At 42.7% G+C, this 72,089-nt stretch overlaps 2 protein-coding genes across 2 annotated transcripts; one reads left to right on the plus strand and one right to left on the minus strand.

The window, feature by feature from the left end:
- Positions 1-28,139: 28,139 nt before the first annotated feature.
- On the minus strand, positions 28,140-29,492 carry LOC147698390 (E3 SUMO-protein ligase KIAA1586-like). Its single transcript, XM_086936231.1, has one exon. The coding sequence runs from the start codon at positions 29,490-29,492 to the stop codon at positions 28,140-28,142; it is 1,353 nt and encodes a 450-aa protein (XP_086792357.1).
- A 9,348-nt stretch (positions 29,493-38,840) lies between these two features.
- LOC147698391 (E3 SUMO-protein ligase KIAA1586-like) lies at positions 38,841-40,022 on the plus strand. The gene has a single exon (XM_086936232.1). It carries the CDS (start codon positions 38,841-38,843, stop codon positions 40,020-40,022), a length of 1,182 nt encoding a protein of 393 aa, XP_086792358.1.
- The last annotated feature ends 32,067 nt before the right edge of the window (positions 40,023-72,089 follow it).

Consider the following 72,089-nt stretch of genomic DNA (forward strand, 5'->3'; position numbering starts at 1 on the left):
TGCGAGTAATCTTAGTAGGCTTGAGCGGGCGGCCGGCTAGCTACAAGTGTCTGTCGGGGGAGACCAATGTGTGCGGCTCAGAGGAGGGGGAGGCATATTGGGGGCGGCAGAGCAAAGTGGCGCGGCTCAGGGGAGAGCGGCGCGGCTCGAGGCTTGGACGGGCGGCCGGGCACGAGCTGCTGAGGGGAGTGAGCGAGGCACACTTCAGCGAGGCCCTGTGTCCCAGGGAGATCAGACAAGTCCCAGCAATTTGTCAGGGAAGGTACAATAGAGTCCACTGGTCCTGGGACTCTGGTTAGGGGGAGAGCTCAGTATCAAGCCCTTGGAGATAGTTAACCACCAAATAATCATGTAGCACACAACCAGTAACTACTGGTACCAGGTAAGTACCACCTACGCAACCCTAACCACCTTAGGAGAGGTCACGCAGGGAACCAGGACCTCACTAGCAACACCTGTACTAGGAGAAAACAACCACCTAAGTATCACAATACCTGTAGGGGTATAAGCACATAACACATGATGCATAACATAAATTTAGAGGTGTAGGGAAGGAAAACACATGATACAGAACCTACATTCAGCGGTGTAAAAACAAGGCACATGACGCATAAAAACACATTCAGAGATGCAGCAAAAGAACAATTGCCCCAAACTCACATAAGTCACCACCTGTGACTGTCCCTAGGCCCTCTGGCCTTGTTGGGGCTAGGACGTCCTGTGTCCCAATGTCAGGGTCCTAAATGGAGCAGCTGCCCACGAAGTGCTGGGCAGCTGTGAAGACAATGGGACCAACGCTGGAGCTTCGTGGGCTCAAGAACACAATGGGGCAAAAACCGAGCATGGGAGCCTCGGGGCTCTGACCAACTACGCTCGTGTCCCCCAAGAGCCTCGCTGGGCTCTTAAACAAGCAGACTGGCACTCTGAGCCTCTCAGGCTCGTAAAACAAATATGCCCCCTTGAGCCTCTCTGAGGCTCTAAAGAACTGTGCTCCTCGTGGGAGTCCCGCTCGGGGGACTCGCGGACAACGGGGGAGCCTCTTCAGGGCTCTTCACAAATATGCCCCACGAGCCTCGTTGGCTCTAAACAAATTGCCCCCACAATGTAGGAGCAGCCCGCTGCCTTTAGGGCTGCTCTAGGGATGTGCCTGAGCCCCCACGGGGCCTTCGATGAGCAAGGGTGCTCCAAAAGTGAGAAGGGTACGACTGGGAGGGGGCGGGCACCGGCAATGTGCCCCAATGCCACCCCTCCTTGGACAGGAACCCCGGCCCCACTCACCGGTCTCTGGAGGCAGCGTCCCCTCTGCACAGCTCTTCGGCGAGGGCAGCGCCCTCCTGGTCACCCGGTCCCGCTCCTGGGGACTGGGTACTGCTAAAGGCGGCGGGCAGGTTCTTCTCTGCTGGGCTCCTCCTTCAGCCTCCTGGCGGCACTCCGGGGCTCTCCCTCAGTCCAGGGAGCCCCGTGAAGGCGGGCGCCACTCTCCCTCTTCACCGAACTTCTCTCGCAGCCCTTCCTTGTACCGGAGCGCGGGGTGGGCTCTCGTCGACTTCCGGTTGTCCCGCCCGTTCCGCCTGACTTCCGGTTTTGGTGCTCTCTTGCCCACGGGCCGCAGCGGTGAATGCGGGGAGACACGAGGGGTAGGCTCCCTCTAATTAAATAAATAATTATGCCGGCAAGGTCCCTGGCGGTGTGGGCAACCGTCAGGGATCCACAAAGGAGCACAAACACGGCAATTTTGCTGCGTGGGCAGCCGCTGGGATCCGCTCAACAACCACAGCGGCAAGGTCCCTGGCAGCTGGAAGATGCAGGGTGGGCACCTTCCTGGAACACAAAGCGCTCCCAAGCGCTAATAGGACGATATAAAGTGCTCCCAAGCGCTATGAAAATATAAAGCGCCTCCAGGCGCTTCAGGGGTGAATACAGCGCTCCCAAGCGCTATCACGACAAATCAAGCTCTCCCCAGCGCTAGTTGCAAGGTCCAGACCCAACAAAGTTCTTCAGTAATCCAGGAAACCAGCAGTCCAGGGGCTGGGCAGGGCCCAGGGAGGCAAGCCTTCCCCCGGGCCCCAGCAGCAGCATGCCCCTGGTAAGATTCAAGTTGGGAACAAGAACCTTTTAGAAGAGGTCACAGCCTCTTTTTATACATGAAATTCATTTGTCTAAAGGTGCAGGGCGGGGGTAAGAACCAGTCGCAGCTGGTCTGGGAGCACCCTTGATGTGCTCAGCCCCTCACTCTATTCACTGACAGGGCTAGGGTCGTTAGACGCACCACAGGGGGTGGAGCCAGCATTGTGTGGGAAAAACCCAGCCCCATTCAGGACCCAGTTGCACTCCTCCCCTCACATCAGCATGCTAATCTCAACACTCACCACTGGGCAGACCCATCCAGACCCATCCAGGCCGATAAGACAACAGGTGAGTCCTTGCTCTGCCGTCCAGTGAGGTTTTGGGGGTTATGATGCCGTCCATGTTTTAGGGAGTCATTGTTGGAAAGGGTAGAGGCCTTCATGACATATTTTCCTGGCTGTGGATCGCAGTGTGACTATGATATACAGGGAGGTAAACCACTAGGTCACCAAGGACTTTTTTTAGTGGTACACCCTCATGGTGATGGGCTGACCCTCTGCCCCCTTCTAGGTGGCACATTTTAGGTTTTTTATAAGTGTTATTTTCTCCTGGGGAGCAATTTCACCAGCAGGGAAAGGAAAGATAATAAAAAATTATAAAAAATGAAATTGTCAGGGGTTTGGCCCTGCTGTCATATGGGCCATCCACCTGTGGTCCCTAATTTTTGTTTTGGAAAATGTGTCTTTTATCGGGGAAAGCGATTGTGGCCTGTATGGAAAACCACACCCTTCCTAAAAAAATAAATAATAAGAGTCAATGGGTCGTTTTGCTCCATTTGAGGGGAACATATTTTTTTATATTCAATTCTGCAGATTATACATAAATTAGAGATTTTGGGGCATTTTTTTTAATGAATGTGTGTTTTCCCTTGGGTTTTCATTGCATTCCCAGGGAAAAAACACACATTTATAAAACTAAAATGCCACATAATCTGTCATCCCTGCATAATCTACAGATTTTTCAATGTAAATATTTAAGGCAACATATACAAAGCAATCATATTACAGTCAATATAATACAATTAACAAATTAAGGGAAGAAAGTACCAACATAACTATGTTTCTTAGAAATGTACAAAAGTTATTTTATTGGGATTCATTAAACAAAAAGTCAAATGGAAAAACTCAATCATGCTGATCCATTCATGTCTACAGTCATACAGTCTCATACACTCTAAGCACTTTTAAAAACATTGGGGCATATTACCAACAACTAGCGATAATTTTTGTCTCTAACTTGTTTAGAGACAAAAATTATCGCCGCACATCGGCGATTTTTATCGCAGATAAACCTTGCTATTAACAAGGTTTATCGCAAATGCGATAAAAAACGGCCGAAATGCATGAATATCGCTGAAAAGTCAGCGATATTCATGCATTATCGAGCAAATGCTCTTAGCCATGTTATCCACCTCCCATTGGATAACATGGCTAAGAACTGCTCAGGGCAGGTGTTAGCTTTTGGAGATATTCCCGCTTAGCGCGAATATCTCCAAAAGTTGGTAATAGGAGATAGCGATGTTAGCAACTGTTTTCAGTCTCTAACATCTTGGCACGCCCACTTTGCATCTCATTAGTGATAAATATCACTGACATGCAAAGTGGGGCCCAAGATGGTCGCTATCTCCTACTAGCTGTCGCTAACTGGTGTTAGCGAGAGCTTGGTAATAGGGAGATAATTTTTATCTCCGCTTTCTTGGCTTTTAAAGCCAAAAAAGCGGAGATAAACCCCCTTGATAATATGCCCCATTGTCCTTAATCATTGATGTTCAGTTTTGGTTTCCGTAGACAAAAAAATGTGGCACAGTTAATAATTGACAGTGGTCTTCTACGTGTGTTTCGGCACAGGGAAGTGCCTTTGCCAGGAAAAGAGGGCCACAAAGCTTCAACAATGATGTCCGATTTATATCCAATGTACCTGTGCTGAATCTACTATTGTTGCAGCACTGTATTGAGTGTTGGATATACCTGGGAGCACTAGTATGATGATACTGATGGGGTCTTGATGTATACCTCTTGGATGTCAGTGCAATATATTACTGACAATATATTCTTTATTTAAAACGTCTATGGCTTAGAGCTCATGATGTTGGGCTCAATGCAGATAAACAATTAAATTCTCTGCTTTATGCTAGTTGTTGGATGTGGGATTCTGTCACACGCCGCTACAGCAGATGTTTACATAAAAACAGACATGGAAATATGTTCGCACACAGTGGAAGGCCCTGTGCAAGGTTGACTGGTTATCATTCAGTTACTTATTTATGTATTTGATTGCGATACTGGTGCTATTGAGGTAAAATCTTTGCTGAGGCAATATTATTTTTTCAAATCACAAAAAAAGTTCATACTGTCAAAAAAGTGCTGAATTGTGTTACATAAATTGGCTTTTCTTGCTGCATAATTCAGGTCCATCTTGTCACATAATTTGGTGCTCTTCCACCACATAATTCCAGTGACCCTGGTGATAGTAGTGTGAGTTTTCACAAGGAGCACACCTGCCCAGAAAGTTGCAGGGGTTATTGTGTGAATGTACACTTTTTGACAACAAAGGTAGATTTTTGTTTTCTGGATTTTACATTTATACTGGTAATGACCTGACAGGTCCCCCATAAACCATGACAAACTATGCTGTGGTATTAGGTATGTGGCAAGGTGAAGTTTATACTGTGTCTTTTGTTTTGTCTTTTGTTTAGTGTCCTTGGAGAACCTGCAGAGTCAGGAAACCAAATGAGTAATGTTGCCTTTATTTACTGTTGCACACATCTCACACGCACACATACACTGGCTGATTTAGAAAAAATCTTCTACTTAGTACAGTGTTTTAGAAGGACAGCTTAAGCCAGTCAGCAGAGATTACATCTTGTTGGATGACTGCTGCCCAGGCCCTAGCTTGGGTTATGGAGGACAGCTCTGAAGCAGTATCAGAGACTGAGACAGCAGATACTGAAACAGCATTTGAGGGAGAGAAAAATCGAGCAGAATCTGGAAGTGATTTTTCAGTCCGCATAGTTCCATCTGATGACTCATCGTTCTGCTATTCTGAGGGCACTGTCTCTGCAGCGGAGTGACTGTAGCAGGTTAGACCAACCGTGAGAACAAGCATGTGCAGCGGCAAGCACAGACTAAATGCGCTCTTGGCAGCCCCACAATTTAATTCAGCCCCAAATTTCACCTTACATTGACAACGCTAGGAGTAAAGTTGATATATTTTATCAATTGACTATGTCCATCTCTTTTTGGATGGTGACCTCCTTTAACAAATTGTGCAGCAAACAAATGTGCAAGCAACACTATTAATGAGGGAGCACGTAGGCATTATAGGGGCTCAGTCAAGGGCAGACTAGTGGACTCCCACTTCACTTGAGGAGTTGAACATATTTTTGGGCCTTAGTGCACTAACCAAGCTTGCAGTCCTACTGCTCTACTCGCATGGTTCGGGTAACCTCCATCTTTGCACTGTACATGAGCAGAAACATTATTTTGCTATTGCAGCGTATGCTGCATTTCAATGACAATTATGCTATATTTCCATGGAACCCTTCAGACCATGACAGGCTGTTCAAAATTTGAAATGTGGAGCATTGGTCTGACAGGTTTCCTGAGATTTATACTCCTGGAAAGTATATAGCGATTGATGAGACCTTTATCCTGCACAAAGAGCAACTGCAGTTCAGGCAGTACATTGTGAGCAAAAGAGCTAGCTATGGCATCAAGTTGTTCATGCTTTGTGATAGCTCTACTAACTGTCATGAATGCCAGTCCCGCCACGTTGAACACGCGGGCACCGGCACAGTAGTGTAAAACTCCTCCGATCCCAAACAGTAACGCTTTGCCTTCTAGTGTTCAGGATCGGTCCAAACTCCCAGGTCACTCACCTGCCGTTCTCCTGGTTCGCCGCCAGGTGTCAGCGTTCCTGCTCATTGTCTCATTGCGTCTTCTCTTCACGGCCTCTGGCGTATCTTGGATCCCTCAGTGGTTCTCTGACATTCTTCCTCGATGACCCCCACAGCGCTTCAGCCCTGACTCTCCTAATATCCTGCAAGCAAATAACGACACAGACTTTGACATTCCCAAGACGGTAACAGCGCTTTTTCACTGCACATGAGTTTATCTTGATCTAAGCACCAAATACTTATCTGTTTTCTTTCCTTCTGTTTAATTACCTAAACAAGAGTATTTCTGAAAGACATAAGGAATTCTCTGTTAATCCTTCCTGACCATAAGGAGGATTTAAGTAGTGCTCAAGTGCTGAGCTTGTGTTTACTTACCATAACCAGATATTAAGGAAGGAATTTCCTAATCAAAGATCCCCGTTTTTATGTGTCACTAGTAGTCTTAGGTGGGTGTTAGGGTGCTCCTCTTCTTGATTTCTGTTCTCTACATGTATGTATACAATACTGATATTTTTCCTTTCACATTCTGCAGACAAAGGATATAACACCACTTGAACCACTCTTTTATCATTTAGTGGAAGAAGGGAATTATTTAGATACTTTAGACTCTCACATGTTCCTCAATATTATTATTTTACTTTTAGTATATTTATTTATACTACACACTCTGTCTCATTTAGGTAGGGATTTCCCCTGGTTGTTTGGTCCAGTCCATGAGTGGGGGATGTCACAGGACGTATTCTTCTTCCATCCCTGTTTTCGCTTCTACCCATGTTTTACTGCTATTGCTTTGACTCTGTTGGGCATATCAGTGACCGGGGAAAGTAGGGACCTCACATCCTTGCATGGCTGTCTGCGGAAATGTAAATAGAGTCTGACAGAAACTATGTGTACTGCTTGAGAGTGTATACAGGTAAGGACTCCAATCTGAACCCTGTAGGTTGCCCTCCCATGCTAGGATTCACAGGAAGAATGGTATGTGAGCTTGTCCCGCCACTCCTTCACAAAGGTTATAAGCTTTTTGTGGCCAACATCCATACCGGAGTAGAGCTGTTCAGTGAGCTGTACAAAGCTGGCATTTTGGCATGCAGTACACTTTGTTGTCGTCACAAAGGATTCTCTCAGGTTCTTGTTTGTAAGAAGCTGTAAATATCTCCAACGAACTGCTTGTAGTCAAGTTCTCTGATATGCATGATGTGTACGTGCTCACTACAATTCACGAAGAGAGCACTTCCCCTGTCAGGATTTTGGGACAGATGGCCAAAGTTCACGAGCCAACCTGAATGCTTGATCACAACAAGTGCATGGGTGGAGAGGATAAAAATGACCAGGTTCTTCAGTCATATCATGGGAGTCACAAAACTCACACTTGGTATAGGAAGCTGTGTACCCGTCTGATCCAGATGGCAACATTTAATGCATATGTTGTTTATTGTCAGACCACCCTGGGAAGACTCATGTCTTTCCTTGGCTTTCAGTTGACTGGCAATGAAAGTCATACTCCTACAGAAGCAGCAGCCTTCACTTCATATGCTCTGGATGACGTGGCAAGGCTGCAGGATCAACCCTTTGCTGATCACATTCCTTAAACACCTAAAATGACTCCACCATGTTGTCATTGTATAGTCTGCTCTAAGCAAGGAAAGAGGCAGGAGAGTTATATTTAATGTCCCCAGTTCTCATCTCAACCAGCCCTCTGTTTTCATGCTTGCTTTATGTTGTACAATACAAAAGTGTAGTATTGGGAAGTTGACTGAGGTAGAGTTGCCATAAGGTATGCCTTTCAATGTCTGTGCATGGATACTTACCTTTCATGGGCTACTACTTCACTAAGCAAGTAGCTATAGAATGTATATTCCTCTACTTCATCATGGACTTCCTTATGGCCTGCTCAACACTTTTATCCACAGACGCAAGTGCATTATAGTCCCCACACCGCACATAGTGGTGGACATATCATAAGTCACGCTGTCACAAAGTACCCTATATGGCAAAAATGTAAAGTTTTGCATAGATTTTAAAGTGCTTTTTAGGAAACATATGTATACAACTCAAGGACCACCCTGATTTCCCACGAGAACAAGAGTGAGTGTAATAAATGAAACAAATGTCTAGTTGGACTCATTCACCAACACTTCTACTTGCTTTGAAACTGTACAAACTCAGTTAGTAACTTGTATCATAATCAATGATACTGAAAAAGGATACAAGACATAGTTTTATGCATCATGGGGACTTTCACATTTTTAGTATAAGGACAATATACATTTCAGTATGTATCAAAATTAGTGCAGACAGCGCAGTGCTCAGACAGCAAACTAATTTGTATAAAACAAAATAGAACAAGACAGTTAACAGATCCCAAGGTTGTATATGAACTTATATCAACTAAATGTAAGCAGCGATCCTGTGTGTTCATATATTTCATCTCCTGGCAAACCATAACATGTTTTGAAAGCAACTTAGGGAGAGGATGTTGACAATCCAACCTGTAGTCAGTCTTTTGGTCTCATCAGGAAAAAAGTCTTCTGACTAAAGTTCCCTAGAAATTGTGGAATCTCAGGAACTTCAATAAAGCATTGTGTAAGCAATACGTGCAAGAATACTTCAAGACAGAATCTACAATGTATATCAGGCTGCTTGGTTAGTCAGACAGTTCTGGTAGGGTAAACAAATTATTCAGGAGATGTACACCTTTTTATTGTGTGCAGAAAGTGGTAACACCTATACAGTACATGGGTGACAAAGACAACAATACAAAATAGGCCTCTTGGTTCTTTAGACGAGTCCTGTAAAGGCTAATGGATTACTCTGGAAAAACGCAACTTTGCATTGTGTCACACCACCAACACGATTGCAGATCAGATCACCGATATTTGATGTTATTTAATAATTATATAGTCCATAAAGTATATAAGTATTTAATATTATTTAATCTATAAATGTTATTATGTATTATAATTCATAATTCTCTACTTTTTTTGTTGTTAAATAATACCATTTATTTTTTATTTTAGGTACAAATAACATTTTATTTTTTATTTAAACATGTAATTTATTAATAAACATATATTTTCTAGAGCAGGATATTTATTTCATAGATTGTTAAATATTTACGTCATACGTTTTTTAATTGTATTAATATTTTTGTGTATGTAACATACATTATGGTTTTCTTTAATTAATTTAATACATTGTAGAGTTTTACTGACAAACACCTTACGCAAAATAGTTTCGGTTTAACTGATAATAATACATGTGACCCCTTTCGTGTCCAAAACCTTCCCCAAAATGTTGTACAATCAGAGTGGGAATAGTAATAGTAAACAGAAGTTTCCAACACCTTTCCCTAAATAGTCTAGATTGGAAGGGGAATAATAAATGTAACCCCTTTGCTGTCCCGCATCTTGCCCAAAATGCCTTAGATTGGAGTGGGAATAGTAAATGTAACCCTTTTAGGGGCACCTGCATCTAGCATTTTTGCCTTCGCTAATGGGCCGATTCACAGAATCGGCCCGTTTGCAAATGCAAAATATGCTTTTCAGATGCAGCAAACCCTATTTTGCCATTCTGTAACCTGTAAATGGCTTTGTGATTTGCTATTAGAAAGGGCTGTGTATAGGGCATGTAGGAATGTTTTGTGACCGAAATGCGGTCGCAAAACATTTGCATTTTACAACCTGCTTTAAGTAGGCGTAACCTATTCACAAATGGGAAGGGGTCCCCAAGGGACAGTAAATGTAATCCTTTTAGTGTCAAACCCCTTTCCTAAATTGCCTTAGACTGGAGTGGGAATAGTAAATGCAACCTCTCTAGTGTCCAACACCTTCCCCACATTGGTTGAGACTGAAGTGGGATTAGTTAATGTAACCCCTTTAGTACCCAACACCTTCCCCAAAATGGTTTAGACTGGAGTGGTAATAGTAAACACAACCCCTTTAGGGTCAACACCTTCCCCAAATTGTTTTACATTGGAGTAGGAACAGCAAATGTAACCCATTTCGTGTCCAACACCTCACCCAAATTAATCTAGGCTGGAGTGATTAGTAAGAGTAACAACTTTAGTCTTCAACACCTTCCTTAAAATAATCTATATTAGAGTAAAAATAGTAAATGTAAACTTTTTAGAGTCCAACACTTTCCCCCAAATACCCTAGATTGGAGTGCAAATTCTAAATGTAATTCCCTTATGCCCAACATCTTCCCCAGACTTTTGTGCATCGGAGTGGAAATAGTAAGGTAACTTCGTAAGTGTAAAAGATGTTATTTATATTGTGTACATTGGAGTTACTATTTAGATTTTAATATGCATGGTTATAGTTTATAAATGTTATTATACAAAGTTACATAACAAACTTTAAAAATAAATATTTTACGTATATGTATATATATATGTTTTATTGCACAGGTATTTTTGCATAACATAAAATAATTGAAATAGTTTTTTTTTTAATAATATTTGAATTTTTCAATAACAAAATAATGTAAATAATGTATAGACAGTGTTGTATAGTTGTTTTTCAATTTTTTTTGATTAGCACATTAACAAAGTTGTTTCCCATACATTTTTACATACACAGTTTTACGATGCTTTTAACCTTTAGAAATAATACTATTGTTTTTATAGTATTATCTATAATATGATTTACATTAGTGGAAAAAAAGCTTATTTTAATGTGTTTTACATTCTTAATACAGTTAGCATTTTTATACATATTATGCATATTTTTATATTTATTTCACATAGTTTTCTAAAGGTAAAGAGTCTTTTTTTTCTTTATTTCTTTAGCGGCAAGTTTTTTCCCCACTAGCCTATCTTTTAAACCCTATATGTCTAGTTAATGGGTCATTTTTCCGGAAGAAAGTCATGGTAAGGCGCTGCCTTTTGATAGAGCGGGTAAGACTTAAAAAAGAATTACGTTTTGTGGGTGGAAGGATCTGGATAGTCATAGTTATGAGTAGTTAGAGTGTTTTTGTGAATATTGTGTATGTTTGATGAGATTTCATTGTTATATATTGTATTTTGTTATATTAAGGGCCGATTTCGATTCATTAAAATCCCCTACGAATAGCCGTACGGAGCAGATGTCCCGTACGAATCGTACACCTTAAACGTCCCCGTAAGTACGAGGAAGTACGATCCGAGCCCAAAGAAGATCTGCGTACGAATCGTACAAAAGAACATACGACTCAAAAATCCGTACAAATCGCATTCGGAACACGCAGTAAGTGACGTCCGGACGGATTGAAGCAGCTTTTTATGACCCAGCAAGTACGATTCGTCACGTCAAAACTCCGTACGACTCTTTTTAAATGGGAGCCCAAAACGTCCGTTAAAGTAGATTTCGAATCGAACCGCGTACGACCCCCCCGGGTACGCGAGTACACCCCATGATTGCAGGGGTACGGTGCCTAGGGGTATGGTGTATAGGTGTACGGTGCACAGGGGCACCATGCTTAGGGATAGGTGCATAGGTGTACGGTGCATAGGGATACGGTGCTTAGCGGTACTGTGCATAGGTGTACGGTATGTAGGGGTACGGTGCTTAGGGCTACGGTGCGTACCCCATGATTGCAGGGGTACGGTGCGAATGTGATTGTGTGGTCCGGATCGTACTTGTCAGGTCATACAGCAAGTTTACGATTCGTACGGTTCACCTTGAGGTTCCGTGTCATACAGATTTTCCCTTGCTTTTCGTATGGTTCGCAAAGATTCGGACGTATTTTTTTCCTATGGATTGTACTACGCGATTTGGACAGATTTGTATGATTCGTACGGAAAGGGCTATGAATACAAATCGTTATACGGATTAGTTTCCCGAATCGGAATCGTCCCCTATGTGTATTGTATAATTGAACTATTGTTTAATTTGCATACAATTTTTGTGTGGGTGGTATGGTATCTTTTTTTTACCTGCTTACGTATCAGAAGGTGTTTTATGGACATTTGACTTTTCCCTTTTGTTTCTTTTGAAGGAATTCCTTTTGGTTTCTAGCTAACCAAAATATTTAATTTGATTTTCTTTCATATTTTGTTTCTTCTGGAGTGTTTTTCTTTTTACAATGTTTTGGGTTGTGTATAGTTCCGTAAGATTTTGGATTGCTTTGATGGATTACTGGTGATCTTGTGCTATTTGTTTATTTTTTAGGGGTTTATCTAAGCTTAATATTTTGCCTCTTGGTGGATTTTATTTTTTAGTACATCAATGTGAAGATCTGCAGCAGCAGAACTGTAGGTTATTTTTTTTATTATTTATAGTTGGGCGGGAAATGTCATGTTTATTCAAGAAATTATTTAGATGCTAGTCTTGGTATTTTAATTTCTATTTTATATATTTCGTTCATTTGTTTTCTGTGATTTAGTTGGTATTATGCAATGTGGTAGTTGGTGATTTTTGCATTTTTTCAATTATCAACATACATATTCATGTTAGTCTATTTAGTTTTTCCTGTTTTATAGTTTTTTAAAGTGATGTTTAAAATAATTTGTTTATTTATTAGTTACAAAATAATGCTTTGATTGTGGCTAGGATTTTTATTTTAGTTTATTAGGTGTTGTTTACTGAAAATACATTTTTGCAATAGAGTTTTGGCTATTGATTCTAGGTTGTGTGGTCCTTTATTTTTGGCAAAGAGTTTTACTTCACATTGTAGCATGTCATACAGTCTATTGGTTTGTTTGGTTAGTTTAGGTTTAATTTGGGTTACTGATTGTTCAATTCGTGGTTCTTAACAGATTTACCCATTTTGTAGGGTTGCAATAAATTTGTATAGCGTAGGTCAAGTTCTGCCTAGATCTGATTTGGAAGGAATTATGCCATCCTTCCAAGGTGTTTTAAGTTTTGCTTCCTGTGCCATGGTGTTGCCAAACACATTCCACCATGGCATTTAGAATTTGGGTTAGTGTCTGTGTACTGACTGATACAGTCACTCAACACAGGTGTCTTCAAAATAGTCCATTAGAGGACATAGTTTGTGTCTGTTTTGTTGATTGAAAGGAGTTTCTATCAGTAAGCTGTTTTGGTTAGCTACTTTGTTGACAGAGAGATAGTCTGCAGTGGTGGCTAATGGACTTTGAAAGTTGTGAGGCATATAAAAGGGAACTATGTTCATAATGAACAGTAAATGCTTTATAAGAAGAATGTGCCCAAATACTTCTGCAATACGAGTTCCATTTTGAAGCACAGCCTAGCTGCCAAATGGAATTCATAATGCAGAGGTGATCGGGCAAAGTCTATTCAAAGAGCATTTACTGTCCGTTAGAAGCATGGAGTAATAAATAAACGTTATCTTACTTTGACCCCTTTATTGCAGTACACTCAAGGTTAAATTCTCCTGCCTCACTCTGCCTGGCTGTAAAGATGAATTTTGGTTCCAGAGACAATAAGCCCAAAGCTTCCTAGCCAATCTCGGAACTGATCCTATGCTACCTATAAAACTTAACAGCATAAAAGCAGTACCAGGATTGGCTGGGTCAGGCAAGCACAATGCTCTGTCAGAGGCTGATGGGGCATTGTCTTTGCTATACCCGCCCCCACATAGCATAAATTATTGAAGGCTGAACTGAGCATCTTAGGCTGGCCATGGTGAAACACAGGCCAATCTGACATGTGCCTTTCAGTTTTATTAACCTTTAGCTGGTCCTGGTCATCCAACAGCTAGAGTGATATAGCCCTGCCTCTAGTAGAAGAAGAAGTAACAGAGCGGGTATGTTGAAAGTTTAATAATGAGTCTATCGGACTGTGGGGGCTCCCAGTAGGGGTCGAAGTCCCCATGCTCCTAAAATGGAACTGATGAGAGGCTAGTGCTATCATTCTTTTTTTCATTTCACAGGCAAATTGGCTGTTGATTGCTTATTTATGAGGCCATTTGCACAACATGGCTCTTGCAGCATGCACCTCCCATGGTTTTGACACATTCCCAGATTTACAAGAATCTGTAAACTTGGGAATGCTCCAAAAGTGTTCACTTTTCCAGGGGAGGGGTAATGAAGGGAAATATCTTTATTTTTCCTTGTTTCTTTCTCTTTCTTTTTGTTCTGCATTCTGCAGCAGACAAATAAAGAGGAATACCCCTCCCAGGATTGTTTTTGTGCAGCAAGGTGCCTGCATGCAATGTAGGTACCCTTGCACCATAGTGCAAGGGTGCCTGCGTTGGCTGCCAAAATGCCACCAGTGCAGGGGAAAGGACAGGAATTCACCATATTGCTTTAAATGCAGGGCTTTCTTGCCCTTTCTCTGTTATGCAGTGGAGCGCACAAGGTAACTTGCTGCACTGTACTATGTGACTACCAAATAAATAGGTCCCTTAGTGTTGAGTGTTGGAGGGGTTTCCAAATACTTTCAATAAGAAGACTTTAACAGCCTTGCATGGCTGTGTGTGAGTAAAGTTCAAGGGTGGTCTTAATCATGGTTTGTTTGAAGTGTATAATTATGTTATGTGGAGTTTAGTTTATTTTTAATTTGTGTTAAGAGTTCAGAATAGGTACTATTTTATTAAGTAGAAGGGCACATGCATGTATGGTGTAGATTTGAGTATTTTAGGGCTCATTTTGGTTTTGGTCAGGTTTTACATTGGGTTAGTTTTAGTAAACTATCTGTGGTAGAAAATATTATGATACTTTTTCGTTGTTTAGGTTATCATATGAAAGGAAGGATGGTTAAGTGTCCATGAAGTTCAATATCTTGGTATCTGCTAGGGGTTGGAGGGTGTCAGTGGTGGATCTTTTAGTTCATGCTATTTAGGGCCTGATTACAGGTTTTGATGGTGCAATAGCGGGAAGCCCACCCCCGCCACGCACCCCCACTGCAGACTCACTGTCGCACACCATAATATGACTTAAAAGAGACCTGGCGGGCGGTGTGACGGTTCTGTGGGGGTGCCTCTTTCAAAAGCGGCAGTGCCTTTGAAAAGGGCACTACAATGGGAATGTCACAAAGGTTCCTGCTCGGCATGGAGTGTGAAATCCATGCTGTGCAGGAATTGGTGTGCATACACAAACGGGGGCACACGTGATGCCCCGCTGTGTGCAGGGCGCAGAGGCCCAAGGGGGCACTGTAGGGCCCCCTTTGTTTCCTCCCTACCAGGTTTTTCATGAGGAGGAACCGTCATAATAACCCTGACAGAGAGGAAACTCCTAATATGCTCCTACTCTACTCTGCTGCAACACCTCCAGGGAATGGCGGTTCCTTTGCATCTGTGGTGGGGCAATGGCAGTCCAACCACCCAAATTGTAATTGGGCAGTTGGGAGAATACTGCCGTAGCAACCCCAGGAGTCTGGTGATCTGTGCACCCTCAGACTCATAATCGACCCCTATACGCTTAAGGTGCTTAAAGTTGATAGCTGGCCGCTGATTTGGTCTGGGATTTTAGGAAGTACATCTTTTAATGTTTTAGTTGCGAGCTCTTGAGAATTGGTACTTGTCTCTAATATATTTTGAAATAGACATCCTACTTTGATTCCTGTGACATTTGGGGATGGTTGTGTTCCTTTACTTTAATAACAATGGCATATGTTGTTGTGTCCATCCCACAGCATGCATCAGAGTAATAATTAGTGCATTTCCAGTTCACTGTTTCTGTGCCAGTACTCTCTTTGCTTTAAGTGTAGCCCATATGGAAGAGTAATTGTTTCTCGTTTTGTGAGATGATGTACCATGCTCTTTCTGCCATTTTATTTTAAAATATTTATACTTAGATGTATTGCTTTTGTGGAAATTGCACTTTGTGTTTTATGTTTTTCTTTTGGGGTTTCTGTAATGTCATTTAGTTGTGTCCTTTCCTGTTGGGGGGAAACAAAATGTTTAGTTTTATTTTAAGTGTGTTTGTTGGTAGTTAGTGGGGGCTGTTCATTTTTAACCATTTAGCATGAGTTTTTCTTTAGTACATTTTGCAAATAACTTACTTTTGTGAATCTTTGTTCAGGATTATAAGTTTTATCATTTGCATGCAGTTTGGAATTTTGTCGACGTTGCAGTTATTATTATTATTATTATTATTGAATGTTGTACCGCGCACGGTTACCCTGGGGCATCCCAGCGCTTATAGAAACCAAGAGCAGGCTACTAATAGAGATCAGAGGAGCTACAATTATTCTGGAAAAAGATACGTTTTCAGATGTTTCCAGAATCTGAGAAGGTTTGGTTCGGAGCGCAGTGAGAGTGGGAGGGAATTCCAGGCGCGCGCTGTATGGATAGAAAAACTCCTGCCACCTGAACGGGCTCTCCTGATTCTCTTTGTCTGAAGGAGGTGTTTGTTGTCAGAGCGTAAAGCTCTTGTGGGCTTATAGGGCCGAATCATGTCCTTCAGAATAGCTGGTCCTTTCCCCTGTATGCTCTTGTGGGCGATGCAAAGGGCCTTAAAGGTAACTCTCTCCCTGACAGGGAGCCAATGGAGTGCTCGTAAAGCAGGCCTGGCTGACTGCCGGGCCGGAACGTTCCGCAGCAGCCTTGCTGCTGCGTTCTGCACTTGTTGCAGGATCTTAAACGTTGACTCTGGCACTCCGAGAAAGAGGGCACTACTGTAGTCCAGGCGTGAGATGATTAAGCCTTGGACTAACAGCTTCCGGGAGAGTTCTGGCAGCAGGAGGAGAACCTTACGGGCCGACCAGAGCATTCCATAGCACACGCCAGCGGTCTTCTTGGCGTGTGTCCTAAAGGACAAATCCGGCTCCAGCCAGACCCCCAGGCTCTTAATCTCCTTCTTTGGGTCGGGCGGGGTGCCCAAGCAGTTGGGCCAGCTGCTCGGCGAGAGGGCAAAACTTGACTGGCCCAAGATCATCAGCTCAGTTTTTGATCCGTTCAATTTGAGCGATGACCTGGACATCCAATCAAACACCTCTCTCAAGCATGAATGGAGCGTCTCAGGCTGTTTCTCCAGCTGTGTCAAACTCACCACTAGCTGGGTGTCATCCGCATAGCTTATGGTCTTAAAGCCAAACGGAGACACCACACCCTCCAGGGGTGCCATATACACGTTAAATAACGTGGGGCTCAGGGATGAGCCCTGGGGCACCCCGCAGTGAAGTGGGAGGGGATGGGATTTTGCGTTTCCTTCCCAGACCTCGAGGGTACGCCCCTCCAGAAAGGAGGCCAACCATTCCAGGGCCACTCCTGTGACACTCGACTCAGCTTGACGTTGTATCAGCACCCCATGGTTGACAGTATCGAAGGCCGCACTGAGGTCCAGGAGGATCACTGCCACTGATCCCCCTGTGTCCAAAGTGCTTCTGGCCTCCTCTACCACTGCTAGCAGAGCCGTGTCAGTTCCATGACCCGGTCGAAATCCCGTCTGGGAGTCCCTCAACCGGCTATTCTCCTCAAGAAAGTTGGATAACCGATGGTTCGCCAACCTCTCGGCGATCTTACTAACTCCTGGTAACAAGGAGATGGGCCTGAAATTGGCCAGGTTCTGCGGGTCCAAGCCAGGCTTCTTCAGAAGCGCTTTGACGACCGCACTTTTCCAATCAGGCGGCACAGTCCCATGAGTGAACGAGAGATTGATCAAATCGGTCAACGCTCTCCTATCGCCAAGGCGGCCTGCTTTAAGTACCGCATTGGGACTGGGTCCCGAGGTGAGCCACTTTTCAGGCTCCCGAGGACCTTCAGTACTTCGCCTGAGGATACAGGGCCAAATGACGTCAGTCGATTTTCCGACATGCTGAAGTCCTCAGAAGGGGGCGATGTTCCCATCACCGAAGGGAGAGAACTAATAATGATATCAATTTTGTTCTTAAAGTAAGTGGCTACTTCCAGACATTTTTCCTGTGGTCTATCGTAGACAGGAATGGGCTCAGGTGGTTTAAGAAGCTCCTTCATCACTAGGAAAGCTTCCCTGGATGAGGACGCAGCGTGATTTACTCTCTCCCCATAGAAGGAGGCCTTAGCAGTACGTATAGCACGTTTGTATATTCTTAATTCCATGCAATATTTTTCCCTGCTATCTGTCTCCGGGCTCCTCCTCCATAGTCTCTCCGCGAGTTTACAGTTCTGTCTCAGGGTTCTGAGCTCTGGGGTATACCAAGGGGCGGACCCCATTCTCTTGTCCCTAATAAGCATCTTCTTGAGTGGAAGCACATGGCCCACTGCATTGGTCAACCAGTTCCTCACTGTAGCATCTGCAGTCACTGGATCACAACCCTTCTCAGGCTGGGTGCCCTCCAGACGGGCATTCCAGGCCTCTACAGGGAGCCTTGACCATGCCCTGTCTATTCTAAATTTCCTGAGTGGGAGCGTGTCATCACACTTAACCTCCCAGTTCGCCATGATCAGTGAGTGGTCGGACCAAGGAAGAGCTAGGGGAGGTATAGCGGATATACCCATCATGTTAGCGAAAAAGGGGTCCAGAAGATGACCTTTAACATGTGTGGCCCCAGTATTTATCAATTTCATCTGCAGGGCGCTCAACTCGCTCATCAAATTAGTTGCCATTGGGTCAGTTACTTCATCAAAATGGCAATTGAGATCTCCCAGCAGAATGAAATTGGACGAGGCCGCAGCCAACAGGGTGGTAGTTTCCATTAGTGACGATATAAAATCACCCACATTCCCAGGAGGCCGGTAGACTAGGAGGCCTGTCAGCGTGCAGGTAGGGGAGAATTGAAGTGAGAATTGGCAGCTCTCACAGTCTTTGACCCCTGCCTCACGTGCCTTACAACCCAGTGACTCCCTATATATAATGGCCAGACCCCCCCCTCTCCCTACGCCTCTAACTGCTTTGTAGTGAAATAAAAGTAGTAAAAAGTTGGTTTAGAAAATGTTTTATTTTAGCATTTATATGAAGTTAGTCTATACATTATAATACATTTATATTTTACCTATTTTTGAAGGTAGTTGTGTATATTTTTCCACTTCTGTTTTCCTATTCTATTTGAAAAAGTTAGCAAAAGTTAGTTGGAGTAGTGATTAGCCATATTTTGCGTGCCTTTTATATTGTTGGTTAAAATGGTTGTTTACATTTATTTACTGTTTTTATTTGCTTTGTGGTGTTATCGGTTCAGTTATTGCCTTTTATGGTGAACGCTAATTAGTGTTTATTTTAAAACATTATTTATATATTTATTGCTACATTGTTTTAATGCAGATATATGAGTTATGTTTATATGGAAACATTCGTTTATTGCTTAAATGTTATTATTTGTAATAAATATATTGCAGTTTTAATAGTTTTATGATTTGATTTGGTTTTGTTTTGTAGGGTCATTTATGTTTATTTTTATCATGTATAATCATTATAATGTTGTTAGAATACTGATTGAGTTTTTTATGGCTATTCTTTTCTCTTTTAATGTAAAACTTTGTTATGTGTATGCTGTTGCTGTAACATTTTTGATTTTTAATGACATTTATGTAGTCAATATTTGATGTTCTGACAGTTGTTGTGACTGATAATTGTGTCAATATTAGTGAAAATAGATATTCTTGTCAGCAATATTTGTGTTATCGATATTTACTTGTTTGTTAGTTAATTATAGGTAGAAGTTATTTTTTAAACAATATTTATTTTCCAATATTTTGTGGAATTTATAATATTCACATCGATTTTACGTCAATGTTATGTTCTTTTTATTTGTATCGGGCACAGCTGCTCCAGCAAAGGTCAATGGACCACAGAAATACACCATACTATAAAAATGCAAATGTGACATGTGAACTGCAGCACGTATTGTGCCATCCATTAGTGTGAAAAAGAAAAACATGGCTTCAGGTCTACCATTGTAACCTGACTGCTGTACTGTAAAACCCTACCATGGCAGGTTGAATGCAGCTTCAAGCTGCCATGTTGAATTGGCATTGAAACCCCCTCGCCAAGCCTTAAACTCCCCTATTATTACATAAATACCTCCCCTAAGGTAGGTCCTTGGTAGCCCATAGAGCAAGGTGCTGTGTAATTAAAAGATTGGATGTCTATTTTAAAGTTTTACATGTCCTAGTAGTGAAACAGTCCTAAATTAGTTTTTCACTACTGTGGGGCCTACCCCTCCCATAGGATAACATTGGGGATTCCTTACTACATTTAATACGCTGTAATTTCCAGTTGAGAGCAGGAGCTACCTCATGTTTGGTTTCCATGGAATTGTAATGATAACCCCTCTTTAATGGTAAAGTTGGATATTTCATTACAATTTTGAGATTCCACTTTTAGAAAGTTAGCATTTTCCTGCCCTTGGCCCTTTATGCATGCAGCCTGTCTTGGGGCACATGACTGTGTGTAGCTGACAGACTTTGTAAATTCCTCCCAGACAGTTACACAATAGAGGGATTAGGTTTTCCTGAATGGGCCATCTGCTGGCAGGTTGGGGGCGTAGTTGAGAACAGCCCCACTTGCAACTGATTAGGGTGTGATCTGCCTTTACACAAAGGGACTAACCTCACATTGTCACTGCAGCCAGCTTAGAGCAAGGGCAGGGGAGTCAGGAACTTTCATGCACTTAAAAGAATCTTTCTAGACATTTCTCTCACCTTTCAGAAGAAGAGTACCAGGGTATAGAAAAAGGATTTTCAGCCCTATTCTTCAGTTCACTCTTGGACCTGCCGAAGGACTCTCAGAGTACTGACCGCTGCTGTGATGTGGTGTGCACTTTTCAAGACCGCTTTTCTGTACTTCAAAGAGCTGTTTGCCTGTAGCCTGACTTGAACCCTCAGAAGTCAGCCTTGCTGTTAAGCTTTGCATCTTCCGCTGAACCCAGGACTACCAGAGTGCCTGTTTGCTGGCCTCCTGTTCGGAGCCACAGGGACACCAAATGCTCCCACCATCTTGAACCCACTTGGACCCAGCCTGAGTGAGTCCTGAACCCCAAAGAAATGTCCCACCAGTCCTGGGCTCTTGTTTGTGTTGCTAATGGTGGCCAGGTGGCCAAATCCCAAAACTGAGAACTTCTGACCAAACCTGCTCTGACAACCAGGAGTTGGCCAGTTCCTACCTGATTGCCTATTCACCAAAAGTGCATTGTTGGTCGGATTGACTTTGCGCCTTTTTTAAAAAACAATTTTATTTGAAAAAGTTTTGTATAGCGCTAGCTAGACCCGTAGGCATCAGAGCGCTTCACAAACACATTGTGAAAAACAGAAGGGCCTTACATTACCTAGAAGGATGAAAGTAAGTAAGCAAACCACGGATAAAGAATACAGCATGAACAATAAATAACTGTGCAACGGAGGGGGAGAGAAAAAAAAAGTAAACAAGGTGATTAGCATAGTCCGTTCACCAACAATCCTTAAATGGGAGTCAACTTGGAATATTGAGGTCTAGGTTAGTTGACGTTGTTCAGGAAATTATTTGTTAAAGGAGATGGAGTTTGAGGTCCCTTTTGAAACAGGAGAAGGAGGGGTTGCATCTGAGGACTCCAGGGAGAGCGTTTCATATCCAGGGAGCGTTGCCAGAAAACGATCAGTATTGGGTGGTTTGCTTTTTCATTTTTAGCGGAATGAGAAGCAGTGAGTTGGAGCTTTTCAGTGTTCTGGCTTGACCTGCTCTTACCAGTTTGTTATTCAGGTAGTTGGGGGCCAGAGAGTGGAGGGTTTTGTGTGTGATGCAGGCCAGCTTGTAAATACATCTCCCTTCCAGGGGAAGCCATTTGAGGGAGTTGAGAGCTGGAGTGATGTGTTCAAATCTTTTTACTCCAGATACAAGTCGAGCGGCCATGTTAAGCACTGCCCTTTGAGGGGCTAGGTGATCTTTTGGAGTCCCTGCAAGGATGGCATTCCCGTAGTCGATTTTAGAGAGAACCAGGGATTGAACTACTGTCTTGAGGTCATCATGGGGAAGAAAATGTTTCAATTTCTTGAGGTGTTTTAGAGAGAAAAGAGCAGAGTTTTTGATGTGGGCCTCCATTGATATGTTCTTGTCAAGGGTGATGCCTAGAGACTTAACTAAGTCAGACAGAACGAGGGGGCAGTTTAGGGCAACCAGATTCTTGAACCACTCTATCGCTATGCTCTTCTTTGAAGCAGCAAATCCTTTTCAGCAACCGTCATTTGACAAAGGGGTATCTGGCCTTGTGTATCTATCTTTGCTGCAGCCCGTTGGCTCATCCCACTGGAGAGTTTCGACTTCCATTTTAGAGTCTGAGTCCAAATGTAAAAATTGTTACTGCGCCTTCGACCCAAGGTTATCGGACGAAGACGCTCCCTCCTCGGACAGCTCCTGCAGCCTTGCGTCGCTGAACTTTACCTTCTCAGACACTTTTTCTCAGAATTTCTTCTAAGTCTGAAGGTAAGTGCTAACCAGGCCCAATCCACTTCTTGTATCCAAACCATGCTCCAATGCGACTGGACATATTTTTTACTTTGACCCAGTCTCCCGTGACTAGATGTCTGGGTTGGTGCTTTGATCCTTTAGGTGCGAGTTTTTACTAAAACTTTAACAATTCACAGCAGCTACAATCTAAGGCTGTCAGACAATGACGCTCGCTCCTCGGGTGCCTCCTGCAGTTTTGCCTCTCTGAACTTTACCTTCCCAGACACTTTTTCCAAGGAATTTCTTCTAAGTCTTAAGGTCAGCACAGACAGGGTCCAATCCACTTCTTGTATATAAACCATGCTCTATCATGATTTACCATATTTTTCAATTTTGACTGAGTCTCCCGTGTGTCAAGATGTCTGTAGTTCACACTTTGATCTTTTAAATAGTTTTTAATAAAACGTTAAGAATTCATAACTCCGGTTCTACTTCTTGGATTTTTGTTGTTTTTGTGCCCTATAAATTATTAAGATTTGCTCTGCTTTTCTAAACTGGTGTGGTATTTATTCAGCATTTTCACTTTCTTACCGTTTGCGTTCTGCATACACACTTCACACACTGCCTCTAAGTTAAGCCTGGAGATTTTTTGTGCCAAACTGACCAGCATTCAGCACAGGTCAATTTAGTGACTTTTGTTGTTCACCCTGCCAGGGATTTTGGCTAGTGTGTGACCAGGTCTCACACTCCAGTCAATCCAGAACTCAGTTTCGTACACTGCACTAATGAGAAAATGCCAGCTACAGCCATGGGATGGAGCCCAATGGAGGGTATAAGTGTCAGAAGCCAACAAATGTCACTGCATTGCAAGAATTAGCTTGACCTTTCATTCCAGCTTCCACAACCCCACTACAGTGCAACCATGTTGGAGTCTGGCAGTCTTGTGGAATCCTAATAATAATAACATTTAAAACACGTACACGTATGTAGGAAAACTCAAGGTAGGGTTTTTATGGAATGCAGTGGCATGAGGACAGCCAACCTCCAAAGGTGGGTGTCCTACAATACGATGATTCACAAGGGTTACATCTTGTTTAAATAACAAACCAATTGTCCACCACCTGGCTCTGGGACATTCTAAACATTTATCCACTCCTTAATCAACAATAGACATTTGGCTATGTTTGGATATTGACTTATGAAATATTCTGCAGCCAAAGCAATGCAGCAAACTACTCGTATACTCATGATTTCCTCTAATTTTCAATGCCTTATGGTCCCTGTAAGCTCAGCACATGTTGTTGCAGTTACTTCTCCTCAAAGTAATGACAGGAAACATAGGATATATTTTGGGAGTTTATTTGATGAACTCCCCAGAGCAGCCTCTTTCATTAAGGCCTTCTATCCAACTGCCCTTGTACATTAATAACATTCTGAAAATATCTCAAGGAGTAAGGAACCTAACTTGCGGACCATTCTTTACAACATGCATCGGGCCTTCAGAGATTCTGCAATCTCCTTATTAAGTGTCACAAAATGAAACTTAAAATAAGAAGGTGTCCACACAATGTCCTTCCCCAGAATTAAAAAGGTTTGATACTCTCTTCTGACAGTCATTGTTAGAGGAGTGCCTGTTAGTTCTAGCACAATCTAGATTGGGGTACTGGACCAGGAACAGTTGTCAGGTAAAATTGCTCACTTGGAGATTGGGCTGGCAATAAAATCCTTGAGAGAATGCCATGCCAGTCGGGGCAGATGGAATAGCTGGGGCAGTTGGGATACTTACAAAAAGGGCCTGATTATGATGTTGGTCGGAAAAGCTCAAATGGACATTTTGATTTTCCTAAACCTTGTTGGAACCCATTGTAGTTGGCCAGGTGGAAACATTTCCAATCGACTGATTATTATGGAAAGGTAACTGTTCGGTCTTTCCAAATCGGTTCCGCCAGGCATTTAGAAACTTCGAGTTGGTCGAAGCAAAGTTGTATAGGTCTATGGCCCGTGTTTCCAACCGACGTCTTACAATGTCGGATTTGGACTGCCTTTCCGATTCAGACCGTACGAGACGAAAGGCTGTTGTAAACCAACTTTGGGGGCCCCTAGCAGGCCCACTTTCATCCTGAGGTCTCTGGTTGGGGATTTTGGGGGGTACCCTAGGGACCCCCCTGAAGAACCATGCACAGTGTGACAGGCACTATGTGGTGCCTGCCACAGGGTGCAAAGTTTTCCAAAACCACCTGTTTTTTCAATGGGAGCCTGTGTTGTCGGTCAGAACATAGGCTCCCATTGAAGTCAATGCGAGACTTTCGGAACTGTGTTCAGAAGCATCATCATCGGTCAGTCGGTACCTCGGACTGAGACTCTGTTGGAACAGATTTCGATAAGGAGTTGGGAGGATTAGTTTCCGACCTACATCGTAATCAGGCCCCCGTTTTTAATGATATTTCCGTTGTATACATGTCTCCAGCTATCACTGTTGTATAATTATGTGCTTTAAAATGATAAAGAACCTGGATTTTGTGGATTCAATCATCTGCTTGTTTCCTAAAAAAAATATTAAGGAGCCATCCTGCTGTGCATCAAATCATTATGTTTTCAGTACATTTTGATGCAAACATGTTCACTAAGATCTTGGCCACAGACCTAATGTTGTTTTTACCCATCTAGTCCACCCCAATCAGTACAGATTGATTTCAGGAGGCTATATACGAATGAATATAGCGTACACCCTGACATGTATAGACTTGGTTGTACTGAACAAGCTACCATTGATAATGGTGCCAATAGTCATGGAGAGGGCCTTTAAACAAGACATTGGAATTACTGTTGGCTTTGTTTCACATTAGAGGGATATTGAACAAGGTGATCTGGCCAAAAGGTGTGCTTAGTTGCATAAAGTTTCTTCCTCTCTGGAGCTGCACAGAAAGCAAAGAAATGACTGGCTGAAATGTTGCCCAGAATAATTACCAGTGGCTAAGAATAATTTAAGCATTCACGCATCACTGTGTTGCTTCTCTCAGTATGTACTCCTATATTTGACAGGTATGCCTAGATGTATGTCTTGCAGCTCACTATGCAGTGTGGTTCGAGCTTCACCTCCCTGTTAAGTCTTAGCAAAGATCAAACCAGTTTGGCATTGCTTATTGTTCAGTTCAGACGAGACACATCCTAGGAAGTCAGGTTGGACTGTTATTTACTGGAGAAGGACCACCCACTGCTGCTTTGTATATTGTTGCTCACTGTCTGGAGTAGCACAGAGAACAGAAAGTGATGGACTGGAATGTGTTCAGCAGTAATTACTGGAGCTTAATTAAAGTGTTCGATCAATTGCTTACTTGTTTCTCTCGGCATTACGCCCTAAGTGTGACATGTATGCCCGTACATGTAGCTCTTTGTGCCATCTTTGTATTGGTAGTCTGAATAATGTCTCACAGCCATGAGGAATACATGTGCTTAGTATGACAGACACTTTTTGATCTTGCAAGGTTTCACTTAAACTGCTACATGGTATTTTAATGACTTAAATAAGCTAGTCATTTTGCATGATTTTGGAGTTACATTTTCATGGGGAAATTGTGATCTCATACAGATGCAAACGAGGAGGAAAATGAATTTATAATATACCATAGGGTCAGGGAACTTTTTCAATGCCAAACTGACTCTAATGCCTCTTTCTGAGGTATCTACTGATTGTCTCCCAGTTTCTGGATTATATTTATGTACAATTAGCCTTGTTCTGTCAGACTGTACATTTGAGACAATGGTTTGGTAAACCCTTGTGTGTGATTGACAAAGCATTATTCTCCAAGCAAATCACCATTCAACAGGCTTTCGGATACAATGAGATTTTGCTTGATTTGCATTTTGAATGGCAGTCCCTAATTATTGGGCGATGTAGAAAGGACGAGATTTAGCTACCACCTAAGATATTGGAAAGATCACTAAACATAAGGAAGCATAAGTTTTAGGCAGCCGAATTTAAAATAAAATATTGTATCTGAATCTGGACGGCTTGCTTCACGGTGCAAAAGATGTATAAATCTTGGTGAGGTACATATTAGAGACAGTGCTCAATTTGTGCCGGTGCTTAGCACCAGCACTTAAATATCAGGGCCGGGGCTACACTTCTCCTTTGATGATTTCTTTTTGTCAGCAAAAATAAATATAATAGCTGCCTTTTTACCCAGCCGGCGGCCGCATCGTGTACTAATGTCTGAAGTCTGACTCATCATGTGGTGTATTATCCTGCCCGCAAGCCAAGTTGCAATTTAATTTGCGAGTGAGTGCCTGTCCGCCGGCCGGGCCCACGACTGCGACTCACATTTCTTCTCAACTCAATCAATAATCACCGTCACGAGAGTTAGGTAGCCCCTCGGCCCCCGGCCTGCCCAGGGCAAAAGCGAATATAAAATTGAATCAGTCAGTATATATATTATATATAAGCCAGCCAGTGCTTAATTTGTAAAATATGAAGTGCAGGTGCTGAAATGTTTGTCGGAGGCCACACCCACGTATTTCTGGCTCCACCCACTCCCTCCACTGGCCCCTCCCACTTACTCTATTAGCTCCACCCACATCTTCAAGTGGAACTGCTAAAAGTCAAATATAATAAATGAGCTGAATTTCAGAATGGAAGCCTTCGTAAGGTTTTGATAGGAGGTTGAGGTTTCCAGTGAACCATTTTGAAAACGATTAAAGCAAATGTGCATTTAAAGTACAAGTTTGGAATAAATTAGCTAAAACCACTAATGCATTGAGAAGGGAAAATTTCAGTGCTCTGTGTGCTGATTTGGGGAAAGGACAATACTGGGGGTAGGGCATGCCATTTTTAACAGAGTCTATGATTTCAAAGGTACAACTTTGACATAGCTTAAGTTATGTGACCAAATAAAACAAAATGTTGTGAAAACACTAGTCCAAACAGATAAACTGAATAAAATCATGCAATACAATTGAATGAGTCAGCCACTGTCACTTCCAGTGGCCGAAGGGGGTATATGGGGTTAATCAGTATAGTGGAATATTCCGTTAAAGCGACTGCTTTAGAGAAACCCCCCAAAAACAGGATGACTACCAATTGGGCTAGTTACTATAAGTTATTCCACTGGAGCTATATGTGCATTTATTAGACATTCAGAATAGTAAAAAAGAAAAACATGGAACTATCTAGTTCTGTATGATGACACAGGCAACACAGATTAGAAAAGAGGCATATGTTCAAAATATGTATTTTTTAATAAAGATTTGTATCTTAAGATAAAGCAAAGAAAAATGTGATCTCCACCAAAATGTCCTTGAGGTATATCTAAGGCAAAGGAATAGGTAGGTGCTGGGCAGTTTGAATTTTGATGGAATCTTAAATAAGTCATACCTATTAGTGCAAAATAACCAGGCATAGTGCCATTACAAAATGTAATTATAAAAAGACAAACTAACTAAAAATAAAATATATAAATACAAATAAATACATCTCCTAAAATGAAAAAACAAATAATCAAGTTAAGTGTTATAAAAACAAAATAAATAAAATATATTAAATAGAACAATAAATATAACATCCAAACAAGGAAGACACATAAATATAACAAAATAATAAATACATTGACACCGTCATCAAAGTGGTATAAATGCAAATAAATAACATATATAAACTAGAACAACTAAATATCCTGACACAGTAAAGCCTAACTTTTCCAAAACATTGCAATGATTATGACGCACATTTTGTCACTTGAAATGGGCTACATCTATTTCTCTAGAAAACCCCACAAACAGTCTAAATTGCTTGTGTATTCCAAGTTCTCCTCTTTCCTTGCTTTACTCCTAGTGTCATCTGCTGATCTTCTTCCTTTTGCAAGCCAGGACTGAACATAGGGGAATTTATTGAATCTCCTAAATGGTGGACCAACAAGATTTAAAAACATTAAAGAAGATATTGTTTCAGTCACCAATGATGCTCTTGTGGATGTGCATATAAGATTCATTTGAGAAAAAGCCCCGCTCACATTCTGCAGTACTGATAGCAATAGTGTGTATGGCCATCAAAAGTTCCTTGAACTGCCTTTTAATTTCTTTGCCTCCAGATTCCTTATACTCTCTGTAAGCACATATGGTTTCTAGGCTGGCAATGTTGAATCTTTTACACAGAGACTCAATATGTCTTTCACCATAAAGAACAGGTAGCTCATCGGGCCAGTACTGTTTGTATAAAACTTTCACTTCGCTAATCAGTGTATCATACTCAGCATTTTTGTCAGCAGAATTAGTTCTTCCTGTAGACAACAAACAATGTCTTAGATTTTCTGCAAGGCTACAAAAAAACTGACCCTGTTCAATGATTTTGTCAGTGGTCTTTCCTTTGTGCAGCACCACACCTTGGAATACATTTTCTTCCATGGCCTTTTTACATAGTGAGAAGTGGTTCCCCTGCCTGTCTACCATTGCCTCAAACACTGCTATTTGCCGACAAATAGCCCGATGAGAACCAATGACTGTAGAATCACGTTTCTGTAACTCGAGTGATAACTCAGATAACTCCTCCTGAAGAGCATCATACATGAGGCAAAGATTAGCAACAAACTGTATAGATGATAACCGCCTTCCTAGGCCTGTGTATATATTTCGTGTTGAACTTTCACAGGAACCATCATCAGCTGCACTAGTAAAGTGCTTGTAGAGAGCAGGATAATCATTCCAAATAGCCTCCACTGTTCTGAAGCTAGATGCAACCCAACGAGTATCTAACACTCTACCTATTCGCCAAAGCTGAACGTCAAGAGCTTCAGCATACTCCTTTAGCTGCAAAGGGTTTTTAACAGAGGTGGAAAATAGAGAATACAGCTTATCGAGTACGTTTTTGAAATGATTTGTATCACCAATATCTTTCATTACATCATGAACTGCAAGTTCCAGGCGATGTGCTGAGCTGTGCCAGGCTACAATATTGGAAGAGATTTTTTCTTGCAACCTCTTCACAACACCACTGTGGCGGCCAAACATGACTGAAGCTCCATCACAGGCAACTGAAACCATGCATTTGGATAGAAAGCCCTCACTTATATTAACTGGGTCTTTTTTTAGTGCAGACAGTAAACTGTTTACTATGCCATCAGCTGACAAATCACTCAGCTCAATTAAGTCAACAAACATATTAGCTGGGTATTCCATGCCAGGTAGCTGCATTCCTATGTACATAATTGAGGAACTTTTCTTATTTAATGCAGTGGCTTTATCTCGTAACAGACTTACTTTTGGGGAAAGCTCATTAATGTTGGCAAATATCTTCCTCTTCATTTCTGAGGATATGTGGCATTGTATGTGTGAGCAAGTTACATTGGAGTGCAAAATTCGACCCATATCTTTTCGATTCAACTGGTGGCAGCCTCTCTATATCAAAACCATACGCTGGCCTGTTTCGCTTTGCTTCCTTATAAGCTACACAGAATATTCTGGCTGTTGCTGACATTTGTACAGATTGCGCTTTTGCAGTTACTTGCAATAAAGGATCTCTCTTAGCGTTTTCTAGGATTTTTCAAGTTGCAACATGAGCCTTGCTTAGTGCATGTTCTCCAATCTTTTTCCTCAATGACTTCTGCTGTTGTTCTATTTTGGTGCCATATGCCTTCACAGTAGAGTCAGTCCATTCTTTGGAAAATTTCATCCCCCTGGATTTCTCAGCACCAAGATCACTGACTTGTTGACACACAGAACAGCCAAGGTTAGGGCCTTTAACAATTAACCATGGATGTTTGCGTTGGAAATATACTTTTTGGTCATGTTTCAAACCTTTAGGATGAATTCCTTTCCTAAAAACTCTGTCTGTATGTGGTTTCAGTGATAATATGTCAGACTGTTTGCTAGTGCTTGGAGTTTCCTTCATCTCTACAGCAATCTCAGCAGCATGATGCTGCTCCTCTCTAGGCGGACTATCTTGTGTCTTTTCTTCTGTAGGGGTGATGATAACGATGCAGCTAGTAGTGGTGTCGCTCTCATCATCTAGTGCCTTCTCTCGCACTTCATCTTCCTTGTTCCCTTCATTCACTGGAAGTGCATGGTCTTTTCTAGCAAGTTTGCTAGCAGGCTCCTCATCAATCGTGGGCTTACATTTTGTGAAGTAGCTTGAAATCTTCTTCTGTCCACTGTGTGATATTCTATGGAAGCAAAGTGAAAGAAAAACCGCTAGACATGTGCAAAGTTTGATGTCAATTCATGTAAGTAATATGCACAAATATTATTTATTTGCTGGTTGCACCAAAGACATTTCTGCATCTGCACATATATTATCCATGATAACTCAATTGAAAAGGATCCTACTGTGCCCACCTGAATTTAGGCCTTTTCCAAATCATACCCCTAGCTGCCCTGCAGCGTTCATTCAAAAGACACACAAAATCTTTAAAGTTAGCCTCACTTGTAAGTTTTTGCTTCTGGTATTACAACAAAAGCTGGGCGAGGTGGCAGTGTGCAGATTTAGTTACACACTGCATTTTCACAAAAATGATGAATTAATCAACACTCCGTCTCTTGGCCAGACTGGGAGCCCACAACAACCCTGGCAAGTTGTTAGACCAGCCCCTTACGGTGTGTATCAAGCGAGCACAGCAAGCTTAACGACTGCTGGAGGTCTTTGCATGGGGTCGAATTCTCACCTCAAGAACATTTTGCAAAAAGAAAATCCAATGGTGCACAACACATTTTCAATTACATATTAGATGTATTAACTTTCAAAGCAAAGTAAATCGTAAATGATGACCTGATATAAGCACCACCTAGGCCAGAAAGCATGGAAATCTCGCCTAGGCTGGGCTGTCCTGTCCTCCTCCTGAGTCCTGCTGAAACTGCAAGCAGACAGCAGTACGCAGAAGTACACAACCAGCTGAGCATCCAGTCAGTGCCTAGCTAGCTAAGCTAGCAGTGTCGTCCCTGTCGACCGGCCCACCACCAATAACAGTAAGCATTAAGCAACTGTTAAGCTGCATAATTAAGTTGTAATTTCGTAAAGTAACTAAACTATGCCAATTTATGCCGAATGCCATCACCGGGCGCCGGGCGGGTGGTGTCCGTCCAGACACCTGACCTTCCCCAGAGCATAAGAAAACGATCATCATTCATTTACAGACATGAATGAATGATCAAATACCCCATCATCATAGAACGTGGCACTGAGGTGCCAACGCCACCGGAGAAGGGCGCTGTGTGTGATGATGATATGAGACATGAAGGCAGGGGAGGGCGCTGGGCCGCTGGAGGATGTCACAGTCACTTAGGTTCAGCTGGGCTGGGCTCGGGCCTAATCCCACAATAGTTAGTGGCTCTGGCTCGTTTTCATGTCAGGGTGGCTCTCTTCTCTTGTAATTGTAGGCAGTACTGATTGTAGGGCTTCGTGTGTCGTGTCTGCTTCACGCAGGCTTGGTGGCAGTGCACCCTAGTTTAGCAATCTGGATTTATAAAAGCGCACCAGTCTGGCGCAGATACCTGTCTTTATTTGGCAAATGGCGTCAGTCACATGTCAGGTGACACGGGAGTGACTGACTTCGGTCACAGCCCTGCCCACCTGTAATGACCAGATTCTCGGACCAAGAATTACCCACTCACCTAGATGCAACCAAAACGTAACACCATCCCTTCCCGGATCCTCTTTACAACAGTTCCTGAGTACTTACTCAGAATGGGGAATTCGCAATATACAAGCTTATACCATCAAAAACACTGCTAGATCTAAGGGATTACTATGATTAGTCACTAATAACTACGGAATTCCATGTCTCATCCTATGATCTCACCTTATAGCCCCACGACAATCTGGCCCGGGCTATTCTACCCACCTTCTCATATCGGAGAGCAGCTCACTCTACCACACCAACCACAATTGGTGTTCTCATTAACGCCCTATCTTGCGCAATCTCATTAAACACCAATCACAATTGGTGTTCTCATTAACGCCCTATCTTGAGCCATCTCATTACACACCAATCACAATTGGTGTTCTCATTAACGCCCTATCTTGAGCGATCTCACTGTCCTATTATCTCACCTTATAGCTCTGCGACAATCTGGCCCGGGCTATTCTTCCATCCTTCTCATATCGGAGAGCAGCTAACTCTACCACAACAACCACAATTGGCGTTCTCATTAACACCCTATCTTGAGAGATCTCATTACACACCAATCACAATTGGTGTTCTCATTAACGCCCTATCTTGAGTGATCTCATTACACACAAATCACAATTAGTGTTCTCATTAACGCACTATATTGAGCGATCTCACTGTCCTATTAATACCTTCTGCTCTCTCTTTATTGGGAAGTTCCTAAGTACCTAATATTCACTGGAAGTTATTTACTATCAAAACTACCCTGTCTTCCATTTCTCAGTTACCTGTAAGAAGGGAATTGCCCATCCTTCTATACGACAGCACCTGGCTAAAAAGAAAGGTTAATTCTGTCTTAGTAAACAACTCTCAAGTGCAATTACTACGTATTGGGGCCTCTTTACACACTAATAGGATGACAAGGAGGAATAGCAATATAGATGAAAGGGAAAATAATTAATCATGAGAATGCACACATACACACCTAAAAGATACACAGATCTGACTAATGCATTTGCAGTTATTCCCTGATCATAAGCAGCACACTTCACTGTCTTCAGTTACCTGTAAGAAGGGGATCACCAGCCTTCTGTATTTCAGCACCTGGCTATGAAAAGACCACTTACTCCCTCCCAAAGGAAAACATACAAATGATACTAATGCACATTGGGGTCTCTTTATTAGAATGACAAGAAGGAAGCTTTATTACTAAAATAACAATTACCAACATATTCACACATAGCTGAAAGGAAAGTGATTCATTATAGCTAATCATTGGGGTCTTTATTAGAAAGAGAACAAGACAAAGAAAACTTTGCAATAATACAGTAGGGAATTATTGATGCAAACAGGAACCTAAATATAACCTAGAAAACAAACGGGGATGTTAAGAAGGGTCCAACTGTCTGTTCCTCTCTCTGGTGGAATCAGGACTCTCTCTCCTTCATCATCACCAACGTACTAGCTTCACTCCACTTGTTCAAATGTAAATTCATCGTCTGCTAACAATTCCAACTCTTCCATCTGCCTGGTAACTGCTCCACAGATCAGCTGTCCAACTCACAGCTCCAGCTCACAGCTCCAGCTCTCAGCTCCAGCGCTGCAAACCAACTGACTTCTTCAATTCCAAAAACCATCTGACCTCTCTGCTCTTCTGTTCTCTGATAATATGGGAGGCTCTCTGCTCATGGAAATTTCCTGTACCAAGCCCCGCGCCCCCTGCACGCCCACAGTGGCCAGCTTTAGTTGCGTCTAGAGCCCGGGGAAGTAAGCACATTCCTTCGATAAGGGCCGGTCCTCACCGGTTTCTAACTAGTGAATAACAGTCTCAACTCTAAACATCACTTCTGACCTACAAGCGCCTCAGATAACTGAGGCAGGAAGACAGGATGACTGCTCTCTAGTTTAGGCCTTTAGGCCCGAAAAGAGGCAAAAGAAACATAGAATCATGCCAAAGCCTATAGGCAAACACTGCAAATAGATAAATACTGCATAATGGCTACCCTCTAGTTTAGGGCTCTAGGTCCGAAAAGAGGCAAAAGAGACAGAATCATGCCAAAGCCAATAGGCAAGCCCTACAAATAGGCTAAAAATAGGGATCTAACCACTATACTAGGATGGTAGTAGACCAAAGTCACCATTACTCAGAAATAAACCAAATTATCCGGTCACTACACCGCCTCTCAAAGAGACTGACCGATGGACCGTCTGAGAAATTTCCTGATTTGATATCGATATTTGCATCTGTGCCATTTTTCTTGGAGAAGAGGCCTATTTCGGCGTTGTACTGGTTTGTACCAATGTCATCATGTATGCAGTGCCTTGAGTCTACCATTTTAGCATCTGATACCGGGTCTGTGCTGATTTCTTGACCAGGCGGGCCCCACAGGCATGCTGGCCCCACCCTTCACATTGCTGCATATATTCTCCCCGGAGAGGAGGCCCCATATACAGTGCATGAATTAAACATTAATGTGATGTGCGACACTCTCCTGCAAAGGAATTATGCTCCAGTGTGTGTTGTTGTGCCACTGTGATCGTTGTGGAAGCTTTAAAGAATGCGAAGTTACATCACCTATTAATGCACAATCCTGTCTCGGGCAGGCACATTTCTCCAATTCAGTTTGTATGAGGGATACATCATAATTGTGTATGTTCAAAGGTAGCATACAGTGGTTAGCAGTGGGCACTTAGAGGCGAGCACTTACTTCTGGTGACCAAGATTCTTTTTTTCACCTCCCGTTGAAGGTGAACCAGAAAAATTACCTTTTCCTATTCCTTCATGGGCTTGCGTCCTAGACTCAGCCCTTTAACAACCGCAGGCCTTCACACGGTTTACTGTGTCCACCAGATCTCTGGACTGCTCTCTTCCACCCTCGGCTCAGTATCACAGCTTATTTGTACAGTGCGTACCTCTAGTACTGCTAAAAATCCATCTGACACGAGTGCACACAATTCAGGACACTCCTAGGCCAGACTGATATCTTCAGCAGTATGGGCTGCACTCACACTCGTGCCAGCAACTAGAAAATTACTCGTTTGTTGTGAGCTGCATTCTGATTGGTTGAGCAGCCAGGGATCCGATCCCCAACTTACATGATGCTGGCGAGAGTGCTAGAATCTATCTCATGGCTCTTCTGAGACCCCAGAGTTATTAAGGTGCGGTCAGAATTAGTGTGCAGCAGTGTTGTGAGGGAGGTGCAGGTGGAGGCAAAAGGGAGAAGGTGAGACAGGAGCACGAGACCTTCAAGGGGGCAAGGGGAGAGTCCACCAATGACAGAATGCCAAGGACAAGGATACCATTGGCCTGAAGCAGGCTGGCAGATGAGGGTCATAATCCCATAGGCCCCTGTGTGATGAGGATAATACCCACTGCTTGACACAAAGAACAGAATACACTACCAGTGCTTTCCGATGATGGTCTCAGCGAAACCACACACTTATACATTCAATAATAAAATAGTTCAAATCGGGATAAAGAAGCATGTCACCTGACCTGAGCAGCTCTCCACGCCTGCTTCCGGAATACCTGCGAGTATTACTGATTCACCTGTTCATTTGATCAACTTTCCCCAGTGTGAGCCCTGAGCCGAGATTACACACAGCACAAAAGCAGGGTTGTTGAATGCACACTTCTGGATGTCAGAGGACCCTACCCTCACTCCCTATACATTTTCCAGCCCTCACCATGGCAGAGCAGCTGTCTCTTATTACTTACCAATTGTTGAGTCTGTCACAGAGGTTTAAAATTTCAAGTGAATTTGCAAATGTTTTGTGAATATCTAATTTACAATTAAATGGAACCGACACACCTGAGGTCATATATTTGTGTCTCTGCACTTCAGCCTTTGGTTACAAGAAGCAGAGAGAGGTAAAGTGACTTGCCAAGGATCACTGCACTGGCTGTCACCTCTGTTCGGAGGTAGGATTGATAGCAAGGTTTAAAGACGCACAGCCCCCATGTTGTCTTCAGCACATCTCACGCACTCATGTATGTGTTTACTTTTGCCCTGATGTCACCCGGGCGGACCACGTCACTGCGTGTATATCAGCCATTTTGTGAACAGGCCCCTGAGTCCCTCTCCGTGTCCATTTTTAATGCTCTCCCAGTTAAACCCTTCCATTTCCAAGTGTTTATTGCCGACTCTGTCAGAACAGGCGGTAACATTTTCTCATTGCCCGTGTGGAGGATATGTTTGTTACCCACCACAGTCCTAGAAACAATTCAGTGTGTAGTGGGCGCTAGGGTTGTATACTCGACCCCTGATCATGGACGAGTGAAATCCGAAGTATGTGCATAGTAGTTCAAAGCAAAGGTGCCAACCCTGAAGGCAAATCCCAAAGAGCAGTTTCAAATGTTGTATATTGCATCCAATATTAGATTTTTGAACATCTTGTGTACAGGGACGTTGACAAGGCCAGTTCTATCATGGTACTTGTCTTTTTTTTGCAGGTTTATACAGCCTGAACTTGACCCGGAGCCTTTTCCTTTTTCTTCTTTTTATTTCTGTGGCACATACTTGCAATGCAGAGCAGAAAAAGAATAGCCTTTGCATAACATGCCTAGGCCATACCAGTTGGCTTTGCCAATGTTTTTTATTGTAGTATGTGACTGTTTATAAATAGTTATTGCAATTCTAGTTATGTGGTGCATATATAAACAGACTAAAACAATGGAATGCAAAGCCACTGTGCATGTCCCCGTGTTGATATTTGATTTGAGTGTCTACCCAGTGCGTTTTATTAAAGAGATATAAACAGGCAGTCTCCTACTGCATGTAGATTCACACCACAGTCTGCAGGAGCAGTAAGCAGCCACTTTAAAAAGTAACTCTTCAGCAGCACAGAAAGAACATGCTTCAACTTCAGAAGCATGAAGGGCTGGATGCACATGACCCAGTGTCCTGTACAGCCAGCTACGCAAGGCTCATTTGCTATGTTTGTCCTTAGTGTGATGTTTTGCTTTTTCACAATCTTATGACTTCTTCAGTGATGTAACATTGAGGACAGCACCAAAACTCAGAAAATTGTTTCAGCGCTACAGGCTTGGGTGCCTTTTTTTTTTACATTTTCATGATTTCTGGCCTGGGTGCCTTCGTGTGACGTTTCCATGATTTCTGGCCTGGGGTCCTTGTGTGACGTTTCCATGCTTCATTGTCTGAGTATTTATGTGTGAGATTTCCATGCTTTCTGGCATGGGTGCTTATGTGTGACATTTCCAAGGTTTATGGCTTGGAATGGATGCTTATGTGTGACACACACATTTCCATGGTTTATCGCATGGGTGCTTATGTGTGACATTTCCATGCTTTCTGGCGTGGGTACCATTGTGTGACATTAACATGCTTCCTTGTCTGAGTACTTATTAGTGAGATGAGATTTCCATGCTTTCTGGCCTAGGTGGTGCTTATGTCAGGTCATCATTTACGATTTACTTTGCTTTGAAAGTTAATACAGCTAATATGTAATTGAAAATGTGTGGTGCACCATTGGATTTTCTTTTTACAAAATGTTCTTGAGGGAAGGATTCGACCCCATGCAAAGACCTCCAACAGTCGTTAAGCGTGCTGCGCTCCCTTGATACACACGGTAAGGGGGCTGGCCTAACAACTTGCCAGGGTTGCTGTGGGTTCCCAGTCTGGCCTAGAGACGGAGTGTTGATTAATTAATCATTTTTGTGAATCGTAGTGTGTAACTAAATCTGCACACTGCCACCTCACCCTGCTTTTGTTGTAATACCTGAAGCAAAAACTTAAAAGTGAGGCTAACTTTAAAGACTTTGTGTGTCTTTCGAATTAACGCTGCAGGGCTGCTAGGGGTATGATTTGGAAAAGGCCTAAATTCAGGTGGGCACAGTAGGATCCTTTTCAATTGAGTTATCATGGATAATATATGTGCAGATGCAGAAATGTCTTTGGTGCAACCTGTAAATAAATATTATTTGTGCATGTTACTTAGATGAATTGATATCACACTTCACACATGTCGAGCGGTTTTTCTTTAACTTTGCTTCCATAGAATGTCACACAGTTGACAGAAGAAGATTTCAAGCTACTTCACAAAATTTAAGCCCAAGATTGATGAGGACCCTGCTAGCAAACTTGCTAGAAAAGACCATGCACTTCCAGTGGATGAAGGGAACAAGGAAGATAAAGTGCAAGAGAAGGCACTAGATGATGAGAGTGACACCAACTACTAGCAGCAGCGTTATCATCACACCTACAGAAGAAAAGACACAAGATAGTCCTCCTAGAGAGGAGCAGCATCATGCTGCTGAGATCGCTGTAGAGATGAAGGAAACTCCAAGCACTAGCAAACAGTCTGACATATTATCACTGAAACCACATTCAGACAAGGCCCTAACCTTGGCTGTTCTGTGTGTCAACAAGTCCGTGATCTTGATGCTGAGAAATCCAGGGGGATGAAATTGTCCAAACAATGGACTGACTCTACTGTGAAGGCATATGGCACCAATATAGAACAACAGCAGAAGTCATTGAGGAAAAAGATTGGAGAACATGCACTAAGCAAGGCTCATGTTGCAACTTTAAAAATCTTAGAAAACGCTAGGAGAGATCCTTTATTGTAAGTAACTGCAAAAGCACAATCTGTACAAATGTCAGCAACAGCCAGAATATTCTGAGTAGCTTATAAGGATTCGAAGCGAAACAGGCCAGCGTATGGTTTTGAAATGGAGATAGAATGCCACCAGTTGAATGGACTAGATATGGGTCGAATTTTGCACTCCAATGTAGCTTGCTCAAACATACAACGCCACATATCCTCAGAAATGAAGAGGAAGATATTTGCCAACATTAATGAGCTTTCCTCAAAAGTAAGTCTTTTCTAGATGAAGCCCCTGCATTAAATAGGAAAAGTTCCTTAATTGTGTACATGCGAATGCAGCTACCTGGCATGGAATCCTCAGCTAATATGTTTGTTGACCTAATTGAGCTGAGTGATTTGTCAGCTGATGGCATAGTAAACAGTTTACTGTCTGCACTAAAAAAAAGACCCAATTAATATAAGTGAGGACTTTCTCTCCAAATGCATGGTTTCAGTTGCCTGTGATGGAACTTCAGTCATGTTTGGCTGCCACAGTGGTGTTGTGAAGAGGTTGCAGGAAAAAATCTCTTCCAATATTGTAGCCTGGCACTGCTCAGCACATCGCCTGGAAGTTGCAGTTCATGATGTCATGAAAGACATTGGTGCTACAAATCATTTCAAAAATGTACTCGATAAGCTGTATTCTCTATTTTCCACCTCTGTTGAAAACCGTTTGGAGCTAAAGGAGTGTGCTGATGCTCTTGACGTTCAGCTTTGCAGAATAGGTAGAGTGTTAGATACTCGTTGGGTTGCATCTAGCTTCAAAACAGTGGAGGCTATTTGGAATGCTTATCCTGCTCTCTACAAGCACTTTACTCGTGCAGCTGATGATGGTTCCCGTGACAGTTCAACACAAAATATGTACACAGGCCTAGGAAGGCGGTTATCATCTATACAGTTTGTTGCTAATCTTGGCCTCATGTATGATGCTCTTCAGGAGTTATCTGAGTTATCACTCGAGTTACAGAAACGTGATTCTACAATCATTGATTCTCATCGAGCTATTTGTCGGCAAATAGCAGTGTTTGAGGCAATGGTAGACAGGCAAGGGAACCACTTCTCACTATGTAAAAAGGCCATGGAAGAAAATATATTCCAAGGTGTGGTGCTGCACAAAGGAAAGACCACTGACAAAATCATTGAACAGGGTCAGTTTTTTCGTAGCCTTGCAGAAAATCTAAGACATTGTTTGTTGTCTACAGGAGGAACTGATTCTGCTGACAAAAAGGCTGAGTATGATACACTGATTAGCGAAGTGAATGTTTTATACAAACAGTACTGGCCTGATGAGCTACCTGTTCTTTATGGTGAAAGTCATAATGAGTCTCTTTGTAAAAGATTTAACATTGCCAGCCAAGAAACCATACGTGCTTACAGAGAGTATAAGGAATCTGGAGGCAAAGAAATTAAAAGGCAGTTCAAGGAACTTTTGTTGGCCATACACACTATTGCTATCAGTACTGCAGAATATGAGCGGGGCTTTTCTCAAATGAATTTTATATGCACATCCACAAGAGCATCATTGGTGACTGAAACAATATCTTCTTTAATGTTTTTAAATCTTGTTGGTCCACCATTTAGGAGATTCAATCCATTCCCCTATGTTCAGTCCTGGCTTGCAAAATGACGAAGGTCAGCTGATGACACTAGGAGTAAAGCAAGGAAAGAGGAGGACTTGGAATGCACATGCAATTTAGACTGTTTGTGGGGTTTTCTAGACAAATAGATGTATCCCATTTCAAGTGACAAAATATGTGTCATAATCATTGCAATGTTTTGGAAAAGTTAGGCTTTACTGTGTCAGGATATTTAGTTGTTCTAGTTTATATATGTTATTTATTTGCATTTATACCACTTTGTTGACAGTGTCAATATATTTAATATTTTGTTATATTTATGTGTCTTCCTTGTTTGGATGTTATATTTATTGTTCTATTTAATATATTTCATTTATTTTGTTTTTATAACACTTAGCTTGCTTTTTTGTTTTTTCATTTTAGGAGATGTATTTATTTGTATTTATATATTTTATTTTTAGTTAGTTTGTCTTTTTATAATTACATTTTGTATTGGCACTATGCCTGGTTATTTTGCACTAATAGGTATGACTTATTTAAGATACAGTCAAAATTCAAACTGCCCAGCACCTACCTATTCCTTTGCCTTAGGTATACCTCAAGGATATTTTGGTGGAGATCACATTTTTCTTTGCTTTATCTTAAGATACAAATCTTTAATTAAAAATTCATATTTTGAACATTTGCCTCTTTTCTAATCTGTGTTGCCTGTGTCATCATACAGAACTAGATAGTTCCATGTTTTTCTTTTTTACTATTCTGAATGTCTAATGCACATATAGCTCCAGGGGAATAACGTATAGTAACAAGCCCAATTGGCAATCTTCCTGTTTTTGGTTTTTATTTCTAAAGCAGTCGCTTTAACAGAATATTCCACTATACTGATTAACCCCATATACCCCCTTCGGCCACTGGAAGTGACAGTGGCTGACTCATTCAAGTGTATTGCATGATTTTATTCAGTTTATCTGTTTGGACTAGTGTTTTCACAACATTTTGTTTTATTTGGTCACATAACTTAAGCTATGTCAAAGTTGTACCTTTGAAATCATAGACTCTGTTAAAAATGGCATGCCCTACCCCCAGTATTGTCCTTTCCCCAAATCAGCACACAGACCACTGAAATTTTCCCTTTTCAATGCATTAGTGGTTTTAGCTAATTTATTCCAAACTTGTACTTCAAATGCACATTTACTTTAATCTTTTTCAAAATGGTTCATGGGAAACCTCAACCTCCTATCAAAACCTTACGAAGGCTCCCATTCTGAAATTCAGATCATATATTATATTTGACTTTTAGCAGTGCCACTTGAAGATGTGGGTGGAGCTAATAGAGTAAATGGTGGGGCCAGTGGAGGGAGTGGGTGGAGCAAGAAAAAAGTGGGTGTGGCCTCCGACAAACATTTCAGCACCTGCACTTCATATTTTACAAATTAGGCACCGATTAGAGAAACGATTATCTGAGATGTGCAGTTGTAGATACTGATCATTACTGCATGGTTTATAAATATTCTGAATTAAATGTTTTCTGGCATGATAACTTCAGAAACTGGGTTTGTTAGCAGATATGTTGTGACGGTCCCCAGTTGTCACGGGGCCGGGAGGGAAGTGAGAGCAGCTCAGCAAAGGCATACTTTGGTCCTGCCAGAATACCATATCTCGAATCCATTCCTTAAATTTAGGTGCCCGACCTCGGCCCCAACAACATGCAACACAACGAGGAGGAGGCTGAAGGAGACACATTTTCTGTGTGTCACTGCTATGGTTGCGGTATAGCAAAGAAGGGCGAAAAAGGAAGTGTGTGGGAGGTGTAGTGATGTCATTTGTTCCAGGGCTTCCAAACCCTGAGTCCAGTACCCCTGCACAACAGCACAGTACCTTGCCAGATGGAGGAAGTCAGCCCCCGCAGCCTCACATCGACCGCACCTATCATCATCATGCAACCGAAAGCGATAGAGCTTAGCAGGTGTATAATATGCACGGTGTAGGTATTTATAGTGGAGTATCCGGAGGCGGCTACTAGAGGTGCTATGTTCCGTTTGCCCGCAGCAGTAAGTCCATTTCTCCTCTGTTATGGTGAGCTGCAATTCTGCGGACCATTTATCCTTGGAGGTGGTTGGGGAAGCGGACTGAGTGGTGTACAAAGAGTGATAGATGGAAGAAACAAGATGAGGTGCTGCATCTTCGGCCAATATAAGGCAAAGTGCAGTGACCTCGTGTGACTCATTGGGGAAGGAGAAGTGTGTTCTTTGAACCTCTGCCGTAATTGGATATATAAAAAAAGGTCCATGGGGGAGAGGGGTAGTGCGGAGAAGAGCTGCTGGGAGGTTCACAATTTGCCCTGGGAGTAGAGGTCCCCCCAAATTCGAATCCCATATTTAGCTAGAGTTTTCTTAAATATTCCCTCCAGTAGGACTGGCATTTTCGGATGGTATGACAAGGGAAGCAAAGGCGAGTAGAGCATATGCGCCCAGGTTCTAGTAATAATAAGTTGCCACACCCTGGCAGAGGTATTGATCGGAGTTGGAGTTTCCGCGCAGTTAGCATCAGCAGCGAAGATGGCACCGTCTAATGGGATGGGGTCTGAGAGCCAGTGCTTGGCTGCCACTTGAGGCATGTACCTAGGGGGGTGGAACCAGAAGTGTGCATAATGAGCCTGTGCGCAAATATAATAGAGCTAAGAATTGGCTATATCGAACCCCCTTGTGCGTTGGAGCGAGTGAGGGTGTCCCACTGCACTCTGGGCTGCTTACCTCCCCAAGTGAGGCGAAAAAGCTCTGTGCGGAGCATCGAAAAAAAAGCCCTGCCTGGGTTGTAGGGTACATTTGTGAAAAGATAAAGGAGTTTAGGAAGAATAACCATTTTAATTAAGGATATACGGCCTGCGATAGTTAGCGGAAGGGCAATTCAGCGAGTAACATTGTCCCGTATCCCATCTAAAGTACGGCCATAGTTAAGGCGCATCAATTAGTCATGATTTGCGGCAATCCAGATACCGAGATATTTAACCTCATCAGGGCACCACTCAATTGGAAAGTCTGGGGCAAATTGCGTAACTGAGGAGGTAAGGGGGAAGAGTTGAGATTTGGTCCCATTTATATGGATCCCAGACAGACCCTCAAATCACACAAATTCACGGAGCATTCGGTTCGTCTGGAGCTCTCTAATGTATAACGTGATATCATCCACCTACAGAGAAATCAGGCTACGTCAGGATGGGCAGCGGAGGGCCTTGTCTTGATGGTATTGCCTGACTTTAGCAGCAAGGGGCTCAATTGCTAAAGCAAATATGAGTGGCGATAGCGGCTTCAGGTAGGAGTGTGTACGAGTGCAGTCCACTTCCCCGCTATCTTGTCCGGGGGGTCGGGAAGCTGAATGTCGCCACCGCGGGCCTTGCGGGTTCAGGTGGGAACGTGTGTGCGTGTAGTCCGCCTCACCGCTATCATGTCGGGGGGGTCGGGGAGTTGAATGTCGCCGCGGGCTTCGAGGCTTCAGGTAAGGCCATCAGTGGTTCTGATAGATGTCTTCGGCAAGGGGGCGGAAGACCCACTAATCTCCTGGCCCAGGTGCCGCGTGTAGCGCCGAGTCTTTTGTAGCCAGTCCAGCCGCACGCTGGGCACCGCAGGTCGTCACCGATGTGCCAGGCAGCTTCCACAGCCGATGCCAGCGCCGGCGGACGCCGTCAGAAGCTGAGCTTGGAGCACCAAATAGTAGGCACCCTCAATGGACTATTCCTTTGCTGAGGTGGAGATATGCAGTCATTTCAAAGACTTTATTTGGTTTACAAAGTAGAAAACCATAAAAGATTACAGATATCATAAAAGAACAGGACATATCCATGTCCTAAGCATATTACACGTCAATCCCATTGAATACATAATAAAATATATAAAAAATATTTAAAAACACCTATAATTACAGGGAGGGTGGGCCATCCAGTTGATAAAAGGAAATACCAACGTTACAGATGAGTAAATTAACCGGTTAAATAGGCCATAGGCCTCTACTCTGTGTTACAGAAAGAACAGCCATCAGTTAAAAATAAATTTTCCATACATTTTCTATATTTTAGTGAACATTTCAAAAATCCAACCACAAATGGGATGCATTCAGGCTTTAGCATTTGTAGAGAATAAAGGGCTTGGCGCACTTTAGAAAAATGTAAAAGTGATTATATAAAGAACCTCCGGGGAGCATCATAGAAACTACAGAAGAACATGAAGTGCAGCAGTTCCTTTGGAGACACTCCGTCGCAGCCACAGGGTGCTAGCACTTGACCTTTATGGCACCCCAGAGAGACAGCAAGTAAAAAGTGGAAATAATCCATTCTAAACCTGGTCAATAAAAAACGCTCGTGGTTCGACAGAGGCAATAAAAGATAGGGCTCAATATCTGGAGTAGTTTTGAGCATCACAAATTTCCGAACGCTGGTTTTTAATAGTTCTACCCCATCTCTGTTTACTTTTTTGAGCAAGATAAAAGATTTCTTTACAAACACCACGTCTTCTGCAGTTATAAAATCAGGTCTTAAAAACAGGTCTGGGCACCCCAAGTCTCCAAAGCAACCCTTTATTTATTTTAGCCATGGAATATCAAGCATATGGTCCAGAATCATTACTTCTTTCAATAGCTCATGATTGAGGCTTAGAACTTTATTCAGCCAACAATTGAGCCAGAAGAGCAATGGACGTATAGCCAGTGTGTCACAAATAAATGCAGTCCCTGTCTCTTCGTGTACTATTAGATTATCTTTGGGTACCCCCAGCAGTTGTTTTAAGAAATTATTCTCAGCCACCTGAATTCCCTCCGAGGCTACATATCCCCATAGTCAACTTCCATAAATGGCAATTGCTACGCTTTTTGCCTGGTACATTTTCAGTAATGCCGTAATTGGGCGCTTGCCGATCTTTGTGGCAAAGTTGAGAATAGATGCATTTACTCTTGTCACCTCCCTCCTCCTTCTCCTAACCAGGGCACTCCATTCCAGACGATCAGCCATTAGGACGCCCAAGTAAGAGAAGGTTGGGGTCATAGGCACCTTCTCCACATTCACCCTGAAGGAATACTGCTTCTTAGGGCGTAACCCAACTTGCATTAGAAATGATTTTGAGTTATTTACAGACAAATCGCTTTCTGCCATAAAACTGAAAAAGGTGTCTAACAGGGTTTGCAGGCCTCTTGGGTTCCGGGCTAGGAGAACCACGTCGTCCGCATAAAGGAGAATAGGCAGACCCCTTCGCCCCACATACGGAAAATCAGCCCCTGTTTCTATCAAGGTCCTATCTAAGTCGTTAATATAAAGGTTAAAAAGTAACGGGGCAAGGATGCACCCCTGTCTTACACCCCTTTCAATACTGAAATCCCTGGAGACCCTGAGGTCCTGAGCAAACCTAATATTTGCCCTTGTATCATTATGCAGATCCCTCAGGAAGTCCACCAGGCTGTCCTCCACCCCATGGCCCTCATGGACTGCCACATCTTTCCCCGATTGACACAGTCAGAAGTGGAGGAGTGATCCATGAAGGCCATGTAGATTGTCCCTTTTCGGGCAACCGTGTACTTCCCGAGGATCAGGTAAAGATTGAGGCATTGGGCTATAGTAGAGTGACCTGGGCGGAACCCATCTTGAATATCTGAAATGATCTTGTTATCTTCTGCCCAGGTAGCCAGTATATTCAATAAGAACCCTCCCACAACCTTGACTACAGACTTAATAAGGGAAATCGGCCTATAGTTCAATGTACTATTGCGATCACCTTTTTGGAACACTGGTACAATAGTGGATGAGCCCCAAGACTTTGGACACCCGACCTAAGCCGCCGCATTAGGTACACCCAGCAAGACCGGGGCCCAAAGTGAAGGATTTGATTTAAATAGGTCCGGCGGAATACCTTCTGGACCTGGCGCCTTGTTACACAACAGACCAGCAATGCCTTTCTCCACTTTGCTCTGGGAAAATACAACCAAGGCATTATTTTGCACGCTAGCTTGCGGTCGAAATAGAGATGAATCACTCTTAAAAAATACAGCTAAAATGAGACACCCAATCCTCTTCCGATATGTTGGTACCAAGACCTTCATCCATAACCTTTCAAAAAGAGGTCTATTAATGATGCCCTAAAAGTTTGCGCTACTGCCTAACGTGCTAGAGTCTACCAATTCCCGCCAGGTTGCTTCCTTCCTTCCTTCCTAAAAAGATACTGCGGCTTGCCAGCATCTTTTTATAGTTAAGTCAGAGGGCACGAACCCCAGGTAGATCCCTCTGGTTAACTTTCAGAGCGTCCTTTAATGCTCAGGCTGCTTTAGAGCATGCATAATTAAAGCATTTAGGATCACAAGAAGATATTTTTCATGCAGGGACAGAAAGTAAAGCCCCCACCTTGACATTAATCTCTGAAAAAGAGTTGAGGACGCCTACTGCTGAAGAGTCAGGGGACATACAAGATGCGAGTTCTGCATCACAAGACTCTTGGACCTTTTCATAGAAAAGGTTTAGGGTCACCTGAGACCATTTAAGGCAACGTCTACCATCTTTCAATTTAAACACACCCGGCACTAACTCCATGGCCTTCCTATTCAATATACCACCCTCCAAGTGCACACACACTGGATTGCGGTCACTAAATGGGCTCTCCATAATTTTAAAACCCTGAAGGATAGCCTGAAGGCTAACAGAGATCAAAATATGATCTATATAAAACCCTCCATTGCGCCCTTTAAAGGACAGCACAGGCTGTTTACTAGATGGTACAGCAAAGGACATAGATGAAAACAGACCACATTCGTTAAGCAGATCATTGAGCATATTTCCCTGTGCTGAGTGCTCGAAGTGGAGACCCTGTATCCTGGCACATCCCATATCACCCATCCTAGTTGATTCAGGATCACCACACGGGTGAACATTAAAGTCTCCCACTGTCATAAGGCTATGAGAAACCTGAGAACAGTGCTGCCTAACACGAACATTCAGCAGTGTTATCTGGCAGACCCCCTGTCTATTCAATGCATTATAAAAGTTTATTAGACACGCACTAACATTTCCATGCTTTAATAGAATTGCTTGGGAGCCATTTTGAGCAAATCCTAATCCTGCAGTTCAAAGCCAGAGATGTAAAACTAACGAAACCACTGATAGCCCTTCCACTTGCTGAAGGGGCGGCAGGGACATAAAAAGCTTTGTACACCTCCAGATATAGGTTGCAATTCACCAGCCAAGTCTCCTAGCATATCAGGGAGAATTGACTGATAAACTGCACACACATCGGGTCTGCAATCTTCTCTGCCAACCCAGCAATGTTCCAGGACAGAACGTTATAGCCCACTACCCTGGGCAAATCCCTAGATGATACAATGGGCAAAACCTCCGGTGACTTTGGAATAGGGAGCTCAAACGATGACTGTACTAAAGACCTCCACACATATAAGAAATGAATGAGCTGGTTCTAAGGTCTGAACGGTTGATGCTTGGGGCTCTAAACCACCAAACAGTCAATCACAGTCGTCCAGCCTTGAAAGTACTGCAAATGTGTTTTGGCCCCGCGGAATGGAAGAAAAATGGCAGCTCCCCGGTAATTTAAACCCATCAGAGACAAATCTATCACTAAAGTTTCCAGGTAGAGATCGCTCTTCACAGCTCAATCCCTGCTGGCCAGAGTTCTCCCTACTCATTGTGGTAGTATAAAAGTAACTAAGATTAAACGGTTAAATAGCGGATCTCACATTCTGATTAGACACACCGAAAATATGATGCACTGCCCTGCTATCACTAAAATTAATATTTATACAATTACCCTCTATATCCTTTGTTCTGCGTCCTATCCAGCTTACCCTGCGAACAACAGGTTTTTATTGTATACATTCAAAGGGAGGGGTCTATTAGTGTTCAACCAATACACAGTTTTGTTCTTTAACTCACTATAAGACTCCACCCTACCCCTGACTAATTCTGGTACTCCTGTCAGCACAACAACATAGGGTACAGACTCAGGGGGTAAATCAATGTGTGGCAACAAATTCTTTTGATAATCAATAGAGCGTTGTGGTCCCATCAGCCCTCGCTGCTGTTTATTGCCATTCCCTCCTCCCGACAGTTGTTGATTGGCACTCTTTCCTTGTGAGCAGTCTTTATTTCCCTGAATATTATCTCCAGCCAAAATGCCGGGCCGGCTACAATGTTCCTGGCCGAGTTGCCTGGAATTTGGTCTGAGGCGAGCATATGAGATGAAAGAATAGTGCTTGAACTGTGCCCTAAACCTTTCCTGTGGAGATCTTTGGCCTCGGGCCAATTTGGCGAGATATTCTTGATAAGAGTAAGAGAAGAATTTGTTGTAGATAGAAGTTCTAGTTTCATCGGTCTATCCTCAATAGTCAGCAGCTTATCACATACAGGCTTTACGGAGGCTGAAATGAGCTCGCCTAATTTCCTACAAAAACCAACATCAGTCGAAGACAATTGCCCATCTTGTAAAATCAGAGGGAGACTATTTAGAGACGGATCATTCTCGCCTTGTTGCCCATGGCTTGAGGGAACCACATCCACATTTACCAAGTTAAGCGTGTTGTTTGATTCCCTTCTGTGGTCCCCCCCTTCCTTCTTTTTAGAGGCCGCTCCCGTTTAATTTTTTGCTAAAATAGGGAGGACTTTTGGGATGGCCCCTGAGGAAGTACAGGCGGCTACCCCGCACTCCACCTTTTCCTGGTCTGACACGAAACCTGAGGGGACCGCACACAAGTTTGGCCGGAGTCCGCAGGGAAGACAGCTGCAGAGTTGTGTGGCACCGGGCTACGAGCCAGCGCCAGGTCCCCCAGAGAAGAACGTTTAGCAAATATTGGGTCATGAGAGAGTCGGCGCTCAGTAATTGCTATTTCCTTTGCCAAAACTGAAGTAGCCCTGCTAATAAACTGATCTAATGTCCCGGCTACGTATCCACTGTAGTTGCTTTCATTGTTTTCCCTTTACGGCCGGCCATTTCACCCACAGATAGTTCTGAAAAGGTAACAAGAAGGATGATATCGGATTTTACACTTATATACAGGTTGTAAACTGGGAGGATTACCTTTGCAGGATGACGATGTTAGAGGGGGGGCCCGGCCGGACCGCTTCCATCCTCTAACGGGCTCAAACAAGCCCGCCCTTGGCTCGAGCTTTCCCCGGCGAGCGCCCGCGCGCGTCCCGCGAAGAGGGAGCGGCGAGCAGCTTTATCTCCCCCGGTGAATGCAGGCACAGGCACAGGTGAGGACAGTTGGTACGCGCTGGCTCCTGGGACTGCGAGTCCTCGAATATTCTAGGCAAAGTGTTGCTGCCACACTGCGGCTCCCACAAAGCAGGAGTGTGCTGGCTCCTGGGACTGCGAATCCTCGAATATCCTAGGCAAAGTGTTGCTGCTACGAGATATGCAGTCATTTGATCAGGATAAATGACAAGGCAATTTGACAAGTGTCCAGATCCTCACAGGCGTGCAACCATCTTGGTTGTTTGCCACCTAGCGCCCCCCGCATCAGACACAAGTTTCAAAATGATGCGACAATTTATGGCTACGAAATGATGAACGAACATACATGTGTAATTCTTTTGTATTGAAGAAAACGGAAAATACAATTTAAAAAAATTTAAAAAAATTGCATGAGTCAGTTTTACTGTGCTGTTAAATTGTATTCGGAAAAGGAAAACTCCTCTTACAAGTTGTCAGGTAAGCATCCAGAAAATAGGAAACAACACCTACATTTACCACCTGTTGAGGGAAAGTAGTAAAAAGCAGGATGTTAATGTTTGGCACCTAAAAATTTAAATGATAACATTCTGACATTTTTTTTTAACCATAAATATTTTATATATATATATATATATATATATATATATATATATATATATATATATATATATATATATATATATATATATATACCTTTACTGAAAAAACGAATAATCACGCTCTCAGGAAAGTAAAGCCACAGCAAGAATGGAGTTGGAAAAGGTTGTTTACTTCACAACGCGTTTCGCCACACGGAGTGGCTTGATCACGTGAAATAACAGGCACTCCCACCATTACATTTGTATCATGTCGACAATCATCATAGACATAGGACTTACATTACCTCATTCAAAGTATTGTATAAAAACTACAATGATGTCACATTGTGTCACCATAAATCCATGATCACGCAAGAGTACATTCATGTTATGAATTGTAATGTCTCAAACGTTTGTGTATAAATAAACACATTTTTTACATTTTTAAATGGACATCGACCTGTAGATGCCTGTAATTAGACCTGTAATTAAACATGTAAATTCAGCGTGACTTCTCATGTAGTTCCAAGTAGCATCACCGAAATACGGAGACAAAATTGTAAAGAAAGTATAAAGAATGAATGAAAACTCTCCGTCCCATACAGCAGCTCCACGTGACTATACGTGCACGCACTTACGTCTCCCAGTGAAGTCCCACGCAAATAGCGTATGCGCTATTGACGGGACTGAATAAAGTTACGATGTTCAAAAGAGGCTTACAATAGGGCTCAAAATTACTCTAATTAGATGCTGCGAGATACATATAAGGGGAGCAAGTGAAAGGCTCCAGACCACTAACAATACTAGGCAAGTGTCTGTGTATACTTAATAAACCCTATGCAAAATACCGGCACAGTGGCACTGGTAGCATCCAACCATTAGTACTAGGCAAGTGCCTGTATGTCCATATGCATTGTGAGGGTACATGAAAACAGCGAAGACCACTGACAATCTCACAGTTCCTGATGAATTGCCCATGGTAACGGACGTGGTGAAAGAGTGCAGCAAACGCAAGTGCTCGTGAACGGAATAGGGAAGAGGGAGACCTGCCCGTGCAGAGTGAGTGAAGATCCTTTGGGCCCCTCTTAGCCTTTCCTAAAATAATAAACAAAACACAAAGTTACATTGAAACTAACAACTTACCACTTGCACGCTGATAAACTGTTGTATCAAAATATACATTACAGGGTCAATAAACAACAAGGGCTAATGTTCAGACTATCAAGGAAGAAGATGTGAACATCTAGGTAAAAACCACATAGGTAAAAAACACATTATTCTTTCAAATGTACTGACAATTCCTCATCTTGATTGAGCCCCCCGGGATCTTTACTAGAGAACTCAATGATCAACTTGGATTCTCTTTACCTAAGTAACAGGACCCTGTTGCCCCCCTTCGGGTTTTTGACAATCTGTTCAAGGATAATATAGCTTAAATCTTTCAGATTAGAAAAATGGCTATTCCTGAAATGGCTTGCTACTGGGTATTTTGGGTCGAAGTTGGAAATGGCCCTGGTGTGTTCAAGAATACGTTTCTTGGCCATGCAAATAGCACTGCCAATGTACCACTTGTTACATGTGCAAACAATGGCATATACCACAAAGGTGGAACTACATGACAAGAATTGAGTAATTTTCTTGGTTATTCCATTATACCTCACTTCACTGTGGCTTTTGCTGTTAGCACAGGCTTTGCAGTGAACAACAGGGTAAAAATCCTTGAGGTCCTGCACAGTCGTGATAGGATAGGTGGTAATATCATTACGTACCAGCATGTCTCTCAAGTTTTGATTGCGACGGTACGTGATGCTAGGCCTCTCTGAGATGATGTTACCGATAACGTTGTCAGACTTCAGGATCTCCCAGTTCTTTACCAAGATTTTTTTAATAGCCTGGGCATCCGAACTGTACGTTAGCATCAACCTGGTGGTATCTTCTTTCGATTCTCTAACCGGAGTATTCTCACTCAGGGTTTGTTGTCTCTCAACTTTGTTAGCTCTGTTGAGTGCTGCTTTCAGTACCCAGTTGGGATAGCCTCTTTCCCTAAACCTGTCCACAATAACCTCACTTTCCAGTTTGTAGGCATACTCAGTGTTGCAGTTGCGTTTAGCCCTAAGCAGTTCAGACTGGTTTTTGGGTAAATGGGAGGAAAGCATTCGGTCTGATCCCAATTTGCAGAAAGATTTTGTCAATGTATCGATGTGGCTACGTTACATTGACGACCTATTTATTGTCTGGAAGGGTTCTGTTGATGAGGCTACCATCTTTATCGACAAGTTGAACAAAAATGATTGCAACATTGTATTGAGTAGAACTATGAGCAAGACAGAAATTGAGTATCTTGATGTCAAAGTGGAAATCATTGACAACAAAGTACATACTGTCCTACACCGCAAAGCCACGGCAGGGAGCAGCATCCTACATGCCCTCAGCAGTCATCCGGATAACCTTAAATCGTCCATTTCCTATGGTGAACTGCTGAGGGCTAAACACAACTGCAACACTGAGTATGCCTACAAACTGGAAAGTGAGGTTATTGTGGATAGGTTTAGGGAAAGAGGCTATCCCAACTGGGTACTGAAAGCATCACTCAACAGTGCTAACAAAGTTGTAAGCCTGTTTTGAACATCGTAGCTTTATTCAGTCCCGTCAATAGCGCATACGGTATTTGCGTGGGGCTTCACTGGGAGACGTCAGTGCTTGAACGTATAGTCACGTGGAGCTGCTGTATGGAACGGAGAGTTTTCATTCATTCTTTATACTTTCTTTACAATTTTTGTCTCCGTATTTCGGTGATACTACTTGGAACTACATGAGAAGTAACGCTGAATTTACATGTTTAATTACAGGTCTAATTACAGGCATCTACAGGTCGATGTCCATTTAAAAATGTATAAAAAGTGTTTATTTAAACACAAACTTTTGAGACATTACAATTCATAACATGAATGTACTATTGCTTGATTATTGATTAATGGTGACACAATGTGACATAATTGTAGTTTTTAGACAATACTTTGAATGAGGTAATGTAAGTCCTATGTCTATGATGATTGTCGACATGATACAAATGTAATGGTGGGAGTGCCTGTTATTTCACGTGATCAAGCCACTCCGTATGGCGAAACGCGTTGTGAAGTAAACAAACTTTTCCAACTCCATTCTTGCTGTGGATTTACTTTCCTGAGAGCGTGATTATTCGTTTTTTCAGTAAAGGTATTCAGTGTGCCGGTGCGCTCCACCGGCGTTCACGCCTCTCTTCACGGGTCCCACGAGGTACGAAGGGGCATCTTCTACTTTGGATATATATATATATATATATATATATATATATATATATATATATATATGTCACGGAAAACCGCCAAACATAAAGCTCCAGTTCCTTATATAAAATAAAGAAATATCGCACTCATGGGAGGCAAGTAAGCAAACGTATTTAATTGTCGTTGCTGCCAAACAAACAAACATGTTTGTTTGTTTGGCAGCAACGACAATTAAATAAGTTCGCTTACTTGCCCCCCACGATTGCGGTATTTCTTTATTTTATATAAGGAACTGGAGCTATATACATATATATATATTGATAAAAGGAAATACCAACGTTACAGATGAGTAAATTAACCGGTTAAAAAGGCCATAGGCCTCTACTCTGTGTTACAGAAAGAACAGCCATCAGTTAAAAATACATTTTCCATACATTTTCTATATTTTAGTGAACATTTCAAAAATCCAACCACAAATGGGATGCATTCAGGCTTTAACATTTGTAGAGAATAAAGGGCTTGGCGCACTTTAGAAAAATGTAAAAGTGATTTTAAAAAGAACCTCCGGGGAGCATCATAGAAACTACAGAAGAACATGAAGTGCAGCAGTTCCTGTGGAGACACTCCGTCGCAGCCACAGGGTGCTAGCACTAGACTTTTATGGCACCCCAGAGAGACAGCAAGTAAAAAGTGGAAATAATCCATTCTAAACCTGGTCAATAAAAACCGCTCGTGGTTCGACAGAGGCAATAAAAGATAGGGCTTAATATCTGGAGTAGTTTTGAGCATCACAAATTTCCGAACGCTGGTTTTTAATAGTTCTACCCCATCTCTGTTTACTTTTTTGAGCAAGATAAAAGATTTCTTTACAAACACCACGTCTTCTGCAGTTATAAAATCAGGTCTTAAAAACAGGTCTGGGCACCCCAAGTCTCCAAAGCAACCCTTTAGCAACCCTTTATTTATTTTAGCCATGGAATATCAAGCATATGGTCCAAGCATATGGTCCAGAATCATTACTTCTTTCAATAGCTCATGATTGAGGCTTAGAACTTTATTCAGCCAACAATTGAGCCAGAAGAGCAATGGACGTATAGCCAGTGTGTCACAAATAAATGCAGTCCCTGTCTCTTCGTGTACTATTAGATTATCTTTGGGTACCCCCAGCAGTTGTTTTAAGAAATTATTCTCAGCCACCTGAATTCCCTCCGAGGCTACATATCCCCATAGTCAACTTCCATGAATGGCAATTGCTACGCTTTTTGCCTGGTACATTTTCAGTAATGCCGTAATTGGGCACTTGCCGATCTTTGTGGCAAAGTTGAGAATAGATGCATTTACTCTTGTCACCTCCCTCCTCCTTCTCCTAACCAGGGCACTCCATTCCAGACGATCAGCCATTAGGACGCCCAAGTAAGAGAAGGTTGGGGTCATAGGCACCTTCTCCACATTCACCCTGAAGGAATACTGCTTCTTAGGGCGTAACCCAACTTGCATTAGAAATGATTTTGAGTTATTTACAGACAAATCGCTTTCTGCCATAAAACTGAAAAAGGTGTCTAACAGGGTTTGCAGGCCTCTTGGGTTCCGGGCTAGGAGAACCACGTCGTCCGCATAAAGGAGAATAGGCAGACCCCTTCGCCCCACATACGGAAAATCAGCCCCTGTTTCTATCAAGGTCCTATCTAAGTCGTTAATATAAAGGTTAAAAAGTAACGGGGCAAGGATGCACCCCTGTCTTACACCCCTTTCAATACTGAAATCCCTGGAGACCCTGAGGTCCTGAGCAAACCTAATATTTGCCCTTGTATCATTATGCAGATCCCTCAGGAAGTCCACCAGGCTGTCCTCCACCCCATGGCCCTCATGGACTGCCACATCTTTCCCCGATTGACACAGTCAGAAGTGGAGGAGTGATCCATGAAGGCCATGTAGATTGTCCCTTTTCGGGCAACCGTGTACTTCCCGAGGATCAGGTAAAGATTGAGGCATTGGGCTATAGTAGAGTGACCTGGGCGGAACCCATCTTGAATATCTGAAATGATCTTGTTATCTTCTGCCCAGGTAGCCAGTATATTCAATAAGAACCCTCCCACAACCTTGACTACAGACTTAATAAGGGAAATCGGCCTATAGTTCAATGTACTATTGCGATCACCTTTTTGGAACACTGGTACAATAGTGGATGAGCCCCAAGACTTTGGACACCTGACCTAAGCCGCCGCATTAGGTACACCCAGCAAGACCGGGGCCCAAAGTGAAGGATTTGATTTAAATAGGTCCGGCGGAATACCTTCTGGACCTGGCGCCTTGTTACACAACAGACCAGCAATGCCTTTCTCCACTTTGCTCTGGGAAAATACAACCAAGGCATTATTTTGCACGCTAGCTTGCGGTCGAAATAGAGATGAATCACTCTTAAAAAATACAGCTAAAATGAGACACCCAATCCTCTTCCGATATGTTGGTACCAAGACCTTCATCCATAACCTTTCAAAAAGAGGTCTATTAATGATGCCCTAAAAGTTTGCGCTACTGCCTAACGTGCTAGAGTCTACCAATTCCTGCCAGGTTGCTTCCTTCCTTCCTTCCTAAAAAGATACTGCGGCTTGCCAGCATCTTTTTATAGTTAAGTCAGAGGGCACGAACCCCAGGTAGATCCCTCTGGTTAACTTTCAGAGCGTCCTTTAATGCTCAGGCTGCTTTAGAGCATGCATAATTAAAGCATTTAGGATCACAAGAAGATATTTTTCATGCAGGGACAGAAAGTAAAGCCCCCACCTTGACATTAATCTCTGAAAAAGAGTTGAGGACGCCTACTGCTGAAGAGTCAGGGGACATACAAGATGCGAGTTCTGCATCACAAGACTCTTGGACCTTTTCATAGAAAAGGTTTAGGGTCACCTGAGACCATTTAAGGCAACGTCTACCATCTTTCAATTTAAACACACCCGGCACTAACTCCATGGCCTTCCTATTCAATATACCACCCTCCAAGTGCACACACACTGGATTGCGGTCACTAAATGGGCTCTCCATAATTTTAAAACCCTGAAGGATAGCCTGAAGGCTAACAGAGATCAAAATATGATCTATATAAAACCCTCCATTGCGCCCTTTAAAGGACAGCACAGGCTGTTTACTAGATGCTACAGCAAAGGACATAGATGAAAACAGACCACATTCGTTAAGCAGATCATTGAGCATATTTCCCTGTGCTGAGTGCTCGAAGTGGAGACCCTGTATCCTGGCACATCCCATATCACCCATCCTAGTTGATTCAGGATCACCACACGGGTGAACATTAAAGTCTCCCACTGTCATAAGGCTATGACAAACCTGAGAACAGTGCTGCCTAACACGAACATTCAGCAGTGTTATCTGGCAGACCCCCTGTCTATTCAATGCATTATAAAAGTTTATTAGACACGCACTAACATTTCCATGCTTTAATAGAATTGCTTGGGAGCCATTTTGAGCAAATCCTAATCCTGCAGTTCAAAGCCAGAGATGTAAAACTAACGAAACCACTGATAGCCCTTCCACTTGCTGAAGGGGCGGCAGGGACATAAAAAGCTTTGTACACCTCCAGATATAGGTTGCAGTTCACCAGCCAAGTCTCCTAGCATATCAGGGAGAATTGACTGATAAACTGCACACACATCGGGTCTGCAATCTTCTCTGCCAACCCAGCAATGTTCCAGGACAGAACGTTATAGCCCACTACCCTAGGCAAATCCCTAGATGATACAATGGGCAAAACCTCCGGTGACTTTGGAATAGGGAGCTCAAACGATGACTGTACTAAAGACCTCCACACATATAAGAAATGAATGAGCTGGTTCTAAGGTCTGAACGGTTGATGCTTGGGGCTCTAAACCACCAAACAGTCAATCACAGTCGTCCAGCCTTGAAAGTACTGCAAATGTGTTTTGGCCCCGCGGAATGGAAGAAAAATGGCAGCTCCCCGGTAATTTAAACCCATCAGAGACAAATCTATCACTAAAGTTTCCAGGTAGAGATCGCTCTTCACAGCTCAATCCCTGCTGGCCAGAGTTCTCCCTACTCATTGTGGTAGTATAAAAGTAACTAAGATTAAACGGTTAAATAGCGGATCTCACATTCTGATTAGACACACCGAAAATATGATGCACTGCCCTGCTATCACTAAAATTAATATTTATACAATTACCCTCTATATCCTTTGTTCTGCGTCCTATCCAGCTTACCCTGCGAACAACAGGATTTTATTGTATACATTCAAAGGGAGGGGTCTATTAGTGTTCAACCAATACACAGTTTTGTTCTTTAACTCACTATAAGACTCCACCCTACCCCTGACTAATTCTGGTACTCCTGTCAGCACAACAACATAGGGTACAGACTCAGGGGGTAAATCAATGTGTGGCAACAAATTCTTTTGATAATCAATAGAGCGTTGTGGTCCCATCAGCCCTCGCTGCTGTTTATTGCCATTCCCTCCTCCTGACAGTTGTTGATTGGCACTCTTTCCTTGTGAGCAGTCTTTATTTCCCTGAATATTATCTCCAGCCAAAATGCCGGGCCGGCTACAATGTTCCTGGCCGAGTTGCCTGGAATTTGGTCTGAGGCGAGCATATGAGATGAAAGAATAGTGCTTGAACTGTGCCCTAAACCTTTCCTGTGGAGATCTTTGGCCTCGGGCCAATTTGGCGAGATATTCTTGATAAGAGTAAGAGAAGAATTTGTTGTAGATAGAAGTTCTAGTTTCATCGGTCTATCCTCAATAGTCAGCAGCTTATCACATACAGGCTTTACGGAGGCTGAAATGAGCTCGCCTAATTTCCTACAAAAACCAACATCAGTCGAAGGCAATTGCCCATCTTGTAAAATCAGAGGGAGACTATTTAGAGACGGATCATTCTCGCCTTGTTGCCCATGGCTTGAGGGAACCACATCCACATTTACCAAGTTAAGCGTGTTGTTTGATTCCCTTCTGTGGTCCCCCCCTTCCTTCTTTTTAGAGGCCGCTCCCGTTTAATTTTTTGCTAAAATAGGGAGGACTTTTGGGATGGCCCCTGAGGAAGTACAGGCGGCTACCCCGCACTCCACCTTTTCCTGGTCTAACACGAAACCTGAGGGGACCGCACACAAGTTTGGCCGGAGTCCGCAGGGAAGACAGCTGCAGAGTTGTGTGGCACCGGGCTACGAGCCAGCGCCAGGTCCCCCAGAGAAGAACGTTTAGCAAATATTGGGTCATGAGAGAGTCGGCGCTCAGTAATTGCTATTTCCTTTGCCAAAACTGAAGTAGCCCTGCTAATAAACTGATCTAATGTCCCGGCTACGTATCCACTGTAGTTGCTTTCATTGTTTTCCCTTTACGGCCGGCCATTTCACCCACAGATAGTTCTGAAAAGGTAACAAGAAGGATGATATCGGATTTTACACTTATATACAGGTTGTAAACTGGGAGGATTACCTTTGCAGGATGACGATGTTAGAGGGGGGGCCCGGCCGGACCGCTTCCATCCTCTAACGGGCTCAAACAAGCCCGCCCTTGGCTCGAGCTTTCCCCGGCGAGCGCCCGCGCGCGTCCCGCGAAGAGGGAGCGGCGAGCAGCTTTATCTCCCCCGGTGAATGCAGGCACAGGCACAGGTGAGGACAGTTGGTACGCGCTGGCTCCTGGGACTGCGAGTCCTCGAATATTCTAGGCAAAGTGTTGCTGCCACACTGCGGCTCCCACAAAGCAGGAGTGTGCTGGCTCCTGGGACTGCGAATCCTCGAATATCCTAGGCAAAGTGTTGCTGCTACGAGATATGCAGTCATTTGATCAGGATAAATGACAAGGCAATTTGACAAGTGTCCAGATCCTCACAGGCGTGCAACCATCTTGGTTGTTTGCCACCTAGTGCCCCCCGCATCAGACACAAGTTTCAAAATGATGCGACAATTTATGGCTACGAAATGATGAACGAACATACATGTGTAATTCTTTTGTATTGAAGAAAACGGAAAATACAATGTAAAAATTTTTTTAAAAATTGCATGAGTCAGTTTTACTGTGCTGTTAAATTGTATTCGGAAAAGGAAAACTCCTCTTACAAGTTGTCAGGTAAGCATCCAGAAAATAGGAAACAACACCTACATTTACCACCTGTTGAGGGAAAGTAGTAAAAAGCAGGATGTCAATGTTTGGCACCAAAAATTTAAATGATAACATTCTGACATTTTACGAATAATCACGCTCTCAGGAAAGTAAAGCCACAGCAAGAATGGAGTTGGAAAAGGTTGTTTACTTCACAACGCGTTTCGCCACACGGAGTGGCTTGATCACGTGAAATAACAGGCACTCCCACCATTACATTTGTATCATGTCGACAATCATCATAGACATAGGACTTACATTACCTCATTCAAAGTATTGTATAAAAACTACAATGATGTCACATTGTGTCACCATAAATCCATGATCAAGCAAGAGTACATTCATGTTATGAATTGTAATGTCTCAAACGTTTGTGTATAAATAAACACATTTTTTACATTTTTAAATGGACATCGACCTGTAGATGCCTGTAATTAGACCTGTAATTAAACATGTAAATTCAGCGTGACTTCTCATGTAGTTCCAAGTAGCATCACCGAAATACGGAGACAAAATTGTAAAGAAAGTATAAAGAATGAATGAAAACTCTCCGTCCCATACAGCAGCTCCACGTGATTATACGTGCACGCACTTACGTCTCCCAGTGAAGTCCCACGCAAATAGCGTATGCGCTATTGACGGGACTGAATAAAGTTACGATGTTCAAAAGAGGCTTACAATAGGGCTCAAAATTACTCTAATTAGATGCTGCGAGATACATATAAGGGGAGCAAGTGAAAGGCTCCAAACCACTAACAATACTAGGCAAGTGTCTGTGTATACTTAATAAACCCTATGCAAAATACCGGCACAGTGGCACTGGTAGCATCCAACCATTAGTACTAGGCAAGTGCCTGTATGTCCATATGCATTGTGAGGGTACATGAAAACAGCGAAGACCACTGACAATCTCACAGTTCCTGATGAATTGCCCATGGTAACGGACGTGGTGAAAGAGTGCAGCAAACGCAAGTGCTCGTGAACGGAATAGGGAAGAGGGAGACCTGCCCGTGCAGAGTGAGTGAAGATCCTTTGGGCCCCTCTTAGCCTTTCCTAAAATAATAAACAAAACACAAAGTTACATTGAAACTAACAACTTACCACTTGCACGCTGATAAACTGTTGTATCAAAATATACATTACAGGGTCAATAAACAACAAGGGCTAATGTTCAGACTATCAAGGAAGAAGATGTGAACATCTAGGTAAAAACCACATAGGTAAAAAACACATTATTCTTTCAAATGTACTGACAATTCCTCATCTTGATTGAGCCCCCCGGGATCTTTACTAGAGAACTCAATGATCAACTTGGATTCTCTTTACCTAAGTAACAGGACCCTGTTGCCCCCCTTCGGGTTTTTGACAATCTGTTCAAGGATAATATAGCTTAAATCTTTCAGATTAGAAAAATGGCTATTCCTGAAATGGCTTGCTACTGGGTATTTTGGGTCGAAGTTGGAAATGGCCATGGTGTGTTCAAGAATACGTTTCTTGGCCATGCAAATAGCACTGCCAATGTACCACTTGTTACATGTGCAAACAATGGCATATACCACAAAGGTGGAACTACATGACAAGAATTGAGTAATTTTCTTGGTTATTCCATTATACCTCACTTCACTGTGGCTTTTGCTGTTAGCACAGGCTTTGCAGTGAACAACAGGGTAAAAATCCTTGAGGTCCTGCACAGTCGTGATAGGATAGGTGGTAATATCATTACGTACCAGCATGTCTCTCAAGTTTTGATTGTGACGGTACGTGATGCTAGGCCTCTCTGAGATGATGTTACCGATAACGTTGTCAGACTTCAGGATCTCCCAGTTCTTTACCAAGATTTTTTTAATAGCCTGGGCATCCGAACTGTACGTTAGCATCAACCTGGTGGTATCTTCTTTCGATTCTCTAACCGGAGTATTCTCACTCAGGGTTTGTTGTCTCTCAACTTTGTTAGCTCTGTTGAGTGCTGCTTTCAGTACCCAGTTGGGATAGCCTCTTTCCCTAAACCTGTCCACAATAACCTCACTTTCCAGTTTGTAGGCATACTCAGTGTTGCAGTTGCGTTTAGCCCTAAGCAGTTCAGACTGGTTTTTGGGTAAATGGGAGGAAAGCATTCGGTCTGATCCCAATTTGCAGAAAGATTTTGTCAATGTATCGATGTGGCTACGTTACATTGACGACCTATTTATTGTCTGGAAGGGTTCTGTTGATGAGGCTACCATCTTTATCGACAAGTTGAACAAAAATGATTGCAACATTGTATTGAGTGGAACTATGAGCAAGACAGAAATTGAGTATCTTGATGTCAAAGTGGAAATCATTGACAACAAAGTACATACTGTCCTACACCGCAAAGCCACGGCAGGGAGCAGCATCCTACATGCCCTCAGCAGTCATCCGGATAACCTTAAATCGTCCATTTCCTATGGTGAACTGCTGAGGGCTAAACACAACTGCAACACTGAGTATGCCTACAAACTGGAAAGTGAGGTTATTGTGGACAGGTTTAGGGAAAGAGGCTATCCCAACTGGGTACTGAAAGCATCACTCAACAGTGCTAACAAAGTTGTAAGCCTGTTTTGAACATCGTAGCTTTATTCAGTCCCGTCAATAGCGCATACGGTATTTGCGTGGGGCTTCACTGGGAGACGTCAGTGCTTGAACGTATAGTCACGTGGAGCTGCTGTATGGAACGGAGAGTTTTCATTCATTCTTTATACTTTCTTTACAATTTTTGTCTCCGTATTTCGGTGATGCTACTTGGAACTACATGAGAAGTAACGCTGAATTTACATGTTTAATTACAGGTCTAATTACAGGCACCTACAGGTCGATGTCCATTTAAAAATGTATAAAAAGTGTTTATTTAAACACAAACTTTTGAGACATTACAATTCATAACATGAATGTACTATTGCTTGATTATTGATTAATGGTGACACAATGTGACATAATTGTAGTTTTTAGACAATACTTTGAATGAGGTAATGTAAGTCCTATGTCTATGATGATTGTCGACATGATACAAATGTAATGGTGGGAGTGCCTGTTATTTCACGTGATCAAGCCAATCCGTATGGCGAAACGCGTTGTGAAGTAAACAAACTTTTCCAACTCCATTCTTGCTGTGGATTTACTTTCCTGAGAGCGTGATTATTCGTTTTTTCAGTAAAGGTATTTAGTGTGCCGGTGCGCTCCACTGGCGTTCACGCCTCTCTTCACGGGTCCCACGAGGTACGAAGGGGCATCTTCTACTTTGGATATATATATATATATATATATATATATATATATATATATATATATATATATATATATATATATATATATATATATATATATATATATATATGTCACGAAAACCGCCAAACATAAAGCTCCAGTTCCTTATATAAAATAAAGAAATATCGCACTCATGGGAGGCAAGTAAGCAAACGTATTTAATTGTCGTTGCTGCCAAACAAACAAACATGTTTGTTTGTTTGGCAGCAACGACAATTAAATAAGTTCGCTTACTTGCCCCCCACGATTGCGGTATTTCTTTATTTTATATAAGGAACTGGAGCTATATACATATATATATATATATTGATAAAAGGAAATACCAACGTTACAGATGAGTAAATTAACCGGTTAAAAAGGCCATAGGCCTCTACTCTGTGTTACAGAAAGAACAGCCATCAGTTAAAAATACATTTTCCATACATTTTCTATATTTTAGTGAACATTTAAAAAATCCAACCACAAATGGGATGCATTCAGGCTTTAACATTTGTAGAGAATAAAGGGCTTGGCGCACTTTAGAAAAATGTAAAAGTGATTTTAAAAAGAACCTCCGGAGAGCATCATAGAAACTACAGAAGAACATGAAGTGCAGCAGTTCCTGTGGAGACACTCCGTCGCAGCCACAGGGTGCTAGCACTAGACTTTTATGGCACCCCAGAGAGACAGCAAGTAAAAAGTGGAAATAATCCATTCTAAACCTGGTCAATAAAAACCGCTTGTGGTTCGACAGAGGCAATAAAAGATAGGGCTTAATATCTGGAGTAGTTTTGAGCATCACAAATTTCCGAACGCTGGTTTTTAATAGTTCTACCCCATCTCTGTTTACTTTTTTGAGCAAGATAAAAGATTTCTTTACAAACACCACGTCTTCTGCAGTTATAAAATCAGGTCTTAAAAACAGGTCTGGGCACCCCAAGTCTCCTAAGCAACCCTTTAGCAACCCTTTATTTATTTTAGCCATGGAATATCAAGCATATGGTCCAAGCATATGGTCCAGAATCATTACTTCTTTCAATAGCTCATGATTGAGGCTTAGAACTTTATTCAGCCAACAATTGAGCCAGAAGAGCAATGGACGTATAGCCAGTGTGTCACAAATAAATGCAGTCCCTGTCTCTTCGTGTACTATTAGATTATCTTTGGGTACCCCCAGCAGTTGTTTTAAGAAATTATTCTCAGCCACCTGAATTCCCTCCGAGGCTACATATCCCCATAGTCAACTTCCATAAATGGCAATAGCTACGCTTTTTGCCTGGTACATTTTCAGTAATGCCGTAATTGGGCGCTTGCCGATCTTTGTGGCAAAGTTGAGAATAGATGCATTTACTCTTGTCACCTCCCTCCTCCTTCTCCTAACCAGGGCACTCCAATCCAGACGATCAGCCATTAGGACGCCCAAGTAAGAGAAGGTTGGGGTCATAGGCACCTTTTCCACATTCACCCTGAAGGAATACTGCTTCTTAGGGCGTAACCCAACTTGCATTAGAAATGATTTTGAGTTATTTACAGACAAATCGCTTTCTGCCATAAAACTGAAAAAGGTGTCTAACAGGGTTTGCAGGCCTCTTGGGTTCCGGGCTAGGAGAACCACGTCGTCCGCATGAAGGAGAATAGGCAGACCCCTTCGCCCCACATACGGAAAATCAGCCCCTGTTTCTATCAAGGTCCTATCTAAGTCGTTAATATAAAGGTTAAAAAGTAACGGGGCAAGGATGCACCCCTGTCTTACACCCCTTTCAATACTGAAATCCCTGGAGACCCTGAGGTCCTGAGCAAACCTAATATTTGCCCTTGTATCATTATGCAGATCCCTCAGGAAGTCCACCAGGCTGTCCTCCACCCCATGGCCCTCATGGACTGCCACATCTTTCCCCGATTGACACAGTCAGAAGTGGAGGAGTGATCCATGAAGGCCATGTAGATTGTCCCTTTTCGGCAACCGTGTACTTCCCGAGGATCAGGTAAAGATTGAGGCATTGGGCTATAGTAGAGTGACCTGGGCGGAACCCATCTTGAATATCTGAAATGATCTTGTTATCTTCTGCCCAGGTAGCCAGTATATTCAATAAGAACCCTCCCACAACCTTGACTACAGACTTAATAAGGGAAATCGGCCTATAGTTCAATGTACTATTGCGATCACCTTTTTGGAACACTGGTACAATAGTGGATGAGCCCCAAGACTTTGGACACCCGACCTAAGTCGCCGCATTAGGTACACCCAGCAAGACGGGGGCCCAAAGTGAAGGATTTGATTTAAATAGGTCCGGCGGAATACCTTCTGGACCTGGCGCCTTGTTACACAACAGACCAGCAATGCCTTTCTCCACTTTGCTCTGGGAAAATACAACCAAGGCATTATTTTGCATGCTAGCTTGCGGTCGAAATAGAGATGAATCACTCTTAAAAAATACAGCTAAAATGAGACACCCAATCCTCTTCCGATATGTTGGTACCAAGACCTTCATCCATAACCTTTCAAAAAGAGGTCTATTAATGATGCCCTAAAAGTTTGCGCTACTGCCTAACGTGCTAGAGTCTACCAATTCCCGCCAGGTTGCTTCCTTCCTTCCTTCCTAAAAAGATACTGCGGCTTGCCAGCATCTTTTTATAGTTAAGTCAGAGGGCACGAACCCCAGGTAGATCCCTCTGGTTAACTTTCAGAGCGTCCTTTAATGCTCAGGCTGCTTTAGAGCATGCATAATTAAAGCATTTAGGATCACAAGAAGATATTTTTCATGCAGGGACAGAAAGTAAAGCCCCCACCTTGACAACAATCTCTGAAAAAGAGTTGAGGACGCCTACTGCTGAAGAGTCAGGGGACATACAAGATGCGAGTTCTGCATCACAAGACTCTTGGACCTTTTCATAGAAAAGGTTTAGGGTCACCTGAGACCATTTAAGGCAACGTCTACCATCTTTCAATTTAAACACACCCGGCACTAACTCCATGGCCTTCCTATTCAATATACCACCCTCCAAGTGCATACACACTGGATTGCGGTCACTAAATGGGCTCTCTATAATTTTAAAACCCTGAAGGATAGCCTGAAGGCTAACAGAGATCAAAATATGATCTATATAAAACCCTCCATTGCGCCCTTTAAAGGACAGCACAGGCTGTTTACTAGATGGTACAGCAAAGGACATAGATGAAAACAGACCACATTCGTTAAGCAGATCATTGAGCATATTTCCCTGTGCTGAGTGCTCGAAGTGGAGACCCTGTATCCTGGCACATCCCATATCACCCATCCTAGTTGATTCAGGATCACCACACGGGTGAACATTAAAGTCTCCCACTGTCATAAGGCTATGAGAAACCTGAGAACAGTGCTGCCTAACACGAACATTCAGCAGTGTTATCTGGCAGACCCCCTGTCTATTCAATGCATTATAAAAGTTTATTAGACACGCACTAACATTTCCATGCTTTAATAGAATTGCTTGGGAGCCATTTTGAGCAAATCCTAATCCTGCAGTTCAAAGCCAGAGATGTAAAACTAACGAAACCACTGATAGCCCTTCCACTTGCTGAAGGGGCGGCAGGGACATAAAAAGCTTTGTACACCTCCAGATATAGGTTGCAGTTCACCAGCCAAGTCTCCTAGCATATCAGGGAGAATTGACTGATAAACTGCACACACATCGGGTCTGCAATCTTCTCTGCCAACCCAGCAATGTTCCAGGACAGAACGTTATAGCCCACTACCCTGGGCAAATCCCTAGATGATACAATGGGCAAAACCTCCGGTGACTTTGGAATAGGGAGCTCAAACGATGACTGTACTAAAGACCTCCACACCTATAAGAAATGAATGAGCTGGTTCTAAGGTCTGAACGGTTGATGCTTGGGGCTCTAAACCACCAAACAGTCAATCACAGTCGTCCAGCCTTGAAAGTACTGCAAATGTGTTTTGGCCCCGCGGAATGGAAGAAAAATGGCAGCTCCCCGGTAATTTAAACCCATCAGAGACAAATCTATCACTAAAGTTTCCAGGTAGAGATCGCTCTTCACAGCTCAATCCCTGCTGGCCAGAGTTCTCCCTACTCATTGTGGTAGTATAAAAGTAACTAAGATTAAACGGTTAAATAGCGGATCTCACATTCTGATTAGACACACCGAAAATATGATGCACTGCCCTGCTATCACTAAAATTAATATTTATACAATTACCCTCTATATCCTTTGTTCTGCGTCCTATCCAGCATACCCTGCGAACAACAGGATTTTACTGTATACATTTAAAGGGAGGGGTCTATTAGTGTTCAACCAATACACAGTTTTGTTCTTTAACTCACTATAAGACTCCACCCTACCCCTGACTAATTCTGGTACTCCTGTCAGCACAACAACATAGGGTACAGACTCAGGGGGTAAATCAATGTGTGGCAACAAATTCTTTTGATAATCAATAGAGCGTTGTGGTCCCATCAGCCTTCGCTGCTGTTTATTGCCATTCCCTCCTCCCGACAGTTGTTGATTGGCACTCTTTCCTTGTGAGCAGTCTTTATTTCCCTGAATATTATCTCCAGCCAAAATGCCGGGCCGGCTACAATGTTCCTGGCCGAGTTGCCTGGAATTTGGTCTGAGGCGAGCATATGAGATGAAAGAATAGTGCTTGAACTGTGCCCTAAACCTTTCCTGTGGAGATCTTTGGCCTCGGGCCAATTTGGCGAGATATTCTTGATAAGAGTAAGAGAAGAATTTGTTGTAGATAGCTGTTCTAGTTTCATCAGTCTATCCTCAATAGTCAGCAGCTTATCACATACAGGCTTTATGGAGGCTGAAATGAGCTCTCCTAATTTCCTACAAAAACCAACATCAGTCGAAGGCAATTGCCCATCTTGTAAAATCAGAGGGAGACTATTTAGAGACGGATCATTCTCGCCTTGTTGCCCATGGCTTGAGGGAACCACATCCACATTTACCAAGTTAACCGTGTTGTTTGATTCCCTTCTGTGGTCCCCCCCTTCCTTCTTTTTAGAGGCCGCTCCCGTTTAATTTTTTGCTAAAATAGGGAGGACTTTTGGGATGGCCCCTGAGGAAGTACAGGCGGCTACCCTGCACTCCACCTTTTCCTGGTCTAACACGAAACCTGAGGGGACCGCACACAAGTTTGGCCGGAGTCCGCAGGGAAGACAGCTGCAGAGTTGTGTGGCACCGGGCTACGAGCCAGCGCCAGGTCCCCCAGAGAAGAACGTTTAGCAAATATTGGGTCATGAGAGAGTCGGCGCTCAGTAATTGCTATTTCCTTTGCCAAAACTGAAGTAGCCCTGCTAATAAACTGATCTAATGTCCCGGCTACGTATCCACTGTAGTTGCTTTCATTGTTTTCCCTTTACGGCCGGCCATTTCACCCACAGATAGTTCTGAAAAGGTAACAAGAAGGATGATATCGGATTTTACACTTATATACAGGTTGTAAACTGGGAGGATTACCTTTGCAGGATGACGATGTTAGAGGGGGGGCCCGGCCGGACCGCTTCCATCCTCTAACGGGCTCAAACAAGCCCGCCCTTGGCTCGAGCTTTCCCCGGCGAGCGCCCGCGCGCGTCCCGCGAAGAGGGAGCGGCGAGCAGCTTTATCTCCCCCGGTGAATGCAGGCACAGGCACAGGTGAGGACAGTTGGTACGCGCTGGCTCCTGGGACTGCGAGTCCTCGAATATTCTAGGCAAAGTGTTGCTGCCACACTGCGGCTCCCACAAAGCAGGAGTGTGCTGGCTCCTGGGACTGCGAATCCTCGAATATCCTAGGCAAAGTGTTGCTGCTACGAGATATGCAGTCATTTGATCAGGATAAATGACAAGGCAATTTGACAAGTGTCCAGATCCTCACAGGCGTGCAACCATCTTGGTTGTTTGGCACCTAGCGCCCCCCGCATCAGACACAAGTTTCAAAATGATGCGACAATTTATGGCTACGAAATGATGAACGAACATACATGTGTAATTCTTTTGTATTGAAGAAAACGGAAAATACAATTTAAAAAAATTTAAAAAAATTGCATGAGTCAGTTTTACTGTGCTGTTAAATTGTATTCGGAAAAGGAAAACTCCTCTTACAAGTTGTCAGGTAAGCATCCAGAAAATAGGAAACAACACCTACATTTACCACCTGTTGAGGGAAAGTAGTAAAAAGCAGGATGTCAATGTTTGGCACCTAAAAATTTAAATGATAACATTCTGACATTTTTTTTTAACCATAAATATTTTATATATATATATATATATATATATATATATCTTTACTGAAAAAACGAATAAACACGCTCTCAGGAAAGTAAAGCCACAGCAAGAATGGAGTTGGAAAAGGTTGTTTACTTCACAACGCGTTTCGCCCCACGGAGTGGCTTGATCACGTGAAATAACAGGCACTCCCACCATTACATTTGTATCATGTCGACAATCATCATAGACATAGGACTTACATTACCTCATTCAAAGTATTGTATAAAAACTACAATTATGTCACATTGTGTCACCATAAATCCATGATCAAGCAAGAGTACATTCATGTTATGAATTGTAATGTCTCAAACGTTTGTGTATAAATAAACACATTTTTTACATTTTTAAATGGACATCGACCTGTAGATGCCTGTAATTAGACCTGTAATTAAACATGTAAATTCAGCGTGACTTCTCATGTAGTTCCAAGTAGCATCACCGAAATACGGAGACAAAATTGTAAAGAAAGTATAAAGAATGAATGAAAACTCTCCGTCCCATACAGCAGCTCCACGTGACTATACGTGCACGCACTTACATCTCCCAGTGAAGTCCCACGCAAATAGCGTATGCGCTATTGACGGGACTGAATAAAGTTACGATGTTCAAAACAGGCTTACAATAGGGCTCAAAATTACTCTAATTAGATGCTGCGAGATACATATAAGGGGAGCAAGTGAAAGGCTCCAAACCACTAACAATACTAGGCAAGTGTCTGTGTATACTTAATAAACCCTATCCAAAATACCGGCACAGTGGCACTGGTAGCATCCAACCATTAGTACTAGGCAAGTGCCTGTATGCCCATATGCATTGTGAGGGTACATGAAAACAGCGAAGACCACTGACAATCTCACAGTTCCTGATGAATTGCCCATGGTAACGGACGTGGTGAAAGAGTGCAGCAAACGCAAGTGCTCGTGAACGGAATAGGGAAGAGGGAGACCTGCCCGTGCAGAGTGAGTGAAGATCCTTTGGGCCCCTCTTAGCCTTTCCTAAAATAATAAACAAAACACAAAGTTACATTGAAACTAACAACTTACCACTTGCACGCTGATAAACTGTTGTATCAAAATATACATTACAGGGTCAATAAACAACAAGGGCTAATGTTCAGACTATCAAGGAAGAAGATGTGAACATCTAGGTAAAAACCACATAGGTAAAAAACACATTATTCTTTCAAATGTACTGACAATTCCTCATCTTGATTGAGCCCCCCGGGATCTTTACTAGAGAACTCAATGATCAACTTGGATTCTCTTTACCTAAGTAACAGGACCCTGTTGCCCCCCTTCGGGTTTTTGACAATCTGTTCAAGGAAAATATAGCTTAAATCTTTCAGATTAGAAAAATGGCTATTCCTGAAATGGCTTGCTACTGGGTATTTTGGGTCGAAGTTGGAAATGGCCCTGGTGTGTTCAAGAATACGTTTCTTGGCCATGCAAATAGCACTGCCAATGTACCACTTGTTACATGTGCAAACAATGGCATATACCACAGAGGTGGAACTACATGACAAGAATTGAGTAATTTTCTTGGTTATTCCATTATACCTCACTTCACTGTGGCTTTTGCTGTTAGCACAGGCTTTGCAGTGACCAACAGGGTAAAAATCCTTGAGGTCCTGCACAGTCGTGATAGGATAGGTGGTAATATCATTACGTACCAGCATGTCTCTCAAGTTTTGATTACGACGGTACGTGATGCTAGGCCTCTCTGAGATGATGTTACCGATAACGTTGTCAGACTTCAGGATCTCCCAGTTCTTTACCAAGATTTTTTTAATAGCCTGGGCATCCGAACTGTACGTTAGCATCAACCTGGTGGTATCTTCTTTCGATTCTCTAACCGGAGTATTCTCACTCAGGGTTTGTTGTCTCTCAACTTTGTTAGCTCTGTTGAGTGCTGCTTTCAGTACCCAGTTGAGATAGCCTCTTTCCCTAAACCTGTCCACAATAACCTCACTTTCCAGTTTGTAGGCATACTCAGTGTTGCAGTTGCGTTTAGCCCTAAGCAGTTCAGACTGGTTTTTGCGTAAATGGGAGGAAAGCATTCGGTCTGATCCCAATTTGCAGAAAGATTTTGTCAATGTATCGATGTGGCTACGTTACATCGACGACCTATTTATTGTCTGGAAGGGTTCTGTTGATGAGGCTACCATCTTTATCGACAAGTTGAACAAAAATGATTGCAACATTGTATTGAGTGGAACTATGAGCAAGACAGAAATTGAGTATCTTGATGTCAAAGTGGAAATCATTGACAACAAAGTACATACTGTCCTACACCGCAAAGCCACGGCAGGGAGCAGCATCCTACATGCCCTCAGCAGTCATCCGGATAACCTTAAATCGTCCATTTCCTATGGTGAACTGCTGAGGGCTAAACACAACTGCAACACTGAGTATGCCTACAAACTGGAAAGTGAGGTTATTGTGGACAGGTTTAGGGAAAGAGGCTATCCCAACTGGGTACTGAAAGCAGCACTCAACAGTGCTAGCAAAGTTGTAAGCCTGTTTTGAACATCGTAGCTTTATTCAGTCCCGTCAATAGCGCATACGGTATTTGCGTGGGGCTTTACTGGGAGACGTCAGTGCTTGAACGTATAGTCACGTGGAGCTGCTGTATGGAACGGAGAGTTTTCATTCATTCTTTATACTTTCTTTACAATTTTTGTCTCCGTATTTCGGTGATGCTACTTGGAACTACATGAGAAGTAACGCTGAATTTACATGTTTAATTACAGGTCTAATTACAGGCACCTACAGGTCGATGTCCATTTAAAAATGTATAAAAAGTGTTTATTTAAACACAAACTTTTGAGACATTACAATTCATAACATGAATGTACTATTGCTTGATTATTGATTTATGGTGACACAATGTGACATAATTGTAGTTTTTAGACAATACTTTGAATGAGGTAATGTAAGTCCTATGTCTATGATGATTGTCGACATGATACAAATGTAATGGTGGGAGTGCCTGTTATTTCACGTGATCAAGCCACTCCGTATGGCGAAACGCGTTGTGAAGTAAACAAACTTTTCCAACTCCATTCTTGCTGTGGATTTACTTTCCTGAGAGCGTGATTATTCATTTTTTCAGTAAAGGTATTCAGTGTGCCGTTGCGCTCCACCGGCGTTCACGCCTCTCTTCACGGGTCCCACGAGGTACGAAGGGGCATCTTCTACTTTGGATATATATATATATATATATATATATATATTATATATATATATATATATATATATATATATATATATATATATATATATATATATATATATATATATATATATGTCACGGAAAACCGCCAAACATAAAGCTCCAGTTCCTTATATAAAATAAAGAAATATCGCACTCATGGGAGGCAAGTAAGCAAACTTATTTAATTGTCGTTGCTGCCAAACAAACA

The sequence above is a fragment of the Lissotriton vulgaris genome, chromosome 8 (genome assembly GCF_964263255.1).
Source record: "Lissotriton vulgaris chromosome 8, aLisVul1.2, whole genome shotgun sequence".
NCBI classification, from domain to species: domain Eukaryota; kingdom Metazoa; phylum Chordata; class Amphibia; order Caudata; family Salamandridae; genus Lissotriton; species Lissotriton vulgaris.

What these genes read in the sequence shown, in the direction of transcription:
- LOC147698390 (XM_086936231.1), bottom strand. Translation starts at nt 29,492, where the DNA reads ATGAAGAGGAAGATATTTGCCAACATTAATGAGCTTTCCCCAAAAGTA.
- LOC147698391 (XM_086936232.1), top strand. Translation starts at nt 38,841, where the DNA reads ATGGTTTCAGTTGCCTGTGATGGAACTTCAGTCATGTTTGGCTGCCAC.